General features: G+C 56.1%; 4 protein-coding genes across 4 annotated transcripts; 1 reads left to right on the top strand and 3 right to left on the bottom strand.

Annotated features, from left to right (window-relative positions):
- Positions 1,058–16,515, bottom strand: DEDD2 (death effector domain containing 2). Its single transcript, XM_018062497.1, has 5 exons — positions 16,381–16,515; positions 15,405–15,771; positions 13,474–13,593; positions 10,019–10,159; positions 1,058–2,259 (listed from the first exon to the last, which is right to left on the bottom strand). Exons 2-5 carry the CDS (start codon positions 15,730–15,732, stop codon positions 1,868–1,870), a joined length of 981 nt encoding a protein of 326 aa, XP_017917986.1. The 5' UTR covers positions 15,733–15,771; positions 16,381–16,515; the 3' UTR covers positions 1,058–1,867.
- On the top strand, positions 18,348–23,377 carry ZNF526 (zinc finger protein 526). Its single transcript, XM_005692568.3, has 3 exons — positions 18,348–18,438; positions 20,510–20,610; positions 20,701–23,377. Exon 3 carries the CDS (start codon positions 20,718–20,720, stop codon positions 22,749–22,751), a length of 2,034 nt encoding a protein of 677 aa, XP_005692625.2. The 5' UTR covers positions 18,348–18,438; positions 20,510–20,610; positions 20,701–20,717; the 3' UTR covers positions 22,752–23,377.
- Positions 25,442–35,364, bottom strand: GSK3A (glycogen synthase kinase 3 alpha). The gene is made up of 11 exons (XM_018062492.1): positions 34,341–35,364; positions 32,416–32,603; positions 31,034–31,117; positions 30,759–30,869; positions 29,036–29,166; positions 28,835–28,941; positions 27,811–27,908; positions 27,637–27,732; positions 27,092–27,278; positions 26,696–26,788; positions 25,442–26,126 (listed from the first exon to the last, which is right to left on the bottom strand). Exons 1-11 carry the CDS (start codon positions 34,621–34,623, stop codon positions 26,053–26,055), a joined length of 1,452 nt encoding a protein of 483 aa, XP_017917981.1. The 5' UTR covers positions 34,624–35,364; the 3' UTR covers positions 25,442–26,052.
- On the bottom strand, positions 38,670–46,302 carry ERF (ETS2 repressor factor). Its single transcript, XM_018062491.1, has 4 exons — positions 46,119–46,302; positions 41,453–41,687; positions 40,948–41,063; positions 38,670–40,829 (listed from the first exon to the last, which is right to left on the bottom strand). The coding sequence occupies exons 1-4, from the start codon at positions 46,138–46,140 to the stop codon at positions 39,544–39,546; spliced, it is 1,659 nt and encodes a 552-aa protein (XP_017917980.1). The 5' UTR covers positions 46,141–46,302; the 3' UTR covers positions 38,670–39,543.

The following is a 51,147-nucleotide window of genomic DNA, read 5'->3' as shown; positions in this document are numbered from 1 at the left end:
ATCCCTGCCTATCAACACAGGTCAGGGGTCCAGGACAGGTTCCCAGGTGCAGGTTTTCATTTCAGTTCAGTCTCTTCAGTTGTGTCCAACTCTTTCCTACCCATGGACTGCAGCATGCCAGGCTTCCCTGTCCTTCACCAACTCCCAGAGCTTGCTCAAACTCATGTCCATCCAGTTGGTGATGCTGTCCAACTACCTCATCCTCTGCCATCCCCTTCTCCTCCTGCCTTCAACCTTTCCCAGCATCAGGGTCTTTTCTAATGAGTCAGTTCTTCGCATCAGGTGGCCAAAGTATTGGAGCTTCAGTTTCAGCATCAGTCCTTCCAATGAATATTCAGGACTGATCTCCTTTAGGATTTGATCTCCCTGCAGTCCAAGGGACTCTCAGGTATGCGTAGCGCATCCTTTCCCCCAGGAAAAGCCAGCAGTTGGGAACCCCTGCCCACCCCATCCCCAGCCCTGGGCCCCTTCTCCCCTAGGAAGGAAAACCCTGGATATTGTGTAAGAAACTTGAGTTCCTACAGTCTTAAACAAGGAGTGGGTAAAGAGTAAGAAGCTACAACCTCAGCTGTAGCCATAGGATACCAGGAAGAAATACTTGCCCTCAGGAGGAGGAACAGAGATCCAGGTTTTAAGATAACTGCCTAGAAGGTGTGAGGAGTGGAGAGCCACTTGGAGATGCTTTCTAGGCAGAGAACACCGGCTGCTGAGCCCTTTGGTTTCCAAACCCTTGAACTCTGTTGGCCTTGGGAGATAAGAAGCTGGCCCTCCTCACTGAGGGTTAAAAATGCCAGCACTCCCCAGAACATACCAGAGCAAAGCATGTGTGAGTAAGCCTGGGAGAGCCTTTGTGATTCCAAGGCAGTATCTCCTCCTTCGATAGATGAGGAAACTGAACCCAAGAGGAGGGCAAGCCTGGGGCAGCAGCCAGCACATGATGGTCCAGCATCCTGCCCACCCTCCAGCCCGACACCAGGCCAGGAACTCTGGGACTGATGCCGGCCCTGATTCTCACCAGCTCCTTCCTCCAGCCCATGAAGAAAGAGTACAGCCCTGCTGCCCACCTTGTGCCCCATCCAGGGCAGTTTTATTGGTGCCATTGGTACAAGGCCTTGGCCAACAGCCCCAAGCCTTTGCCTCCCCCTTTTCTGAGAAGGAAGCTGGATCCTTGGCCTGGCCTCCTAGGAAACAACACATTTGGTCTGATGTGGCTGCAACACACACATGACACCCTGGGCACAGATCTGTGTGCAAGTCTGTGTCCAGCTTCAAGGAGCAGGAGAGAGTGGAGGCCAGGTTCATGGGTGGAGCCCCAGCTGGCTGTAGAGATGTGTGGGCAAGGTGAGCAGGCCCCTGGTGCACCCCAGCTCCAGTGCCCACTGGTGTGGCTGAAGCTCAGGGCTGAGGGACCGTATAATCAGAGATCCTGAGAGAGAAGCCTGAAGGCCAAAGAAGTAAGTGGAGCAGGCCAGGGCAGGCGCCCAGGGGTGGTTTCAGAGAGGGTAATGTGAGTGCACACACACAGCCCAGGGGTGGGAGACAATGTGCAAGGGGCCTTTGGTGAGAGGGGCTATGCCTCCCTTCCTTTCAGATCTGCATGCCTGAGCCCCTGGCCTGCTGAAGCTGAAGGAACACACCTAAGGGTGGGGTAGGGGGTGGGGGGAGACCAGGAAGGAAACTCAGCTGGAAGTGGTTTAGGCCTCAGAGCCCACATCCTGTGGGAGGGTCTAGCGAGGGGCCTGGTGTCTGTCAGAGTCCGCGGTGCTGCTGGAGTGACAGTCCTCTAGGGGCAGAGATGGTCGACATCCTCCCAGGGAGAAGGTGGCCCAGAGGCGAGGAGGTGGGGTCAGTCCTGCTGCATCCAGGATCAGGAGGCCTCGGGCGAGCGCTGTCCCCCCTCCTCCTCCATCAGCAGCAGGCGGCGCCGGCCAGCTTCGTAGTCGGCCTCGTCCACGCTGACCAGCAGGCGGACGGCCTCCCGGCCCACCGCCTCGCGTAGTGCCTCAGTCAGGAACACGCCCCGCAGGGCCTGCAGCAGGGCACCGCTCAGGTAGTCGCCCCAGAAGGCGTCCAGGTAGGAGAGCTCGGAGAACTTGATGTCGCACACCACGGAGCCCAGGTCCCGGGAGCGGAGCACCGCGGTGGCCTGCCCAAACACGTCCAACTGCCGAGCCAGTGCCTGGGGCCGCCGCGAGGCCACGCCCTGCTCCAAGGCTGGCCCGTGCTCACAGTACTCTGCTCGCACCCTGAGCCGGATGTCTGCGGAGAACGAGGGACTGGTCAGGGAGGGGCCGCCACCCGCCCTCCCCTCCCCGCCGCGCCTCAGCGTGAGTTGCACTGCCCCGGCCCTACATCCTTCCTCCTCCTGGTAACCACACCCAAGTGTGGGTGACACCCTCGCTCGCTTGGGCTTGCTCTTGCGGTCTGACCTGCTCCCTCCTGACCTGCTGGCCCTGTGCTTCCCCTCACGTGCCGCACTCCAGCCTCACCACCTCCGTGCTCCTCCCCCCAACACCTGGCAGGTTCCGCCTGGCTCTGGCCCTCCCATCTTCCAGCTAGGGATGGTCTCTCCCCACTGTCCGTTCTCTCCTCAGTGTCTGCAGGACTTATTCTCTCATCTCCTTCAGGTTCAAGTGCTGCCTTCCCAATGATCCTATTCCGACCATCCAACCTACCACCGCCCCCGGGCCTCTGCACTTCCCAGACCCCATTCCATTTCTGCTCCATTTCCTCCCCCGGCACTTAGCATCTTCTAACCCACCCCAGTTTTCATTCACTGTCAAGCTAATCACCTATCTGCCCCCACTGTGAGCTCCCTGAAGGGATTTTTGTTTCTTGTTCACATGGTAGGTACTCAATACACATTTGTGAAAGAACCAACGCGTAAGTAAATGGATTGGCTTTTAAGTAACCAGCCGTCCCCCTCTTCTGCCCCCAAACAGTGAGATTCATGTGGGGCCAACCATATCCTCAGGCCCCCACCCACCAAGGCAGGCACCAGGCCCAGGAGACTCAAGGCCAAATTGGGCTGGCTCTACAGAAGCAGGCGCTCTCCTTCCACAAAGGCTGCCCAGAAGATGGGCTCTGAGCCCAGGCCTGCTGGGGGCCATTCTGCCAGGGGCGGGGAGAAGGAAACCTATACAAGGCCAGGGACAGACAGGAAAAGACTCCTGAGTTCATCATGTGTACATGGAGCACCTGGATTTTCAGCTCTGATCAATTTCCTTTCTGCTTAAGCCAGTCTGAGGTATGTCTGTCACTTATAACCCTGCCCACATCCACCCAAATGACGTGGCAGCTCTGGGCAGGGGGTGGGACGTGGGACTTCCAAGGCCATCTCTGTCAATGTGACCTCAGGCATATCCCTTCCCCTCAGTTCAGTGGAATCACTGAACTCCCACCTGTGAATCTGACTGCTGACTACTGATACCCACTCACAACACAGGCTGCCCTGAGGATCAAGTGTAAGCTGGAAATGACAAGCAGCAGAGTCATATGAACTCATTTAATCCTCAAATGACCCTGTGAGGCAGGCCCTAGTATCCCCCCAATTTACAGATAAGGAAATGAAGGCAGATGAGAAAAAGGGGACAACAGATGATGAGATGGTTGGATGCCATCACTTACTTCATGGACATGAGTTTGAGCAAACTGCAGGAAATGGTGAAGAACAGGGAAGCCTGGCCTGCTGCAGTTCATGGGGTCGCAAAGAGTCAGACATGACTTAGCGACTGAACAACAAATGAAAGCAGAGAGAAGTGACCTGCCCAAGGTCCCACGGACAGGGAATGGTAGCGTGACAGTGCAAGGATCAGAGGGCAGTGACCCTCCCATGCCCCAGACAGCAGCTTCAGGTCAGTGGAGCTGATCCCACCCCAAGACCCTTTAGGCACTAGCTATGTGACCTGAAACAAGTCACCACCTCTCTTGAGCCCAGGGTCTTGCCTAAACCAGGGGACAGTCCCTCCTGGAGAGGGTTATTCAGACGACCGTCCGCCAGCGGGTGCTACAGAAGGGCAGGCACCAGCAGCTCGGATGCAGGGGCACGTTCACCATTTTTGACTGACGAGGCCGATGAAGCTCTGGGAGGGGAGTGTCAGGTCCCTGACTCCTTTCACCTTTCAGAGACTGTGTCAGCCGCAGAGCAGAAAGCAGCAGGCAGGGCCCCGCTTCCCCAGGCAACTTCTCAGCACCACCCACTTCCTCCTCCCACCCCAAACCCCAAACACTTCCTCTTTCTGCCTCAAGGGGAAGCTGACCCTCTCTGCTCGAGGCCTAGGAAAACCTGCTCAGCCTCGACCCCCAGGACTTCCCACGACACGCAGGCCTGGCTCCCTCCATCCTAGGATCAGACAAGACTTCTGGGCCCACATCCTTGACACCTCTGAATGTCTGACCAGGCCCTCAACAGGCATGAGCTGGGAAGCAGGGGACCGGGGGGGAGCAGCACCTGTCCAAGGCCACACGGGGGTGCTCAGCAGCAGAGGCACAGAGCCAGGTGGCGGAGAATGACAGACCTTGAGGCGAGTCCCGGCTCTGCCACTCTCTAGCTGTGGGGCCTTGGGCATGTGACCTCACCTCTCTGAGCCTCAGTTTCCCCATCTGAAAAACATAAACAAACAAGAGGTCCCTGCTGCACGACGGGGTCATGAGGATCAAATTAGGCAACGCATGAAGCATTCGACCCAGAGCCTAGGCACAGAAGGCACCCCCAAAACAGGAACTGTGATTTCGACACTCCCCTCTACCCCCATGGCCCCTGCCTAGGCCCTGCGCCAGCTCACCTGGGCCCGAGCCAGTGTCCTCCCTCATCTCCTCCTGCAATCCCAGCTCCATCCTCCATACGCTGCCCTCCAGTCACAAGGGCAGTGCTCCCAGCACAAGCCTTACTCACAGAATGAGCTGGCCATCTCTACTGCCCAGAATGCCCATCACCCACCAAGGCCTGGCTCACTTGCAGCCTGGGGCCTGCAGCCGCCCCCTAGCTGGCATTTCCCCTAAGCACAGCCGGCTACTAGACCTGTGGGAGAGCCTGTCTATTCACACAGAGCCCACTGGGCACGGTCAGGGTGGAAGGAGGACTGGACCGGGGGGACCCGCACATCCCTTTCATTCTTCTGTTTGATAGGTATTTACTAAGTGCCAGGAGCGCTGGGGAGACACAAGTAGGACTGGAAGACCTGTGAGCCGCAACCAAGGAGCACTCTGTGCGGGTCACACCCTGTGTGCTCTCCTGTGGTCAGTCATGTCTGACTCTTCACGACCCCATGGACTGTAGCCCGCCAGCCTCCTCAGTCCATGAAATTTTCCAGACAAGAATACTGCAGCAGATTGCCATTTCTACTCCAAGGGATCTTCCCAACCCAGGGACTGAACCCGCATCTCTTGCATCTCCTGCACTGCCTGGTAGATTCGTTACCACTGTGCCACCTGGGAAGGCCACAGCACACACGTGACACTCAGTACTTACTGCACCAAATACTCCTTTACACCTGGTGACCCTTTTGATGATGCCTGCAACCTTATGAGGCTGTGCTGCTGTCCCCTTTTCGTAGATGAGGAAACTAAGGCAGAGAGTCACCTGCCCTGGGCCACACAGGCAGGAAATGGCAGAGCTGGAATTCCAACCTAGATGCTTGCCTCTAGAGCCCAAGCTCTCAACTATCCCTAAACTGTGTGCTGCCTCTCACACAACCATACACAGAAGTCTATAATTAAAAGACATTCCAAGGGTCAGGAGAGAAAATTATAGAGTGTGAGTTGTAATTTAGATCAAAATGATCAGAGACAACCTCTCCAGGAAATGATATTGGAAGTGCAACGTGAAGGCGGACAAGGAAGTCGAGGCAAGCAAGCAGTGAAAAGAGAACAGCGGCTTTCCCAGAAGAGAGATCAGTGTTTGTGAAAGCCCAGAGGCAGAGCATGAACTTGGGGTATCCACAGGCTGGGGGGCAGCATGAGCGGATCACACTGGAAAAGGGTACAAGGGGACACCAGGAGGGGCCGGGCTGATTGCGCCCTGGCAGGCCAGGGAGGTGGGAAGTCTGGGGTCTTCCAAGCTGACCGCACGTCTCTGCACCTCAGTGGCCTCCTCCATAAAACCACCTCACCCCAGCACCTGTTCTCATGGGGCCACTGTGAGGATGACAAGGCTGGATGCCGGTAAAGGGCAGACTGAGGTCAGTGCCTGGCAGGTAATGAGTCCCCTGCAAGCAGCAGGAAGGAAGTGGCCTCAGGACAGCAAGCAGCAAGGGGGTCAGGAACAGAGCCAGGGAGCACTGGGGGAAGGCCAGAGGTAGCTGAATACTTTCCTCGGGCCAGGAACACCGAGCTCTCGCCTGCAGTCCCTCTCCACAGGTAGGAAATGCTGCCTGCCGCCAGGGTGGAGGGCAGGGCCAGGTTTTCTTGGAGGAGAGCTGCTTCTGCCTCCTGCACTCAAGTGGGCACCAGCGCCCCCTTGGCTTCCCTACGCCACACCTCATCAGTCTCTCTTTGGGGGCAAAATGGGCCCCAGAGGGGAATGGGAGGGGCTTTCCAGTGGGGAATCAGGGAAGGTTCGAGGGACACAGGCCACAGGAGAGCAGGTAAGCCACCATGCATGCTGGACCATGCGTTGCATACGGCTGGAGGCCAGGGACGACTCTCACTCAGGTCTCCCCTCCGGGAGTTAGTAACAGGAAAGTCTGGGGACCAACAGGATGGGTACCCAGCAGAGAGCAGCCGCCAGCCAGTGCTAAGGGACAGACTCTGCCCCCAATGCCAGCACCTCCTCTGGACAACAGCCCGGCCTGCCTCGGCTCCAGGTTCTTCCCCAAGGCACAGGCAGAAGTCCTTCAACTTTCCTGAACTAATGGACAGGGAGGGACAGCGGGGACACACGGCCACCGAGGCAGTAACAACCTCCGCCTGCTTCCGGAAAGAAGGGCACACCAGCACTTTTGGGAAAAAAAGAGACTTCCTTGGCGGTCCAGTGGTTAGGACTCCATGCATTCCCTGCTGAGGGCGGGGCGTTTGATCCCTGGTCAGGTAACTAAGATCCTGCAAGCCGCACAGCACAGCCAAAATTTTTTTTAAAAAAACATCAAACCCAAATCTGATCAGGCCTCTCCAGACCCAACTATCAATTTTCAGGAAAAACAGACAACAGAGGAACATGGTCAGTCAATCCTATCACAGAATGTAATTGGCAAAATCTTGTCTCTGGGAAACACAACCACACAACTACCTTCAACAAATACAATGCAAGGCGGGTGGGGGAGAAACAAGATGGGGCTGGGGGCGGGGGGCGCAGGGAGGGTGGATCCGATAGATTAGGAGAGACTCAAGAGCACCAATATTTAGAATAATTAGACATTTAGGCACCGAGAAGACATTTGAGAGTAAGAAGTTACTGGGTTTTTCTTTGTGAGTTTTTTTTTGGTGAGGAGAAGGCAGGGGGCAGATGCTGGGCTGCACAGGTTGCAGGATCTTAGTTTCCTGACCAGGGATTGAACCTGGGCCACTGCAGCGAAAGCGCCAAGTCTGAGTCCTAACCACTGCACCACCAGGGAACTCAATTCTTATCTTCTCGAGATACACAGTGAAAAATCTACCCATGAAACAACAGGACACCTGGAACTGACTTCACAACAACGTGGCTAATGAAACCATGGCCCGACAGTGGTAGAGGTTGGGTGCTGGGGGGCCGAGGGTGGAGGTTCTTAATGCAAGTCTGTCTGCTTCTGTTTCTTATCCAGAAACAGATAGGGGGAGGAGCAAACAGATTGGGGGCGGGGGGAAACGGAAGCAAAGCTCAGCCTGTCATTCAAGCCCTCCAATTGCTTCCCGTCATTTAAAAGATGCAAAGGCCTGGCCTGAGGCTCAAGGGCTCTGCAGGACAGGCCCCTGGCCTTCTGACCGCCCCCGCACATCCCCTGCTCCAGGCTCGCCAGCTTCCGCTCCACCACTGACATGTCCCCGCTCGAGTCTCTGCTCCTGCTATCCCCTCAGCCTGAAACACCCTTCCTCAGCCATCCACACCCACCTGCCTCTCTCCCTGTCTTCTGAGAGGCATTCCCAGACCACCCTACCCTGAAAATCCATCTAGAACTGCATTTCCCATCATTCTATAAGCCCTGTCCCTGCTGGTTTCTCTCCGCAGCTGACATCGTCAGTCTCTGTCTTCCTTCTCTTAGCTTTTTCCTCCCACCAGAATACAAGCCGTGTGAGGGCAGGGCCTCCTGTCTATGGGATGTGAGCACACAGTCAGCGCTCTATAAATGCGTGTGACAACCAAATGAACAAACCCGGGCTTTCGCCCAGCCTGCCTGCTCCACACATGGCGGACGATATCTACCTCGGGGGCCGTCTTGAGGACTCAAGGTCCAGGAGCAGCACACTCAGCACAGAGCACAGTGGACGAGGGATGAGGAAACTCAGAGGTCCCGTGACTGAGTCCAGGATCCCCCAGGGCCCATTCCTCACACTCTGGGGCCCTCAGGAGTTCATTTTGGTTCAATCCCTCAAAGGAGCGCAGTTGACTGGGGGGATCCAACCTCACAGGTGGCACAGGTGAGGGCGGGGCCCCCTTCCTCAGGTCTGGAGGGGCCTCCTTCCAACCCCGAGACTAAGCCATCTCCATTTTCAGGGGAGAAAACCCGGGCCCTACAGGGGAGAGCCTCACACTGGCCCCACCCTGCCTGGTGAGTCAGCAGTCAGACCTGCTCACTCATCTCCCACATCAGGAACCAGTCACACCCAGGTTAACCACCACCCCACCCTCAGTTAAGACGCTGAAGCCTCCACCAGCAGGACCCCTCCCTGGCCTCAGATTGGCCTGCTCCAGGGAGGCAGAGGCTCTCGGGCCCCCCAGCCAGGGGGTGGCCCTAATTACCACCTGACTAGGGAAGAGTCACAACCAAGCAGCCACCCCCTCACGTGGGGGCTGTCTGGGGTCACGGCTGGTTCTGCTGGTCTGCTCCTCCTGACGGCACCCCAGGACAGGTATCTGCAGCCTTGGCCATGGGGTGGCTTTGGTGCCCAGGGCCTGGGGGGCCGAAATGGGCACCGGGAGGAGGCAGAGTATGCGCTCCCGAGGGGTGGAGGCTCTGCAGGTGAGGAAGGCCCCCCGCCCCCACCGGAGGCTGAGGTCTCCTGGGGAATGCAGAGCTGCCGCCACTCCCCCTCAATCTTCCCGCCTGTGATCCCACCCCAACCCAGTCCAGCCTGAGCCTCTCACTAGCTGATACCCTCTGTGACTGAGCCTTGTCCCACTCAGAGGAAGGGATACCAGAGCAGCGTGTGGGAGTGTGAGGGAGTGAGTCCTCTCCTCACGACTAGTGAGAACTTCTCACAGGAAGGTCTTCATGAGTCTGCACAGCAGAGTCCCCTACCCCACTCAACCCAACAAGTCTGCAGGTCCAGTCAGCCCTATGGTTTATTTCCGTAGGTTCACCTCCTTCTCACCTCTCCAACGCCATTCCCCTGGGCCAGACCTCAGCCCAATCCATGTTAGTCTTGAAGCGCCTCCACTCAGGTCCCTGCTTCCACTCTGTTGCCTCTATTTCCCATGCACCTGAGAAAGCATGGGCTACCTGTGCAGCACTGTTCTAACACTGCACATTCTAACTGATTTACTGACTGATTTTCTAGATGGAACCAGAGTTCACCTCACTGCCATGCTAAAAGAAAAAATCCCTTGGAAAGACTTGACCTCTAGTAAAAAAATCTAACTCCCATCTGCCCTGAGACCTGCCAGGCCCAACCTCTCAGGCTCTGCCTGGCTCTTCCAATAAAAAATGAAAATAAAGGTAAGGGATTATCAGGAAAGGCCTCCTGGAGAAGGCTGCACACAACATAATCTTTGGACTATGGGTGGGAGGTAGACCACCAAGATGGCTACAGAAAGGGCAAGAATTCTGCTGTGCTGAACAGGTGCCCAAGCCGCTGCCTGCCCCCTGGGTGTCAGACAGGGGGCTGCTTCACCCGCCTCCAGCTCTACGCTGTACATGCGCTCCCTGAGGCACACACAGACACCTACCACAGGTCACTTTGCCCTCTGAGGTGGGCCGGGCTGGCTCCTGCTGCTGCTGGGGGGTGGTGGTACCCGCCCTCCGCCGCCGTCTGGCACCACCACTGGGACGGCCCCGACTCCGCCGCTGCCGCTTAGTTGGGGGAGAACCTGAGGAGAGAAAGATGAGGTAGGCTAAGGACCAGATGACAGATGGAACACCAAGATGGGAGCCCAAGGAAGCGCTCAAGTCTGGACTCTGGGCTGGGAGACCCTAGGTGAGCCCCTCTGCTTCCTGGACCAGAAGATACAGAGTAAGGACAAGTGAGCATCAGGTAGGACAGGTGAGCACACCCCACCTGGCAGTTCCGCCCTCAGATGTGACCCTAGAGAAACCCTGACTACTCACACCAGCAAACAGGCAGGACAACAGTTATGGGAGCCTGGAGCTTTGTTTATGGTTTCTAACCATGTAAACCTGAAAACAAGGTAAATGTCTGACGAAAAGTGCACACAGGAGTTTCCAAATAGATTGCTGAGTGAAAGAAAGCAAGTAGCTACAGTTTGCTACATTCTACATAAACAAGGAGACGAAACAAGAATGTATACATTTTTGCTATTTCTGCAAGATGGAACACCATAAGGCTATAAGGGAAATGAAATTGATTATCTACTGGGAGGGAAGTGAAGTAAAGTGAAGTCACTCAGTTCCGTCAGACTCTTTGCGGCCCCATGGACTGTAGCCTATCAGGCTCCTCTGTCCATGGGATTTTCTAGGCAAGAATACTGGAATGGGTTGCCATTTCCTTCTCCAGGGGATCTTCCTGACCCAGGGATCGAACCCCGGTCTCCTTCATTGCAGGCAGATGCTTTACCCTCTAAACCACTAGGGAAGTCCGGGAGGGAAAGAGACAACAAAAGAAATGATACTTCTAAGAACATCTTTTCTGCATACTTTAGATTTGACTTTGGAATCATGTAACTGTTTTATGACATACTCAAAAAATTAAGGCAGCAAAATAGAGCATAAAATTAAACAGAAACAAATGAATCTAAACATACATGGAATAAGTAACACACAGCAGGAGAAAAGGATTTTAAGTAACTAGGAAGAATATTGTGACCATAAACTCTTAGTAGGATATACTCTGAAAACAATTAAAAAATCACACACAAAAATCTTATGTTTCATTCAATAGACATGGTTAGCACGTTCCAAATTTGAAAATGTTTTATTGTTATTGTAAAATAAAGCAAATTTAAGTCCATGTCTTAATGTTACCAAGAACCAAGATTTTCAGGGTAAGATAAAAATGTCCTTGTAAGGACTTCCCTGGCAGTCCAGTGGTTAGGACTCTGATTTCACTCCCAATGATGCAGGTTCAATTCCTAGTCAGGGAACTAAAGTCCCCACAAGCCAGCTCAGTGCAGTCAGGAACACAAACAAAAAAAGAGGTTCTTGTAATGTTAATTTTGAACTGAAAATACTCACATGGATTTTTATTTAAAGGCATAGTTTCTAGTTTGGTTCACTGTAACAGCCTAGATACAATGCGCCTACTCAGCCTCTGAATCTTGGTCTCTAAATACCACTGCCTCTAAGAGAAACCAGGCTTCTGGAAACAGCTGATTCCAGGGCTAGGGAAGGAAAATACAGGGAACCCAGGACATCCTGCAGTCCTACCTACAAACCAAGAAGCATTCAAAGAATGAGGCAGACACATCAAAAAGACACAGGAGCTAGCCACTTTGAACATCAGGAAGAATAACTGATTCTAACACATTAAACACACAAGAATACCTGAGTCCACGGTGACACTCCTCACTTAAAAAAGAGAGGGAGGGATGGATAGAAGCAAAGAGAAAAGTAAAACTCCTTCTGAGAAAATGCCAGGTAACAGACACAGGAGAGAATCTGAAAATCACTGTGAGAACACCAGTATAACAACTGGTTCAGGCAAAGATTTCCAATGGCTGATAAACCCACTGGGGATGCTGCTGGGGAACAGGATGAGTGAAAATGTCATCCCACAGATTAGCTACTAACCACGAAGGGAAAAATACCTCTGTACTAAGGGCAAATACACCAGATAACCAGGTAAACAAACTTGCTCACTCACAAAAGGAAAACCAGGCCTCCTCATGTGCTCCAATGTGAAGCTGATGGCATCAACCAAGGAACATCCTGGCCAAATCCACATAACCTAAATCTAACCGACTCTCTAAACACCATTCCCAAAATACAGAGGACAGAGGGATAAGTTAAAAGATACTGTCAGGAAATCATCAGACACATCCAGAAATAATCAGGACACTAAAAAACAAGCGGCCTGGTCAATGTCTTGAGAAAATAAAGAAAAAGGTACCTGGTGGCAGGGGGTGGGGGGGTTCTATAGTAGAGATTAAGGTGACTAACAACGGAGTGCCCAACAACACATCTATAAGTGGATCCTGAAAGTCCAGACAGGATTGAGAAGATGTGAAACAGGGTCATTAGGATACCAGAGGATTAGTGCTCATGCCCTTTCTCAGGTATGATAATGGTCTTGAAGTGGTATCAGACAATCTCCTGATTCTCACGAGATGCCTGCTAATTTAGGGGTAAAGTGTCCTGATGCCTATAATTTACTTTCAAAGAGTTCAATAAAAAAAACCCAGAGTTATACACCCACACACAAAACAAAACTGGCAAAACATTAAAACTACTGAATCAAGGTGAAAGATACGAACAAGTTTACCATACTGATCTTTCAACTTCTCTGTATATTTGAAATTACATTTGAATGACTAAAAACTTGGGAGAGGGGAGGAGAATAGATAAATTCACTGCCATGGCAATATAACAAGACCAGTTAGAAACCCAATGTGAATAAATCTCAGAAACACATCCAATAAAGACAGCCATGTGACAGATAACACCTACAATGTGATGCCATTTAAATGACATAAAACCACAAGAAACAACTGCACAGGTTACTTCTGGACCCAGGCTTTTGCAGCAATAAACACACAACCCCACACACAAACACAAAACAAAAATGAGACAGAATTGGGACTTCCCTGGTGGTCCAGTGGCTAGCAATCCCCCTGACAATGCAGGGGACACTGCTTTGATCCCGGATCTGGGACGATCCCACATGCCTTGAGGCAACTAAGCCCATGCACCACAACTGAGACTGTGCTCTAGAGCCCACGAGCTGCAACTACTGAGACCATCTGCCGCAACTACTGAAGCCCATGCGTCCTAGAGTCCATGCTCTGCAACAAGAGAAGCCACTGCAATGAGAAGCCTGCACACCCCAAGTAGAGCAGTCCGCACTTGCCACAACTAGAGAAGGCCCGAGCGCAGCAATGAAGACCAAGCACAGCCAAAAATAAAGTAAATATATACATTTAAAAGAGAAACAGACAAAATCACCCGTCAGGCTCCTTTCTTGATGGGTCAGGATGAGGTAGGTTCATGAGGCTTCAGAAGGGACACTCACCTGTCTCCCACTGACCCTGCTCAGCATTCGAAGAACTGCTTGACTGGCGACGGCGACGGCAGCTGCCCTCCATCCTCCTTGAAGAGTTGGACAAACCATAGCTATACCGCTCTGGAGACACTGGGGATGGGGCAGGGGATTGAAAAAAGTATTTGAAACCTCCAGCTTCTCCCAGGCCCAGCCTCCAATTCTCACCCCTCCCCCCAAAGATGAAAGCCTGCCCCACAGGGTACCTGAGTTCCCCAGAGGTCAAAGCCCAGACAGCCACTCCTCCTCAAACACCTCCAACCCAGTAACTGCTCCAGCCTCCCAGGATAGACACTCATCACCTCCTGGGGCCACCCAATCCACGTCTACAGCAGCACCAACTGTCAGAGCTATTCTGTAAGCTGAGTTATGGTCAAGATTCAGGCAATGCTGCCTACGTGCTCCCCACCCCCAACCACCCCCGGGTCTCCCTGAGGCCCTAAGGAGTAGGCAGGCCCCTGCAAGCTCCCCAAATCTTCTCTTCCAGAGCTTGACCTCCAGACACATTTTTCCCAAAATGCTGTCAGTTAGGCCTTAAGGTTACCCTTCTCCTGGTTATCCAAACCCCATGGGCTTACCCTGGACAGGGAAGCTCACAAACGCCCTCCCCAAACTAGCCACAGCACCTCCAGTAACCCAGCCAAGGGCTCAACAGCTCACAGCCTCAGCACACAAGAGGCTCCTCACCTGCTCGGGACTGTTCTAGGAGTACTTCCCTTACAAGGGTTAAGGGCATTAACTCTGGAGACAAACTAGCAGGATTTGAATTCTAGCTGTGTTATCTGCAAGCTCCTGTGTGACACGGCTTCTCAACTACTCTCTGCCCTTACTGCCATCTCTGCTCCTGCCACACTGGCCTTGGACAGTGCCAAACTCAGTCCTACCTCAGGATTAAACAGTCTGTCTTTCCCTAGAATGTTTCCCTCTTGAGATCTAGACACTCGGGCAGTACAGCAGCCTCAGTTCAAATGTCACCTTCTCAGAAAGGACTTAACTGGTTATAAAAACTTCAGGGGGCAGCCTTTCACTCTGAAACACTCCACACTTCATACTCTCTCGGCTCCACTATTCTGTTTCAGTCTTTCCATAGCCACATCTAAAAGCGAATCATTCAAATAAAGTCATCTTCACATACTATAACAACAGTGATAACAAGTCATTCATCTGTCTCATAGTCTGATATCGTTTAATCGCTGCTCACCTCCAACTCTCGTGTGACCCCATGGATTGTGGCCCTCCAGGCTTCTCTCTCCATGGGATTCCCCAGGCAAGAATACTGGAGTGGGTTGCCATTTCCTTCTTCAGGGGATATTCCTGATCCAGGGATCGAACCAGTGTCTCCTGCATTGGCAGGCGGATTCTTTACCACTGAACCACTAGGGAAGCCCTCTATAGTCTGATACCCCCACTAAATGAAAACCTCAGGGAACAAACACTTTGTCAGTCTCATCAAGCTGTACCTCCTGTTCCCTATTTCCCAGGGACACACAGGATTCTACTGTTGTATGTGGGCAAGCTGCGTAACTTCTCTGAACCTACTGTGCTTTCCCTGTACAGTGGGGACAGTGACAGGACTTCCACTTAGGATTACTGGGGGGGGGGGGGGTCATAAGGTGATAGTGCACATGAAGGAGGACTTACTGCTATGCCCGGCATGAAGTAAGCCCTCCGTAAACAGTGGCCACAAACATCACTACTGACATGGCCAAATTTCACAAGCTCACCCCTCCCAGAGCCATGCCTCCTCCCTCTTGTGTTTCTCATTGATACCCTGGGAGGAGGAAAGAGTGCGATGAGACACATACTGTCTGATATGGCTCTCTTCATATCAGGCACCGAGGAGGCCCAGCGAAAGCAAGGCCCTCTCCCCAGTGGAAGTCGGTCGCCCGCCCATTCCACCATACCTGGCCGACGCCGCTTGCGCGCCAGGTGCGGCAGCAAGTCGTGGCGGGACAGTAGGCGCAGGAGTTGCCCCAGCAGCCTCAGGTTGCTCTCGTCGCACTGCCCGCGGCGCTCCAGCTCCAGCAGCAGCTCCAGGCCACTGCGGGCGCGGGCCAGGCCGCCGGGGGCACCCGGGACCTCGTCCAGCAGGAAGGCTAGCAGCTCCAGCTCGCACTCGGTCAGCTGCCCGCCCACCACCTCGAACATACGGTGAAGCGATAGCATCCCGTAGTAGTCCAGACACTCATCCTCCTCCCAGCTCGGGGCCGGGGTCGACCCGGTCAGCGCCATACCCGGGGGAGCGGGGCAGAACAAGCTCAGAACCAGGGCCTAGAACCCACACAGCGAGCAGGAGGCAGCGGTCAGCGACGCGGGGACCCAGACCTGAAACCCCGCCAGTGCGTGTCCCCAGCAGCGTCCTGCCGGGCAGGGCCACCCTCAGTCCCAGCCCTTAGAGCCTCCCCCCTCTGCCACAGGAGAATGGTATCGCCCGAGGTCCCCTAGTAACAGGTCCAGACGCCAGACCCCGCTCATCCTCCTACCACTCGGACTGGCCAGACCCGAGGGCCCCTGCCTAGGTGGTATGTTCCGAACAAGCCTCCCAACCGAGCAAGTGACTCGGTCCGAACAAGCCTGGGGGCCCAACTCGGGGCACCCCGCCAATCGCCCTTTGTGAACAATACTGTCTGGACATGTTCCTTGGCTCCGTCCAGAGGTACTGTCGGATCGGCCATACAGGTCAACATAAGTGGTACCGCCCGAAAGTGACCCTCTGTCCCCTACAATGAGACAGACCAAAGCCGCCCTTCGCCCCACACAGGTGGCGCTGTCCGAATCCGACCCCCTTGCCCTGGAAGGGCGGTACCTCCCTCTCCCCAGCACCCAGGTGGTCCCGTCTACCCGCCACTGGTCGCTTGTAGGCCCTCTCTATAGACTTACCGAATTCCGGCGTCCCACGACTCCCAGGCGACGGCCGCAGCCACTTGTTTAGGATCTTTCTGGCACCTTCTCTATTATTACGCCTGCGTCACCTCGCCCCTCCTCCTTCGCCCAACTCGCGCAGGTGCGACCGCCACGCCCCTTAGGCGCAAGCGCAGAGTGAGCTTCCAGGCCCCTCCCCTGGGCCCGCCCCCAACCGTAGTGTTTGGCAGGCCTGTGCTGCGCCTGCGCAGAGCGAAAGTGGCGCCGCATCTGGGCTGGAGCTGGTGGTACCCTTTTGCAGGGTCGAATCTAGCTACAGTGTCCTTGTTGCCCCACATCACGACCTGCTGAAACTACTCATGTCATGGACTACAACCCCCTCCTAATCACAACCTAGAAGCCCACGTTACCACTGCTTTCACCTGTCGGTGGCAAAGGACCATAATCACGACCGTCCTGGCTCTGGGTAGTGCCAAGACCCCTTATGATCAGGACTTGGACTTCCCTCCATTAGACTGCCCCTTAATTCTACTGGCAACCTATACCCCATCTGTGCCATCTCGTGGGCCTGACTAGAATCCCACCTCATCGAAGAGACATTCCCCATCTATAAATTCCTTCCTCAATCAAGGCTAGGACTCTCCGTCTCATTTAAGGAGCCAGTACCTCCTTCTTGATTGCAATAGGCCCCTACATCTTGATTGTGCACTTCCGGATGGTGTCCGTCATGACTCGCCCGTTACAGTCAGAATCCCGTCCAGGAACTCTAACGCCCTGCCCCCAAAATCCTTTAAAATCTCTGACCTCCAAGGTCACAGGAAACTCTCAATACCCCTCTCTAATCTGCACCTACCAATTTCACTCTGGCAAAAGCAGGTCTCTATCAAGAGAGCTGGTGTCAAGGCTGCATGTCTAAGCACTACCACCACACCCCAACCCTGCGGCAGAGCCCTGGACATTGTGGCCATCCTGCCCGCTCCCCACTTGGGTGACTCAAGGTGAGGGCCCTCAAGTGTCTCGGGACAGATTCTGGGACCGGTTCCCATCCCCTTGGGACTCCTGGGTCCTGCCTCACACTGGCTATAGCAGTAACCTCGGAAGAGTTCCTTCCCCTCTCTCTTATGGCTCTTTGCCACCCTATGGACTGTAACTCGCCAGGCTTCTCCGTCAGTTGGATTTTCCAGGCAAGAACACTGGAGTGGGTTGCCATTTTCTTTAATTTTTTCTTTTTTTTTGGGGGTGGGGGGGAGGGGGTTGCCATGTTCTTCTCCAGGGGATCTTCCCACCCCAGGGATCTAACTCAGGTCTCCCACATTGCAGGCAGACTCTTTACCCTCTGAGTCACCAGGGAATCCCCTCTTTTATGGCAATTGTCACCTCTTGAAACCCAGTCCTGGGCCAGACACACAGTAGGCGTCCAATAAGTGAATACCATTAAATTGACCGAAGAGTGGGAGGGAAGGGAAAGCAATTTTACAAACAGGGAAGGACTATGTCCAGGTTAGATGGGTTATAGTGAGCATCCGCGTTGTATCAGGCCCTGTGTTGAGTGCTTCTACCTGATTGATTTCATCCAACCCCCTCAACAGCCTTTGAGGTAGACGTGATTCAAGCCCATTTTATTCAGGAGTAAAAGTGAGGCCCACAGAAGGGAAATACTCCAAGTGTGTCTGACTCCAAAGTTGTGCTCTCAGATGCTCGGTCTCTTCAGCTATAAAATTACACTTCTGTTAAGGTCTCTTGCCACCCAGTCCACTCCATGGTCCCTTGCTTTCCAGTGATGCCCACTTCTTTCCATTCAACTTTTCAGACTTGGCGGTAGAGCTACCCAGGAGAACTGCGCAGGCGCTTCTCCGAGCCCGGAGCCCCGCCCACAGGGCGCAGTTGCGTGCGTGGAGAAACTCGCCGAGCCCCGCCCGAGCGACCACGCGCAGGCGCAAGGGCGCGTGCCCTCCGCTTTCGGCTCTGATTGGCTGTCAGGGGTAAGGGAGCCGCCCAATGGGAGGTGTGAATAGTGAGGGGTCCCGCACGCCTAGAACTGAGGGTCTGTGTCAAGAGCGGCGGGGGCTGCAGGAGGTGAGAGAGACGGGTGAGGGCGCCCCGGGGCGGGCCGGGGAAGAGAACGCTGGGCATACGGAGAGGGCGGAGGGAGAACGAAGGGGACACCGAGGGTCGAGGAGCTTTGGGGCCTGCGCTAGGGCGGGAGCGGCGCGGAGTGGAAAGAGCGCTCCTTCCTCGGTGCCCTGTAGCATTGACTGAGCGCCTGTGGCGTGCAGGCCCCCCACTGCAGGGCTCTCTCAGGCTGCGGCGTTGATAAGTTTGGTCAGAGAAAAGGGTTGTGTCTTAGAAAAGTTGAACTTCCAGGCCCCTGGTGGGCTCTCTCCTGAAGGACTTTTGTTGATCTCCTAAATAAACCCATCTTTCTCCTCAGTAGTTCACAATCCAGGATTGGGAAATGGGAAATATTGACTAGGAAAGTCCACACTTCAGGTCTTTTACGCCATGTTCTACACATTTACTGGGTGCCTCCTGTGTAAAAGCCTTGCACCAGGCGCTGGGCCTCGCTAAAGGGGAATTCTCTTTTGGCAGCAGAGCTGTAAACAATGAAAAGTTGAACTCTCAGGCCCCTGGTTTCCTGGAAGATCCGTTGTTGAATGTCTTTTGTGTGCCAGGGCCCCGGGCAACTCAAAAATTAGGGAAGGAGTCAAAAAGTTATCTCTTGGGCTTTTAATGAATCATTTATGCAAGGAGAATTTTTTTATTGGACACCAGCTGATAGCAAGGCCCAGTGCTGGGCCTTGTTATTGTGGAAATTCACAGTTTATTAGGAGGGCTGGTCTGGTGGGAAAAGTGGAATGTGCCTAGAGACCCTTAAACTCTCAGGGCCTCACTTCCTGAAAGGAGCATTATTCATTCAGCAAATATACTCAGTGCCTATTGTGATGAGACCTCTGGGAGCTTAACATTTTTAACTCTGTCCCAAGTTTATGATATCTGTGATGATGGAGGTGGCACAGGAGACCATAAAAACCCCCAAGGAGGGACTTCCCTGGCCATACAGGTTATAACTCCATGCTTCTAGTGCAGGGGGCACAGGTTCGACCCCTTGTCGGGGGCAGATCCCACATGCTGAAAGGTGCAGAAACTTTTGTGTGCAGAGCTGTAAGCTGAACTCTGGCACTAACAGTTGAGTTGAAGAAGAAATGGAGATGGTGGGGATTATATTTGGAAAATTACTACTGAGGCATGCATGGGGGCAGTCTGAAGGACTCTGAACCCCCATTTTGTGAAGGGGCCTGGGTTGGGATGAGCCCACACCAATAGACGGAGATAGGGGGCACATAGAGGGAAGTTCGAAAGTTAAAATCCCTGCACTTGATCAGTGGTTTTGTTGATGACAGCAACCCCTACAATGAATCACATCTGCCTTGCCAGCCGTCTCAGTCTGATGAGTTTATCTCAAGTTCATGATATTTGCTATGATGGAGGTGGCACAGAATACTATAAGAACCCCAAGGAGGGACTTCCCTGGTGGTCCAGTGGTTATAAGTGCAAGGGGCACAGGTTCAACCCCTGGTCAGGGCAGATCCCACATGCTGAGAGATGCAGCAGAAAGAAAAAAAAAACCCCAAGGAGGAGGGAGTGGCCACCACCCTGTGGATATAGATATGTTATTTAAAAAGACTTCACAAAAGGAAATGCTGGGTGGGAGTTTGTTAGACAAGAAGAGAAAACTTTCTTGCCAGAAAGAATAGCAGCATCAAAGACTTAGGATAGAAAAACATTTCTGGAGAATTACAAGTAATGATTCTATCTAACCTTGATCAAGTACCAGGGACTTTGTGGTCATTACTACTTTTAGCCCATTTCACAGGTGAGAAGACAGTCTCAGAGAGACAAAGTAAGTGGTGGAGCTCAGATTCAAGCCAAGGGCAGTGTGGTTTCAGAGTCTGTGCTCCTAAACTTTGCTGCATCTCTGTGTGTACACATAGATGGAGGAAAGATGCTGCACAGAGAGGAAATGCACAGGCGAAAGCCAGGAGGCCCCCAAAGATACATTATGTTCTTGGAAAGGGTGTGACTAGCCCTCTGGGTAAGGAGGGTGGCATCAGAGGCCAGACTGAGGAGGGCTGTCTCCCTCTTGCAGATACCTGGGCGCCATGGGGTGCAGTTCAGCTACCAAGTCATGGGCTCACTGAAGACTGAGGTATAAACACTGGATCCAGACTTGCTGATTGGTAGAGACTGGTGAGTGATGACGTGGGCAAGGGAACTCCTGAGACATCCCCCCTCCCCTTGAGTTCCTGGTGTCTCATTAGGCCCCCCTCCTTTCTCCAGGCACCACCTTCCACACAATGGCAGAGGTGGTGGCTGAAGTGGCTGAGGTAGCTGAGATGCTGACACCAATGTCGCCAAGGGTAATGGAGATGTCAGCACCGATATTAGGAGAGAAGATGGAGATGTCAACGGAGCTGACTGAGATGACACCTGGGGAGGCCGTTGCCTCCTCCCTCTTCTTCCAGTTCATGTGCTCTGAATGTGGCAACCTCTACAACACGCTAGAAGAAGTCCTCTCACACCAGGAGCAGCATGTGCCCACTGTCACAGAGGAGGAGACACTGACCACCCAGGACACTGGCCTGGAGCCGGAGCTGGTGCCAGGCACTGAGGAAGGGCCTTTCCAGTGCGGTGAGTGCAGCCAGCTCATCCTCTCCCCCAGGGAGCTCCTTGCTCACCAAGACGCCCACCTGCGGGAGTCTGCAAGCCAGATCCAGTACCAGTGTGGAGACTGCCAGGAGCTGTTTCCCTCACCTGAGCTGTGGGTGGCTCACCGCAAGGCCCAGCACCTTTCTACTGCAGCAGCTAAACCTCCGGTGCCGCCGCCTCTGCCTCCCGTCACACCACCACCTCCACCCCCGGCTCCACCCGAAGTCAAGATGGAGCCCTACGAGTGCCCCGAGTGTTCTACCCTCTGTACCACCCCCGAGGAGTTCTTGGAGCATCAAGGCACCCACTTTGACTCCCTAGAGAAAGAAGAGCACAATGGGCTAGAGGAGGAGGAAGAAGATGATGAAGATGACAATGAAGAGACAGAGGAAGAGGAAGAGGCAGCAGCCGAGGTTGGTGACGATACAAAGGGAGGTGACAAGTCTGCAGCTGGCCAGGCCCAGGGCAGTGGGGATGGTCCCCGACACTGTACCTCAGCAGGGACGCGCCGGCGACACCGGCGGGCATCCCACGGCCCGTCCTCAGCAGCTCACCCCTTCTACTGCAGCCAGTGCCAGCGCAGCTTCAGCTCTGCAAACCGGCTTCTGGCTCATGGGCGGGCGCATGTGGGTGGCACCCACGAGTGTACGACCTGCTCCAAGGTCTTCAAGAAAGCAGCTTCCCTAGAGCAGCACCTGCGGCTGCACCGTGGCGAAGCCCGCTACCTCTGCGTGGACTGCGGCCGTGGCTTCGGCACGGAGCTCACTTTGGTGGCCCATCGGCGGGCCCATACTGCCAACCCACTGCATCGCTGCCGCTGTGGCAAAACATTCAGCAACATGACCAAGTTTCTCTACCACCGGCGCACTCACGCAGGCAAGAGTGGGGCACCCCCATCAGCAGCACCACCCACGGTAGCATCTTCGGCGGCCTCCCTGGCTCCAGCCGAGCCCACACCTCCCCCCCCAGCCCCTCCCACCCCGCCTGCCCAGCTGCCCTGCCCTCAGTGCCCCAAGTCCTTTGCCTCGGCCTCCCGGCTCTCCCGGCACCGGCGCGCCGTCCATGGGCCCCCTGAGCGGCGGCACCGTTGTGGCGTCTGTGGCAAGGGCTTCAAGAAGCTGGTCCACGTGCGCAACCATCTCCGGACGCACACGGGCGAGAGGCCCTTCCAGTGCCACGCCTGTGGCAAGACTTTCGCTTCTCTGGCCAACCTCAGCCGCCACCAGCTGACCCATACAGGTGTGCGTCCCTACCAGTGCCTGGACTGTGGCAAGCGCTTCACACAGAGCTCTAACCTGCAGCAGCACCGGAGACTGCACCTGCGGCCAGTGGCGTTTGCCCGCGCACCTCGCCTTCCCATCACTGGACTCTACAACAAGAGCCCCTACTATTGCGGGACCTGTGGCCGCTGGTTCCGCGCCATGGCGGGCCTGCGACTGCATCAGCGGGTCCACGCCCAGGCACGGACCCTGACGCTGCAGCCTCCCCGGTCGCCCCCTCCTGCCCCGCCCCCACCCTCCGAGCCTCAGCAGACGATCATGTGCACCGAGCTTGGGGAGACCATTGCCATCATTGAGACGTCCCAGCCGCTGGCCCTTGCAGACACACTGCAGCTGTGCCAGGCGGCCCTGGGGGCATCTGAAGCGAGCGGGCTGTTGCAGTTGGACACAGCCTTCATGTGACACAGTTAAAGAGCAACAATAAAAAAAATTTGGTTGCAAAACAAGTGCAGGCACCTCTGGGGAGAAGGGGACCACCCCCTGACAAGCCACTTTGGTGCCCACGGGGTGCCAGCATCCACCCTGGCCTCTTCCCTACTGACTCCTCAGAACAGCCCCACCAGGTGTCACCTTTCTCTGCCTGAGGGGACACTGAACCTCTGAGACACCATACAACGTGTCCCAAGTCACCCCACTGTGTTGCAAAGTGGGGTTCTCCAAGACTCTTTGCTCCGCATCACCCTGGTGCCTAGCAACGTCAGGTAACCTTTCCTGAGCCCCGACTGTGTGCCAGGTCTCTCCTGAGCACTGTCACATACCTCTTCATGTCCTCTGCTTGTTCTCCACCGCCTGCCCCTACCCGTGCCTTCCCTGGATTCTGGGCTCCCTGCATTTGGCTCTGCCTGATGGAAGAAGGCACCTGACTTCTCTGGGCTTCTTTCATCTCACTTCCAGCTGAAAGATGGGTATTCAGCTGCAGATGGGTGATACTGGAGACCCAGGCATGAGTCAAGACAGGGGCTACGCCCCAAGAGCCACGCAGAGGGGTTGGAGGAACACACCCAAGTACAGATGGCCTTGTTCCCTGAGTGTCTTGTTGATTTATTGAGCCTGGGTATCCTAAGGCCACCCTGTGTGTGCTGGGCCCAAAGATGAGTCAGGTGTCTGGTGCCTGAGGCGGGGCAGGCACACGTCAGCCCCAGGGTCCTCAGGGCGGCAGTGGGGAGGTGTAGGGGCAGTAGGAGCCCGGAGCAGGAAACAAACTCCGTGGTAGGTCAGGGGTCAGGCTTCTAGAGAAGGTAGTCCTTGAAAAGGCAAACATCTCCTTGTAGAAGAGGAAGGCAATACTACAGGCAGACACCACCCCAAGGCGTTGCGTTCTCGGTGCACTCAGAGGTTGTCCAGTTACAACAGTGACAGCAGACATTCGGCTGCAGCCGTGGCAGGCGCTGCAGTTAGCACTGTGCGTGTATGTGATCCCAGCAGGCCTGTGAGGCCATCTCAGTATTATCCCAAGAAAACACGGACAGATTCATCCAAGGTCTCAGCTGGGCAGAGGCGTCAGCCGGCATTTGAGTCCAGGTGGTGCTTTCAGCCCGCATCTGTAACCAGTGGTGCTGAGTGTGACCTGAAACCAGCACAGGAGGCAGCGGCTCAGAGGAGTCATTGTGACTGCAGGGAAAGGAACTGGGCTTAAGGGGCCGGGAAAGAGAAAAAGGTTTCAGGAGCAGGAAGGAATCCCCGTTTTCTGAGGTTATGTCGGGCTGACAGTCCTTTGCTCTCCAGATGAAAGCAGATCGCTTGTGGCAGGCCCATGGGGCAGGCTCCTCTCGGGCCTCTAAACCAAGGTGCTCAGACATGTACGGCAGGACAGGCTGTGGCTGAGGTGTCCGGAAGGGAGGCCGCCCAAAGGAAGGGGTGATGAGGTAGGGGGTTGGGGGAAGTCTAGACCTGGGAAGGCCTTGAAAGCCAGCCTCAGAAGTTAGGGAAGTGCAGGGGATGGGATGGAGTAAGGGTTCTCTGTGGGGTTAGGGGTGCTCTTTGGCATCCATCAGGGTGGGGCAAGGAGGAAGCTGAAGATGGGCTGGGAAGGAGAGGATGGGGCCAGACCTGGACAGAGGCCAGGGAGGTGGGTGTAGGGACACCCTTGGGAACCTCATGGCCCACTGGTGTGAGCAGCAGGCAGGGTTCCCCAGGAACCCAAGGTCAGCCCCTCATCCAGAGCCTGCCTTCCCTCATCCAGTCCACCCGCTCTCGGTGTTCATCCTACGAACAAGGTGACAGCTGATGGTGCTGAGCAGGGAGGGGCAGGGTTTGCTCTGCGCCGTCAGTATACAGATGCCCTGGGGCTCACCTCATGAGATAGCAGAGCCCAGATACCATAGGAACAGTCCCTGAACACCCTCAGGGGTATGTTCAGAACTCTCCCATTTCACAAATGGAGTCCAGTACTGAATAGTTCAATTGCTCCTCTCCAGGCCCCCTTTTACTTGTAGGGCCTCTTGCCTTCGCTGCCATTGGCACCATGTGGAGGAGATGCCATTTCGCTCTGCCACAGCCCCACCATCTGGCCCCAGCATGTTTACAAAGTAAGGAGAAAAATCCGGCCCTCTGCAACAACCTTCCCAAAGTTGTCACTTTCCACCATCCCTAGAGGTGGGCACAGTAGGGTCCTGTTTAAGACAGCAATGAAGGCTTGGGGCTCTCTGCTAGGGTTTGGAAACGGCTCCTCTGCCCCATCCATGCCCACCAAGAGTCTGTATCAAGGTTGTTTTGGCCCAAGTGACCCCCCTCATCATCCTGTGTCCCCCTTAAGCGGCAGGTGGCTCAGGCTATGATATAGGGAGCCCTTTATTCAAACTTTCACTCTGCTACTTATGTTCTGTGGCCCTGACTTATCTGATGGCCAGCTCTTTCACCAGTCACCTGGGAATGACGGTACTTCCCTCCCTAAGTGGAAGCAGATGATGTGTGCTGCAGTGGGTAACCCAGAGGCAGCTCACCACGTGCACGGAGCTGAGGCACAGGAGGCCTGGGCCTGCCTGGGTTCACTCCACCCTGCTCCCCTGCCTGAGACGCAGCCCACTCTGTCCCAGCCCACCCCGCCGCAAGCCCGCCCTCACCTCTGTGAAAACAGGTGTCTAGACAGGAAGCAGGTTTTCATGCCAATAATTTATTGAACGGAGGTCTGTACACAGGCAAACCTTACTGTGAAAACTAAGACATCAGGAGCTCCCCCACTGCCCCTGCCCTCCAGGGTCGGGAGAGGAGGGAGGAGGCCTTAGGGGCAGAGGACAGGAGCAGGGACACAGCTGTAGAAGGGGAAGGGGCCAGGTTGGACGGTGCGAATCGACATTTTCTTTAAGAAAAAAATTATAACAATCTATTTACACCCGGGGGGCGAGGGGGGGAAGAGGAGGAGAGGGGCTGGTCTGGTTCTATTTACAAGGGACACAGTAGGGGAGGGGGTTGGAGGAGGTGGAGACCTGGGGGGAGGGTGGGAGGCTGAGGGGGTGGAAGGTCCTCATGCCCCCCATCCCTTGTCTTTCCTTCTCTTCCCTCCCCACAACCAGTTAAAATCCTCTTAAAAAGCCCACCGCAGGGGTGAGGCTGGTGAGGGAGGGACTGGGGGGGTGGGGGTGGGGACTTGTTTACCTCTGCCCTCTGGTCTAGGGGCCCAGTCAGGGCAGGAGCTTGGTGGGCTATGGCCCCCCTTCCCAGCCCCACACAGGGCTCCCAGATGGAAGGGTAGTCGGTGGTGCCCTCAGGAAGAGTTAGTGAGGGTGGCTGTGGTATCGGTCGACTGCCAGTCCGAGCTGGTCTGAGCCTCACTTAAAGCTGAGCGGGGGAAGGAGCAGATGGTTAACCTGGGCCTGTTGGACCCCCACCCCCACCCCGCCACCCCAAGGCAGGAAGCTGGTGTGAGATGCTACATTAGAAACCGAAAGCTGTCACTTTAGGTCGAGGGTTTCAAACTCAGACGCCAAAGGGCCAGGTTGGTCACTAAGTGACTCACAAGGGAGCATAGGCCCTCTAGCACAGGGGGCAGCCGGACCTCAGCTCCAGCTGGCAGGACCACCCTGAGCAGAGGCAGGCCCACTGCTGCCAGTCTGATTTCTTCCCCGAGAGAAACAGGAAATCTGGATCTGCACATAAAATAGCTCTCACTTTTCAATGGGAGGAACAAATCTAACTGTTTGTGCAGGCCAAATGTATGTCTTTCGTTTTCCAGTCTGCATCTGAACACAAAATACAGGCGATAATGCCTTACAAAGATGGCCATTCACATGGGAAACATCCTGTCAACAATTTCTGCAGTAAACTGGGGGTGCTGTGAAAACAACTGCCCCCTCCCCCATACACTGAGAAATGCAGCTTTATTGCACAGGAGATGGCCTCCAACTTACCTTGTGAGGATGGGGTGAGGGAGGCAGTGCCCGCTGGGGACCTCAAGTGAGGAGGGATGAGGATGGCATTGAGAGATGGTTGGATGGTGAGTTCTAGAGACAGGAATGGACATGTCTAGTCAAGGGACAGGGCACATGGCGACCCAGTCCTGGTTAGAAAGGGGCACCAGATAAGGATAGATGTAGCCACCGAACACTTTAAAACTGGAAGGAGCCTAACACGGGAGATCACAGAGTGCAGATGAGGTGGGTTGGGGTGTCCCTGCCTCAGGGGTTTATTTCCTGAGCCCCAGGACTGCCTAGCAGCCCACCCTCAGCTCTCCGGTCTTCCACACCAAGCTCTTCACTGTCTCCGGCTGCCCCTCCAGCACCCCAGATCCCAGGCTGGGCTCTCACCACCAGGACTGAAATTGAAGAGTGGGGGGAGCGGGCGGTTGTTGGGGAGCTGGGTTCCAGGACATCTCAGTTCATCGAAGAAGCTGTGCGCGCAGGCTTCCAGCGGCGAGAGCCTCGAGGAGGGGGTGTACTCCAGCAGGCTGGAGCAGAGCGCGATGGCCTCGGGCGGCGTCCGCGATTTGAACACCTGGGGGTGCAGAGGAGATGGCTGAGGCCCTGGGCACTGGAGTGCTCCTGCTTGCCCCCACAACCCCGCTTTCCAGATGAGGAAACTGACACGCAGCCTCTTGAGGGGAGGTGAGCTTGTACCAGATGAGCAACCCGCTCGGGTCCCATGACTGTTTGGGCCCTGCTGTGCTGTGAGCCCGTCTCCCCATCTGAAATCAAGCCTCTGGGATTTACTGGGGGTTCTCAGCTTTAAACTTTGCCATGTGATCAAAGTTAACTGACCCACTACTGAGCCATGACTGTAGCCAGGTCCCCAGACCAGTTGGCCTCCAGTGGGGACCTCAGCCACGCTGCCTGAACCCCGAATCCTGCCCCACCTTTGTCCAGGGGTGAGCTTTAATCTGGGGGAACTTGAACTCCGTGTAGTTGGGGTTCATCTCGCGAATCTGTTCCCGGCTTGGTGTTCCCAGCACCTGTAGGGAAAGGAAGGGGTCTGAGCCAAGGTCCTTGGCCCTGAGCCCAGTCCCTGCCCGCCCTGGCCCTGCCCTCACCTTGATGATCTCCACCAGCTGGTCCACCCCACTGTCCCCAGGGAAGATGGGCTGGCCCAAGAGGAGCTCAGCCAGTACACAGCCAGCCGACCACACATCTGAAGAGGAACAGGGGAGGGTCAGAGCTATCATGCCCATCCCCGGGCAACCATTTCTGTCCTTCATGATCACCCTGAGAAATGCCAAGAGCCCCATTTTCTTGGCTCAGTGCGAAAGGGCCTTGCACAAAGTCACACAGTATAGGAACACAAAAGCCTGACTCTGAACCTCCAAGTCTGCCTGACTACGCCGTACTCTCCAATCTAGAGGATTCCATCGCCTCTCTCCACTCTGATCCCAGTAAGCCTTTTCTCTGCAGCCTCAGAGGACACATCAACAGGCCCAGAACAGACACCTGTGTTCTCCGGGCCTCAGGAAGGGAAAGAATTAAATGAGCTGCCTTACTCACTTCTGGCCTCTCTCTTGCACTTGGAAATAGCCGTGGCCTGGTTAGTCACCCCTTCCAGTCCTGTACCTTGACCCCCACAGCACAAGTTCACACCTAGGGACCATGAAGTTTCCTTGCAAAGCTGATGAACTTTCTCTTCCGAACACTTTCACACCCTCTCCTCATGCCTGGAAGTTGGCACTCTCACCCCCAGCAACAGGGAAGGACATCGAGGCCCTGTGAACAGGTCACACCTTCATGGTGGCAAAGCCTTTCACCTCCCGACTCCCCCAAGGTCACTGTTAGCCCCTCCTGCTGACTGAGGAGAAAGGACTTCCTGGGAGGTTCCAGGGCTCTATGGACTCTGGAGTCAGGTCCGCTTTCAAAGCCCAGCCCTGCCCAGTCCCACCTGACTGGGGGCCGGTGACCTCACCACTCTAAGCTTTAGACTAAAATACACCTATGACAGCGTCACCTTCCTGAATTTGTGAGGACCAGCTAAAGGAACAGTGTTACGCTTTATCACCGAGCCTGGCAGACACACAGAAGGACCTCAAAAACTGCCATGACTGCTACCCTCCCCCCGCCAAGTCTGACCGATGGATGAGGTGTAATCGGTGGCTCCAAAGATCAGCTCTGGGGCCCGGTAGTAGCGAGAACAGATGTAGGAGACATTGGGCTCCCCGCGGACCAACTGTTTTGCACTGTAGGAAGATATGGGCAGGAGTCAACCCAGGCCAAGGGTCGGGATCCCTCCTCGCCCCTTCAGCTACCCAGCCCACCCCAGGTGAGGCTCACCTGCCAAAATCGCAGAGCTTGAGGACAGCAGTGTCAGGATCCACCAGCAGGTTCTGGGGCTTGATGTCACGGTGACACACGCCCTGGGAGTGGATGTAGGCCAAGCTCCGGAAGAGCTGGTACATGTACACCTGGGGTGGGCAGGGGACAGCAGAACTCCAGCCCAGCTCTCCCCGCAGAGCACACCCCTGCTCCACCATCTCGGCCTGCAGAGCCCTTCCGGGCCCACTCTCCCTGTCTTGAAAACACTTCCGCTGCCCCTTGGTTCTCAAGCTTTGGTGAGCACCAGAGTCACGTGGAGGCCATGTTAAAACAAGGACTGCAGGGCCCACTCCCAGAGGTTCTGATTCGGTAGATCAGGATGAGGCTCTGCAACCAGCCCCCTAGTGCTGGTGCCGGTCCACACTTTGGAAACCACTGCTTCAAACACACACTTCGGCAGAAGCCTGATGGACAAGACAGGTACATCAGGAAGGCCTTGTTTTAAAGCAGGCTGGGGAGCCTCACCAAGAAAACCACTGGCTGTAGGAAGGGCTCAGCCTCCTTCACTCAGCAGTCAAAACCACCCTCAGGCCAGCCCCTCTCCACCTGGATTTTTCTGCTATTCTCTTTCCTACTGACTAGGACGTTAAGTGCCAAGAGCAGGGATCTCAGTGTTTCCATTGCTACTGCGGCCCCAGGGCTTCGTCCATTGCCCAGCATGTGTAACTGCTCAGGCCCGCCTCCTGGGCACCGCCTCCTCTGTTCCCAGTGCCTGTGGCCAGAGATGCCAACTTCTTGCCCTGTGCCCAGTCTCCTCCCAGAAGCCTTCCTCAATCCTTCTCACTCCCAAAGCAGGCAGGGCTAGGGGCCTCCTCTTTGCAGAATCCCTGTGCTTCTTCCGGGTCAGCCATTGTTGGTAGTTTTATAGTTCTCTGTGATGATGCCTGTCTACCCTGCTAAACTGAGAGCTCTTCTGGAGCAGTCTGCGTCGCAGTCAGTGGGACCCCTAGAGCTGCTCAGTGCTGGGTCTAGGACACAGTCCACAGACCAGATCACCACCACCCGCCCCCCCCCAGAAGGTGCAGTCCCACAGCACCCCCCTAGGCCTGGGATGCTTAAAGTCAATGGGAGGAAAGACGGCCCATGCAACCTCCGCAAACGCGAGCCCACCCTCCTCCCGCCGTGCAGCTGGCTGCTCAGGTCCTGTCCTCCACAGCATCCCGAAGCCCGCCCACTCACCCAGTCACTCACTCAAATCCGTCCTTAGGGACAGTAACACACAGGGCACAGCACCAGGGGAATGAGCCTCCGCAGGCCATGAAGACGCCTGAGTCCCTGGTGCCATGGACACTAAGTTTCCTCCAACCCTGTCTCTTTCCCATCCCCCTCTGCCAGGGCTCCACGGGCCAGGCCTCTGACCTCATTGTGCCTCTGCATTCTAAGTCCCCACCTCGATTCTGAGCTGACCGCACCAACACCGCTTGGTGCCGGTGGGCTCCTGGGGTGGACCCGAGCCGGTAACGTGCAGCCTCCCCAGCCCTGGTCAGCCTGCCTCCCTGACTGCATCAGGCCTCGGCCTGGGCTGCCCTGCCTTTGGGGAGCTCCATCTCTGGGGATGTAGGGACAAGGGCAAGGCACGTGAGGCCTCTAGAGACCAACGTAAACTTGGAAATGACGGGAGAGTCTGTCTGGAGCGCCTGACTTGGTGGGTGGGACCCCCGCAGCCCGCCAGCCTGCCTACCTTGACATAGATGATAGGGATGTTCAGCTTGGCCTTGGTAAAATGGCGGGCCACCCGGTAGACTGTCTCGGGCACGTATTCCAGCACCAGGTTTAGGTAAAGCTCGTCTTTCTGCAGAGAGCAAAGGAGAGGTGTGAGGCATCATGAGAAATGAGCAAGGAAGAGGGGGAGGAAGGTGTGTGGGGAATAACAGGGGAAGGGACGAGCAGCCATGAGAAAGGCAGGCAGATGGGTGGAGCCGAAGCGGAGGAGGAATCCCCACACCCAGGTCTTACCTTCTCCCCACTGGAGTAGAAAAAGTATCTCAGCCTCACGATATTGCAGTGGTCCAGCTTACGCATAATCTGCAGCTCTCGGTTCTTGGGGGGCAAGGGAAGAGAGCCTCAGTAGACAAGCCACTCTCCCCGCCTCCCCCCCCGAGCACCCCTCACCACAGCTCTACTCCCGTTCCTGCCGGCAGGGCCAAGAAGCCACTCCGTGCGTTAGCTCCAAGGCCCCATATGGAGAAGCCCCTAATTCCTCACCCCTAGCTCCCCTCACACACAACTAAAGTCAGATCACTTACATGTGCTTCCTGCAGCCTACTTCTTAAAAATGTTTGATTTTTTGCTCAGATTTACAAAGCAAATGACTTCACATGTAAATCTAAGTTTTTCAGCTTCTCTTGAAAATCACATGATGTGGCCACATGAGGCCCACTTCCCTGCCTGGCACGAGCAACACTAGACAGGGAGGGGTCATCCAGATGCCCCTAGTCCCCACGCCGCTCCATGCTTTCACGGAAGGCATCTGGGCGCTCGGATCCCGAGTCCTGGCCTCCAGGCTTCTCATCCTCACCTTCCCAGTAGAGATCCAGCCTCAGCCTCTTCCCACAAGACCTGTCTTAGCGCTCTTGCCTCTCCTATTCCCCCCTGGGGCCTCAGAGGCCCCCATCCTCAGACTCCTCTCACTTTCGGGACTTACCTATAATCAAATTCTGACCGGCGCCCTGGAGGAAGACCTGCCCCTGAGAGTCCTCACTGCCCGAGACCTAAACTCTGACCTGGTTTCTTCAGCCCAGGCTCAGTTTCTCCTACGTCCCGACTATACAGGATCCAAAGGGCCTCTACCAGCTCACAGGGCACTATATATGAATGAGGAAAAGGACCCCTTCCTCAGGGGTGCCTGGGCCCCACACCCAGGCATCTGCAGCACAGGTGGGATTTCTCCCAGCAAGTGCCAGACCCTGGGGGCAGAGCCTGACCTTCGCAGACAGAATCAGCCCCACCAGCTTCCTTTCTCTTCTGGGTAGCAGAGTAACTCAGTGGTTAAGGTGAAGTGCTTGGGAATCAGATTCTAGACTTGACCTTGTGCAATTCTCTTATCTGAATCTCAGTTTCCAGCTTCTGCTTGCTTAGAATAGGAGTAACAACAGCACCTGCCCTCAGAGAATCTTTGAGCTAAGTTAAACTCGCCTACAAAGCACTTACGAAGAACAAGAGCCCAATAAAAGTCAGCTCTGGGTTCTCCTAGAATCCACATCCCCACACAGCTCACTCTCTTCTCCTCCGGCCCATGCTCAGACCCCCTGTACAAACCCAAGTCCAGCACTCTTGCTGGAGTTCCCCCACCAGTCATGTGCAGTCAAACCTCCTGATCCCCGTTCCCCGCAAGCTACCTTGAACCTCTTGTCCTGGAGAACCTTCTTGATGGCCACCAATTCCCTGGTGTCTGCCAGCCGTGCCTGGTACACGACCCCAAATGAGCCACTGCCAATCACTTTGATGTCTGTGTAAGCCACCTCCTGGGAGCGCTCCGGGCCTTGGCCTAGAGTGGCTACCACTGTGGTTACCTTCCCACTGTCACCTGGGGAGCAAAGGGAACACACAATCTACTGACCTTTCCCCTCGGGCCACCACCCCATCCTGGGGCTGTGAGAGGGCAGGGAGTCTCTACAGGAAGCTTATGGGCGGGGGACGGTCTTTGTCCCTCCCCCATCTTCAAAGGTGGCTCCTAGATGTCTCCTTTCTCCCTCTTCCCTTCAGGGAACCCCAAATCCTGACTCCTCCACAGGGGAGAATACTGACACATAAAACCTCTTGCTGTGCCAGGGTTGGTAACCTCTAATTTCCACTTCTGGTGAGGAGCAAATTACTGGTCCCTCCTGATGTGAGGAGGCACCACCACTCCCAGATGTTGAATCCACCCATGATGAGAGCTAACTGCCTTCTGCTCCCTCTTCTCTAGGGAGAGCCTGACCTAACCTCTTCCACTTGAGAGCAGGAACCCTGAGGTACTTCTGTGTCAGTAAAGCCCTAACCTTTCCCACAACTTGGGGGACAGTGATCTCTTAAGTCCTCCCTAAGTTGCAGCTGGTAACTTCACCACTGGTTTCTGGTGACAGAAAAGAATGACTCTTCCCGTAGGGAGTGCCAGCGCCCTAACTCTCACTTTTGGGAGACAATTAGCTCTTACCCAAATACTCTGGGGCTAGAAAAAAGCACTGGCCTGACCTCACCTGTGAGGTTCAGAGCCCCAGACCCCATCGTGTATGTAACTGGTCCCTAATGGACGAACACTTAATAGTGAGAATGGTGAACCTGATCTCTATCATCAAGGGTTTATCCTAGCCTCAGTCCTTTAAAGGAAATTCCCAAAACATTCTGCGATGGCAGCAAAAGTTGGTGGCATTCTTGGAGGACAGGGATCCCTCTTCTTGGGGTAACTGGTGAAAGGTTCCCCAAAGAAAAGAAGTCAGTGATGAATCAGATCCATTCAGAGGGGCCAGTGAGGGAGAGGATCCTATATAGCTATTTATCCAGAGTCAATGACATCATACATCAGAATAATGAAATGGGTATAACTTCACATCCTTATTCTAGGGGAGGGACTGGTAACCGCCCCTTCCCCCATTGCGTTTTCTGTGAAAGGAAACCCTTCAAGAAAGACATCTTTTCTTGAATATTAGTGACTATGAACTTGGTCTGATAAGGTATGCTGACTTCCAATCTGTCCTCAAGAAGCCGGAATCATTAATTTCCACCATTGGGTGTACAATTCTACATATTATGGGCAGATAGTGTTTTAAAAGGGAATCTGGATATCAGATTTGGAAAGCCCTGGCTTTGAGGCCACAGCAAGCCCAAATCCCTGCTTCTAAGTGATACTCCAAATCCCCATGCTCTAAAGGGGAGCAAATTCAGATCCCTTCTCTGGGTGGTGGTGATCTTATTCGTGTTCTCTTGAGAAACAATAACCCTTGAGCCCCATTTGCAAGCGACAATGACCCCTGATCTGTTCTCGAATGGATAGCAACATCAGATTCCTGTTTTTAAGGTTCACGGACCCAAGACTTCGGGACTGGAAGAACAAGAACCTGTGACCCTGTCTTTTGGAGAATTACTAATTCTAATTCTACACTCGAAGTGATGGTAACCCCCGCCCCCCGAATCCCTCTCTCTGGGAGGGGGTAGATCTCAGATCCCAGTTTGGGAAGGCACAGTGACCTCGAGCTCCTCCCTGAGCATAAAGAAGAACCTGATCGACGTCTGAGTGGCTTCAGGGATCCGATCTCCACCCGCCACGGGCACCGCTAGTACTCACGGCCCAGCTTCACTCCGGGCGGCGGGAAGCTGGTGCCCGCGCCGGGGCCGCCGCTGCCTCCTCCGCCGCTGCCGCTGGGGCCACCCCCGGAGCTCGAGGCCCCCACGCCCCCGCCCATGGCTCCGACTGACGTCTTCCCGCCGCCGCTGCCGCCTGGGCCAGAGGCCGAACCCCCCGGGCCGCCGCCGCCGCCGCCGCCTCCGCCGCCTGGCTCCGCGAACGAGCTGGTCCGCGCCCGGCCCGAGCCCCCAGGGCCGCCGCCCGAAGGCGCGCCACCGCTCATGGCGCCGAGCGCAGGCCCAGGCCGCGGGGCTCGGGCTGCCCGGGCTGCCCCCGCCGCTGCCGCCGCCGCCGCCTCCCCCGGGCTCCGGCCTCTTCCAGGCCGCGCCGCTCGGGCTCCGGCTCCGGCCCAGCGCCCGCCGCGGGGCACGCTGGGAGATGCAGTCCGCCGGCCCTACGCGACGCCGTCGCCGCTCTAGGCCCTCACAGAGAGCCGCGTGGCACGCTGGGAAATGGAGTCCACAAAGACCTCAGAGAGGGCTGCGGCGATGATGAGTCTCGCTGCACCTCGGAAAATAGAGTCCCGGGCAATAAGTTGGACAATTGCCCACAACGGACTCTGAAGCACTTTCTGAAGCAGAGTCAGAGTCGCACACTCACTCCATTGCGGCAACCGCGCGTCCCTAGGTGTGCCTCAGAAATGTAGTCTCAGGCAACTCCGTCAGTGAGCTGTATAGGCCCGATGCACTCCGGGAAACGGAGTCCAATCGCTCACTTAACTTATTGGTTGTATGTCGACTGGCGCCAAGTGCACTCTGGGAAATTGAGTCGGAGCCGGTGGACCCGCCGCTATCGGGCTGTGAGGCAAGCCGGGAAATGTAGTCGTCGCCACGCCCTCACCGCATTGCAGGTATAAAGCTACTTCCAAAGCACGCCGGGAAATGGAGTCCCATGTGATTCCTAAGCTCCAAGTGGATATTGCAGTTCCGGAGATAGGCTAGGAAATGGAGAGGCAGAGCATTCCTTCACCCTCGTTCGCTAGGCCGCAATCCCTGCTGGGAAATGTAGTCAACACCGAGGCTTCCGGGTAGTTGGTACAGCGAGCCTTGTGTCTTCTGGGAAATGGAGTTCAAGGCGGCCTTACCATTGACTGAGGGGGCGGGGTCCACCGTAATCCTGAAGCATGCTGGGGAATAGTCCAGACCGGATCCCGACCCTTTGTGAGAAGACAGCTGAGGTTTGCCGGAAAGAGCGTGAGCGAAAGGGGAAAGGCAGTCGCGTAAAAGAGACTGCGGAAAGTTTCAACGCCTCCTCTCCTGACGCCAGGTCCCAAGAAAGAGCCGAAGTCAATCAGGGACTACTGGAAAATGGAGTGCAAACACGCCCAAGTTTCCACAAATCCGGAAGGAAAACCCTCCCCGCCAACGATTTAGGAAACAAAGTTTCCGGTGGATTTTCAAGACAATACAGTCTTCGGATATTGTCTAGCTTTTCCTAACAATGTACGTTGCACCTGGAGGCTGAACTGAAGGTTGAAAAAAATGAAAACACAATTTATCTTGAACATCCCATTAAGCTCTATGAATCCGCAGGCTTCCTAAATTACAGGATCCTGGAAGGCCCAAAAGAAGGAAGCCAGCTGCTAGGAGTAGCCTCGCGTTTTGTGCTCGCATTATGTTGCCCCCACTTATCGATTAATACCCGGAAGGACGGCAATCCAAAGCGCGCTGGGAAACGGAGTTCGTTTGAGTGTGTATGTGTGTGTGTATACAGAGCTCGTGTGAGTGTGTGCTGGGAAATAAGAGTTCATGTGAATGTGTCGTCTGTGTGTTCCGGAAGTATTTGTAACTGAAATGAAGTCACCCTCTTCTCCTGCCTCGTGGAATGACGGGAAATGGAGTTCTAGGCTTCACTTTAATCGGATCCTGTGATCACTCTAATTGCCCTGCCCTTTGAAAAAAGTCTCGTCCACGCTGTAGTTGAGTGCAATTCCCAGCGGACACAAACTCCTGGGGCAGGACGGATAGTAACTCTGAAGCCTTTCGTACTACATTAACCAGAAGGCAAAGCACAGTCACACTTCCGCTCTCTTCGCAATGAATTCGGCTACATCACTAGATAGTCCAGAGCGGGTGCTTCTGGGAGTTGTAGTAATCCCTCAGTCAAACAGTTCCTGCTGCCCTCTGACGGCGGCTCGGAGTCCAAAAGCAAAAATCTGACTCAAACCCCAAATCCTGGGGAATCCTAACCTGGACCAAGAAGGAGAACAGGGCGGAATAGTGGCGGTTACTTAACGGCCAGAACCCGTGGGAAGTGCGGAGTGGGCCGCACGTGTGCAACCGCCAGAGGATATGGGGGTCCGTGGGAGTCGGAGGGAGTCAGTCTGAAGGAATCTTATCCGAATGTCTGTACGAGATGAGAACGTTTGTTGAGGGGTGCTAGAGCGGTTTGTAAGTGGCTACGAGGGACCTCTGGGTGTCTAGAGATGCTCAGAGGTGTGAAGAGGTAAAATGGCCTTCCTGGAGAGGAGTGAAGTTAGAAAGGACTTGAGGTGTCTGTAAAAGGTCTGTGGGAGACTGTGAGAAACTGATGGTGACTGAGGGTATTTCTGAGGGACCTGAAGAAGTGAGGGATGGTTGAGAAGCCTAAGAAAGGAATTTCTGGGGACTGAGGGAGTGCTGGGGATTATAGGTAAGGAGAGGGTCTCTGACAATATGAATTAATTGATGGAAGTGTCTTGAGATCTATAAAGAGCTTTTACTTGGTATCAGAGATCCTGAAAGATGTGGAAGGGAGCAAGGGTATGACCTTGCAGAAAATGAATAGATTTAGATGGGCCACTTTAAAGATGAGAGGAGCTGCTGGAGTTTTCAAGACCAGAGGCCACCTGTGACATCCCACTCAGCCAGAATTTGGGGAAAGAAATCTGGCTGCGCTGTGATCTGATCTGGAGAGGGGTTCTGGAGCTGAGCGCCTTTGACTCCATGGTAGATCCGGTTTAGAGGTGCTCTGAAGGCACTAGAATCAGGTGCTGAGACTACTAGTCAGGGTCCTCCCTCCTACCTCAGTGATGACATCCCCCTCTCTCCATCACACCACCACCAACTTAGCTGCATCTATGTTGCCAGGAGACACGCCTCATCCCTACTTCCAGAAATAGCCCAGTGGCCCCCACCCCAAGGGAGTGACTTACATCACCCAGGAGAGGGAGCAGTTGCCTGCAGGCCTCCACGGGAGCCTCACAGTACCCCAGCCCTGGATCCTTTCTTCACTGCCAACAGGCATCATCAGGGACCACCCACCCGGGGCTGGCTTGAAATGAGGATGAAATGAGTGGGTAGGAGTTTCCAGTTCCTTCCCCCCTAGTTGCATAGGGTGGGGTTTCATGGTGAAGCCATGCAAGACCAGGGCCCTCAATTCTCTTAGCAGCTGTGTGGCCTTTGGAAAATTCCTTTCCCTCTCTGGGCCTCAGGCACCTCACCTGCACTGGATGGGTTGTGCTGTCTCAAAGCACCTCCAGCTTGGATACCTCCTCCTGACTCTTTCATTTCTGATTCAAGCTCTCCAACTTGGGCTTCTGGCTTTATGACCTCTCCTCTCAGATCTTAGGAACTTGAGATCCTGGTCTAGAATCAACCATCCTGGCTTTAGAATTAAGTTGTTGAAAGAACATGTATTTCAGAGACAGACTTCATTAAAGTCCCAGCTGGGCTTAAGGCCTTAGGCAAGTCATTTAAGTGAGCCGCTAGCTCCCACCTTGGAGATAAAGAACTCCAGCTCCTAAGTACCTGGCACACAGTACGTGAACAGCAACTGCAATTAAGCCAGTCTCTTCTTAATTTACTAGTGGAGTGCTCCCATGGGTTGATGGGAAGATCACTAAAGTGCCTTGAAAGATCTACATTGCAAGACACTGCCAGCCTGTCACCAAAGGACTACCAGATGAACTCATAAGCACCTCTAAGAGTTAATATGTGAGAGGACACCAAAGGCAGTGCAGAAGGAGCGCCAGGCCTTCACCAGAGCCTGGAGGAATGAACAGTACTTCACAGAGAAGAGAGGCATTTCAGGCAGAAGAACAAGGGCCATGGCCTGGCACTGAAGAGCCGAAAAGTGCTCCCAGGAAGAATGGATCCCCAGAGGAGGGCCAGAGAATGCCCAAGACCTTCACCACCAGGCCCAGAGGTTTAGTGCCCCCCAAGGTCAGTTCATTTTCCAGGCCTGGACTTGACCCATTCAGATGGGCTTAGGCCCTCTGGCCATGGATCCACTCAGGGCCAAGGATGTGGCCCTGAGGTGGCTGCGTGCAACACTCAGATCACTGCGTCCAAAGGTCCAAAGTTTTTATTGTTTTGAATACATTCTCCAGCAGCCCCCAACTTCCCTCCCCACCCACCCTCCATCCCCAATACAGAATAAGGCTTGACCACAGACCCCCACCCCAGGGGCTCCAGCTGGGAGGCAGAGGGGGCTTCCAGTTTGGTTTCAGGGCACCCCTTTCCCCACCCGCCTGCCTATGGGGCAAGTCCTAGGAGCAGCTCGGGGGTGAAGGGGTTGGACTGGCACTGGGGTGGGGACCAGGAGAGGGATAGCAGGCACTTGTAGAGATTTGTGGCCTATGGGCGGCACCCCTCACCCTCCTCCGCCCCCAACCCCCCCCCAACACGGAATTTTTGGTTCATCATAAAATGTCCCTCCCTCCTCTGCTGCAACCCTGTGGGGCTATGAGAAACCCAGGCACTCACGGCCCCTGGAGGGGCGGGGAAGGCAGGACTGGGGCTGAGGACAGCCGGGGACAGGGAGAGAGGTACCAGAGGCAGAGGACAGGGAGGGAGAGAGGCTTTACTTCCTAAACGATTGTGATAAAAAAGTTCCTGGGCTTTGAGGCTGGAGCCTCAGTTCAAATATAAATTCCCCAGAATGGAGGTGGCCCCCTTAACTCCCCCCTCCCTCCCACCCCCACCACTTTGCCCGGAGCTTAGAAACCCACAGGGAAAGGGGATGGCCCCCCACCCTGGGCACCCACCCACCCTCACCATTAAAAAAAAAAAAAATTAAAAGTTTTATACAAAACATGGGGGACGGGAAAGAGGAAGAGGCAGAGCGAGCCTAAAAAGCTGCCCTCACCTCCAGGTAATGGGGGGGTTAAGGCAGCAAAAGAGGCAAGGGGGTGGGGGGAATGGGGGTCCCCTGCCCACAGCCCTCAGGAATCTCGATGCTCCAGAGAGAGCTGGGCTGTAGCGTGCTGGAGGTCAGAACTCACCCGCCTTGGGGTGAGGGGCCCCCCAACCTCCCCAGGCCCCTCCCCACGCACCTTCTTGTCCTCACCCTCATCCTCAAGGCCCCCAGCGGGGCCCCCACCCCCTTCGAGGCGACAGTCTTCACTCCAGCGGCGTTTAAAGCGCAGCTTGAGAGGCATGCACTGGGCAACCCCGGGCACCTCGCCCGGGTCGGGCTTTGGGGGTGCCGGCGGCACACGAGGCGTCTTGAACACCTCCCCATCTTCTTCGTCCTCGTCGCTGATGTCAGTCACCTCCACCTCCTCCGACTCGCCTTCGGAGATCGGTTCCACCTTGATCTGCGGTGGCGGCGGCGGCGGTGGCGGGGCCAGCACCCCGCCACCCTCGGCCAACCCGCCTGCACCGCCAAGGGCCAGGCCGCCACCCTTATCAGCGCCCGCCGGGGCCTTCTCCCCAGCAGCCCGCTGCCGGCGTCCCAGTGGGGGCGGCTGGAGCTTAAACTTGAATGGAGAGGAGGAAGAGGAGGACGAGGCCGAGGAGGGGACCGGTGGGGTCTCGGGGGCCATGGGTGGCAGCGGGCACTTGTCGGGGCGCTGGGGCTGTGGCACCACCAGCCCGGGGTAGTGCAGGAAGGCGCGGGGGCTGAGGTGGTAGTTGTAGACGCTTTGGGTGTGGGCCTGCAGGTACCGTTTCATGTCCTCGGGGCTGAAGGAGAAGTGGGAGCCTCCCCCCGAGCCACTGGGGCCCCCGCCACCACCGGGGTACATGGGGCTCAGCGTGGGGGATGGGGTGTAGGCCAGGTGGGTCGGGGTCATGGGCAGAGCTGGGGAGAGCTGCGGGGGCAGCAGGGAGCCAGGCCCGGCTAGAGGCGACACGGGGAAAGGGCTGAGGGGCTCAGGGCCACCCCGGGGCCGGGGGTAGACACGGAATACACCAGGGTCATGGGGCAGGCGGGCCAGTGGGGGCCCACGAAAAGCACCCAGCTCCGGGGGGCCGGGCGGTCGGGCCCGGGGGTCCTCTCCCAGGGGCTCTTCGAGCTCTGACGTGCCATCACTACAGTCACTGACCGAGCCCCGGCCCAGGCGCCGGGCCACCACGGCCGAGAAGAGGGATGACGATGACGAAGAGCAGGCCGGCGGTGAGCGGGGGTCCTCGGTGGGAGACAGCACCTCGGAGGGCGTCGACGGAGGAAAGCGGAAGTGGCTGCCGCCTGTCGGCACTGGCGGGGCGCTCTGGGGCACCGCACCCCCTGACGGGAGAGGGAAGACGTGATGTCAAGCCCCTCCCCAACCCGCTCCGCCTCGCCTGGACATTCGGGTAGACCCTGCTCTCCCTCTAAGGCCGTACCCACCAGCCCTGGGACTCACCAGCCAAGCCCACGTCGATGAAAGGGTAATTAACCAGCACCAGTTTGTTGAAGTTGAACTTGTAGGTGAACCGTTTCCCCTTGGTCTTGTGCAGAATGCGTTTGTTGTAGTAATAGCTGGGGGTGCAGAAACACCGTTCACCAGAGGGTCAGTCACAGGGGACCCGAATCTAGAACCCAAACCTTGACCTGTATTAGTGCTGCTTGCAAAGGGTGACTGAGAAACGTGAGCCACATCGGAGGAATCAAGGTCCAGAGGGTGGGGACCAGTTCTCCCCTTAGTTCTGGGGCCAGACTACAGGCCACATCCATGACCACGTTCTCGCTTTGGTGTGACACGTGGGCTCAGAGGGGTTAGAACTTGGCCCGAGGTCACACAGCTACCATGTGGCACAGCCAGAAGTCAAACCCAGTGCCTACCCCCATGGGCCAGGGGGCTCCCAACTGGTGTGTTGGGGGGGGGGGGGTGCTGTCCACGTGTGCCCCAGGGCCTCTGCCCTCCTCACCGCAGAGCCCGGCTCAGCTTGTCATAGTTCATCTGGGGCTTGCACTTGCGGACCCCCCAGAGCCGAGCCACCTCGTCGGGGTCCTTGATGACGAACTCCCCGTAGTCCCCCTGCCAGGCGATGACGCCCTGGTATTCCTCCTTCCGCAGCAGCTCCAGGATAAAGTGCCACAGCTGGATCTGCCTGGAGCCAGGGGACGACTCCGGCTTGTAGGCCCAGTCCGGGAAGGCAAAGCCTGGGGACAGGAGGCAGGAGAGCAGCCCCGGGTCAGGGTGCCGAGTCTGGGCCCTGGGGCCCATCCCAGGGTCCACCTCCTATCCCCGCCCTTACCGTGGGGAAACCTGTCTCCCCTCTGCCAAGCCAAGACCTGGTTAGAGGGAGACAGTGCGTGTCTGTGTGTGTGAGGGGGGCTAGACAGGAGCTGGGGGGAGGGGAAGCTGGAGCCTGCTCCAGCGACACCGGGAGAAACAGGAAACCGTCGGCGGCGGGTCCCGGGGCCAGTGCCAGGGGGCCAGGCACCAGGCCAGGCCGGCGGGCAGGGCTGCCAGTGGGGGAGGGGCAGGAAGGGGCACACGTGGCCAGGCGGGCTGGGGCTAGTCACCCCCAGCCCACCCTCACTCCCATTCAGGGTCAGTCATTACCACGCCCCTGCCCCCCCAACCTCCTCTGTTCCCCTCCTAGGGGAACTGTCTCCCTCCCAAGACCTACCGGAGCCCTTACTCCCACCCTAGGCCCCCAAGAGGAGAAGGTTTTTTTTTTTTTTCTTAAAAGGACCAGGAGGGGTGCGGTGGCTGGTTGACGATGAGGTCAGCGCTTGCACACACAGAGGCTTCTGTCTTCCCTGGAGAGTGAAACCCAGACTGTCTGAGAGAGTGCCCCCCCATCAAGCTGGGGACCCTCTGTGCTGCACTGCCCTACCCAGACCCAGGCACATGGACCCAACCTGGCTGGAGGGCCTCAACACTGAACAGGCATCGCTCGCTGCAACCCATTCCCCCTTCTGCCTTCTCATCTTCAGCTTTTTCCCTGCCCACCTACCTACCCGCCCCCAGCATTAACCTTGGGTAGAGGTTGGTGGTGGGCTGGTATGTCCCTAGAGGGGATGGGCAGCCTGAGTGGGGGGAGTTGGGGGGGCTGCGGTTGTTGTCATTTCCCAAACCCCCGGGTAATCAGGGGCCATCAATAATTCAGCACAAGGCAGCCGGTAATGGAGGGGTGGGAGGAGGGAAAAGGGAGGAAGAGAAGGGGGGAGGCAGGACAGGAACCCTGGTGCCACTAGAGGGAGAAGGCCAAGGTGGACAGCTAAGGATGGGCGGGTCCCCAAGTCCCAGTCAGGCTGCAAGGGCCAGCCTTCTTCCATGGCCCTGGCTCAAACCCCAGCTGAAGACGGCACCACCCCAACCTGAGGCAACATGGAATCTCCCTGAAAGCCCCCACCCAAGTCTGGAATCCAACAGGGGAGCCTTCCCGATGGGGACGCTGGAGATCAGCAGCTCCTGGTCCCAAAGGGACCACTCCCTCTAAATCAGAGCTGACTCTAAACCCTGACCCCTGGCCTTGGGCAGACCGGGATGGCCAGCATTCCCCACCTGGTCCCTGCCCCATTCAGAAATCCCAGCCTCCAGTCAGTCCCTCAGGGCTCCAGGGATATGACCACATGACCTCAGCTGGTCACAGACCCAGGGTCCTGTACCAGCAGTTCCTGCTCCATTCACAAGTGACAGCCCCTGACAGCACCTTCCACGGACCCCAACATCCACAGCCCCATCCCTCTCTTGGGAATCCAGGTGTTCACCCCTTGATCCTCACCCTGCTAGAGAACCAGGTCCAACAGTCTTGTTCAGGGCCCAGAGGCTCTTGGGAACCCAAGAGACCGCCTGCTTCATGTACCCGCCAACCTTCTCCAAAAAACTCCTGTCTCCCTTCATGGCACCAAGCTTCACGCCCCCGCCCCCACCCCCAACAAGCCCCAATCTGGCTCTTGGACTCGAGGCGGGGGCCGAAGCCCCTGAGACATCAGTCTAGGGTTGGGAGGGTGTACTGATTTCCACCCTCCCCCCAAAATTAAAGCCACCCTTCCCAGCCCACCCGCCCCAGCCTCCTTGTCCCGGTAACCAGGCAACGTGTGTGCAGCGACAGTCCTGGGAGCGGGGGAGCAGGAGGCTAAAAATAAACTTTGCAGAAGAGAAGGAGTGAGAGAGACTACATGCAACACAAAGGGAACTCAGAAGGGAGGTGGGGGCTCTGGAAAGGCCTCAGGCTGCATTCTGGGGGTTGACCCAGGCCCCCTTAGTTAAGCCCCCTCCCTGAACAACCTCACCCCAGGGCCAGGACCCTGGCTCCCACTCATGGCAGGGACCCTCCGCATTCCCAGGCCAACCCCAAAGCCAGCTTTCCTCATCGGACACGGCATACATGAGGGCCTGTTCCCAGCTTTGGGGGGAGAAGGAAGATGGGGGGTGACGTCAGGGTGTCTCAATGGGGCTCTGTTCCCCAGGCTTTGGAGCCAGGAGCCAGGCACGGGCAAGGGGAGCATGTGTGAGTGTGTGTTGTGTATGAGTCCACGTGCTTAAAACAGGGAACCACCCGGCCTACACCATCCCCGGCCTGGGGATGCAGGACCTCTGGAGCACGGGGCGGGGGTGGGGGGGGGGGGGACAGTGAGGCAGAGACAGAGCAGCTGACAGAAGAACTGAGGACATTGCCAGACAGGGTGGAGAGGAGGCAGCAGACAGGAAGGGCTGGGATGGCGGGGTCCCAGAAGACACACCTGGATCCCACACAGGCGGGGTAGGGAATCTCCCAGACAGACTGTGGAAACCTGGGGGTGGGGGGGCGGGCGCGGGTTGCAGAATTCTCGGGCACCCCTCAAATTCACCTTAACTGCCCAAACTTTTTTCAAAAGGACTATGGGGGTCGGAAGGGAGGAGCAGTGGTAGAGGAAGAACACGCCGGCCTCCTGGGGGGCCCCACCACCTCCCCCACTCCAGGCAGCCCTCGGTGGCGCCAGGGCCGGGAAGAAAACAGGAAGTGGGAAACAGCCGCGGCAGAGGAGAGTGGGGCCGGGATAGAGGATCGGATGGAGGGGCGCGCAGCGGCCAGCCAGGAGGCAGATGGACCCATGGACCCATCGGGAGGCCAGAAGAGGCTCCCGCCCCTTCCCCCAGCCAGAGAACCCACACACGGCGCGGCCCCAAGACTGGGATGGGGGAGCGGCCCAGCCGGTCCCACCAGGCGAAGGCCCATAGCAGGGAGCGAAGACGAGGCGGGGTTGTCTAGGTCCCTCGACCCCCTCCTCCGGCGAAGGGAGGCTCCGGCTGCCCCCGAGGCCCAGCGGCCCTGGAGCCTTTAGGAGCCAGAGAGTATGCGGGACGCACGTGACTGACCCTACTGCACTCCGAGCCCCTGCCCATACCCAGCCCCCTCCTCGGCCCCCAATCCCCAGGCGCCCGAGCCCGGCTCGGAGCCCTTTAAGAGCCGCCCCCACCCGCCCAGCGAGGGGGGGCGGGGTGGGTGGGCCGGTCGGGGCACACACCCGCACACAGGAGCCGTAGCCGCGGCCGCCGCCGGGGGAAGGAAACAAGTTTGAACAGCGGCGCCCGGCCCCCTTCCCCCTCCCCCGTCCCCGCCCCGGGCCGGATTCCGACGGGGTAGACGGGCAGGGGGCGGCTGGGACCCCTCCCCCAGCGCGCCCGGGCGCAAAGTCCAGCCTGGGAGAGCCCGGGGGCGGCGGGGGAGGGGAAGGGGGAAAGTCCGAGTGGGAGGGGGGGTTAATCCTGCTGCCCCCCGCCCGCCGACCGAGGGGGGGGAGGGGAACCTTGGTCCCTTAAGGAGGAGCAAGTTGGCGGGGAAGAGGGGGGCGGAGGGAAGAGACGGCCGGTTGAAAGAGAAGAGCTGGATGAGGGAGGGGGAACGAGGGGGGGAGAGCCTCCGCGTCCCCCCCACCTTCCCCACCCTCCTCAACCCCAGGTCCCCGGCGGCGAGGGAGGAGGGTTCCCAGGTCTCTCCGGAGCGACCTTAAAGCCGCGCGTTCTAAGGTCGGAAACAAAAAGTTCCTTTTTCGAACGTTCGGGCTGCGCTTTGGAACTTTGCGACTCGGCGCGGGCGGGGGAGCGAGGAGCCGGCGGAGACGGGCGGGGGAGGGGCGGCGCAGCCCGGACCCCGAGTCCCGGGCTCCCCACTCACGCCCTCCTCCTAGAGGCCATCCCGTATCCCCCTCTAAGCCGGTGCGGGGCACGCATCGCGGTGAAGGTCACGGGCCGGACCGTGCAGCGCGGAACCGGGAATAGCGGGCCCTGTGGACAGCGCCCCCCCACACACACCCCGCACACGTCCCGGCCCCCGGAGTGCAACGTGACAGAGCGGCTGGGAGGAACCCAGCCACCCCCGTGATCCCGGGTGTCAGGGAGAGCCCAGGTTTTGGGGTCCAGGCAAGGAAAGAACCAGGACTCGCAGCACCCAACCACTGCGCCCAGAACCAGGAATTGGGGGCCCGGTGCACACCCCCGCTCGCACCGCAAGAAGCAACAGGTCTCGAGTGCTTGGGGGGTCCCCCGCAACTGGGGAACACTCGGGCTCCCCCAGAACCCTTCAGCCCCCCCAAAGTTTCTCCGCCTGGTTTCCCGGGGCAACAAGTCTCCCCCACACGTGCTGCCCCCGCCCCCACCTGTGTCCGCCGGGGTCTTCATGCTGGGGGGCCCGGGGCTAGGCGCCCCGACTCCGGGCCGCAGCTCCCAGCGCCCGCGCTGCCCCGTCCCGTCCCGAGCACGTCGGGCCGCCCTCGCCGATTCACCCGGCCTCGCCTCTCAGAGCCTCTCCCCTCCCCGCCGCCGCCTCCCGGGTTAATATCGCACTCCGGGGCCGGGACGCCCACGCCCCCCGGCCGGCGACGTCACCGCCGCGTCGCCATGGAGACACTGTGCCCGCCCCCTCCCAGCGCACTCACACAGACACACACAGGCACACATACATACACACGCGCGCGCACACGCACACACACACACACACACACACACACATACACATACACACTCGCCGGCGCGCTGCCACTGAGGACCGGCCGGCGCTAGGCTTAAAGGGGCCGCGCGACGGGGGAGGAGAGAAGGAGAGGCTGGGATAGGATGGGGTCCTGGGGGTCATGACCTTTCTCTGAGGCTCCAAGTCTGAAGATAACTTTAAGTCCTCAGGATCCACGACTTGCCGCCCCTCCTCCTCCTCTCCTGCCCACTGCGGGGTCCACATTTTCTTTGGAAGCCTGTAAGAAGGGTTGGGGGATACCTTATGATGAGTGTCAGAAACTTTTGTGAGGACTATGGACCTTTTCGGAAGAGGCAGAACTTTCTCTGCAGGAGGCCGGGGGGAGGGGCGGGGGGGGGCGTCGGGTCAAGACCTCGGAGGATGATCCAGACCACATTTCCCAGGCTGGCCTTACCATGCGCACCCCCTCCAACCCTGAGCCTGACTGGGGGCAGCTGTCCAGGGGTGGGGTGGAATGGGTGGGAAGCATTTCCCAGTGTCGGAAATGGGGAGGCGGCTGCCTCCTCCGCTCCTCCAGGGATAGGGTCTTGGCCTTCCAGATAGCCCCAGTCCCATCTGGGGAGGAAGTGACCAGAGAGAAAGCACGCGAGAGCCGCCCCCCCATCTGCGACTGCAGCTGTCTTGGGAACACGGCTGGCGCCGGAGGTACCCCCACTTCCACCTCCAGGGCAGGAGGGTTCCGGGGGTGGAGCCAGGATGCGAGGGGGTGACCAAAGTCTGAACAAATGTGCTCCCCAGGGACACTAAGGGGTCGCCAGGAGAGAGGAAGGCAGGGCTTAAGGATGAAGGCCAGTGCGTAGGGATGTGTTAAGTCTGTTCTCTGCAGCTGGGAGGAATGGATGGAGCCTGAGGCTTCGGGAAACAGGAAATCAGCAATGATCAGATGGCCAACAGTAGAGGGCAAATAGCAGTTATATTCACAGGCTGATCCTGGAAACAATCTCAGAAAAGACTCTGAGGTACCAAAAAAGAGGAAAGGGGGTTGGGGAGGAGATGCTCAGAGAGAGTGAAACCAAGGTAGGGAGAAGTGAATAGAGAGGAAAGGCCTGAAGGGTTAGGTTCTGGGTGCTTAGGGCTTCAAGCCCACCCTCCTTTGGTGGGTTCCTAGAGGCCTTAGGGCAGTCCCTAAGCAGTGCCTCAGAAGAAGTCTCAGGCCTCTTCCTGGGGAGACCAGGGCCTCCCAGGAAGCATCACCCCCTTGGGGAATTATGTAACCTTGCCTACGGACAGTGCAGCTCCCCCACGGATATTGTAACCCTCTGGGAGCAGTGTGGTCCAGCAATAATAACCATCATCATTGTTATCATAACAGCTCCCGAATTGCTAACGCTCATGATGTGCCAGGCGCTGGGCCAAGCATTGTCGGGACGTCTTCTCATTGAAGCCTCACAAAACCCCAAAGAAGGGAATTCCTATTGTTAGCCCCATTTACAGATTAATGAAGCAAGGCTCAGAAACTGTCAGAGCCAGGATTCAAATCCAGTCTATCCAATTCAAAATCACCACCCTTAACCAGTATAGTTTATTATGTCTTTTACTGCCCCACCCCTCAGAAAAAGATGATGCCAAGTTTAAAAGATAATAGATCCAAACTATAGCCTCAGAGACCTCTATACTCCCACCAGAAGACGGAGACCAGGGTGGCAACCCAAACTGCTATTTCCTGTATGTGAGAGAGATTGTATAGAGCAAGTGAATTGATCTTTTTAAGCCTCAGCTTCATCATCTGTAAAATGGGGGTATTAATGATTAGGTTATTATGAGAAATCAGAGATTTGAGATAAGTAGGCAATAAATACTGGTGATAATTAGCAGAAGTGAGCAGCATAACCTGTAGACAATGTAAGCCTAGAGATTCCGACTGTAGGCAGCAAACTCAAAGCATGGACAGTGAAATTGCCTGTTAATGGCAGAATTCTACCCTGACTCAGCTGGATAATTCAATCCCACAGTTTCTGTGAAACACAGTCATGGATGGTGGGCGTGCCTCAGGGGAGACTTTCAACCATCCACAGAGAATGGGAACCGCTGATGAAAATGACATGTCCACAGATATTATAACGCGACTGCACCATGGAAGTGTGGACTGTGTTGGATAGTTCAGTTGCCTTGTGAACACTGGAAACCACCCCCAGGAATGGTGAACCCCACAATTACTGTGTGAAACACCCAGAGGTTGTGAACTTGTGATGAGAACTCTCACCACTGGTCAATCCTTGAAGACATACTATGCAACCAAGACCGTGTGAACTCCAGTGGACAAGGATCCAACCCCTCCCCCGACTCTCCCCAGAAAGCCTTCACAAATGCCCCTGAGGCTGGTAAAAAGCACAGCCTCTCCCAGACCTCAGAGGTGCCCGGGATGAACAGGGTAACGCTCCGTGGAGAAAACACCTCTGTCTGGACAGTGAGGAGACACCCCACTCCCGTGGACCTAGTAGTTCTCATTCCAGTTTACTGTCCTGACGCAGATAAAACAGTTATCCTGTTGTTGTCAGGCAAAGGCATGGACAGAACCTACAGAACCTACCCCTACAGAAGTCACAACCCTTCACAGAGTCACGCCTGGAAAGGAGACCGTGTGGATGATAAAAATCATAATCATCGCCCACCCATCGCCCCTATGAACAGTGACGAACCACCACTACTCTGTGAACATTGCCATTCGCTTAGAAATAGCGGGCCCCACCCACACTGTTTAGAGCAGCGGTCCCCAACCTTTTTGGCACCAGGGACAGGTTTCATGAAAGACAATTTTTTCCATGGATGGGGGAGAGGGGGATGGTTTCGGAATGATTAAAGCGTATTACATTTATTGGGCACTTTTTTCTGTGATTATTACATCAGCTTCTAGATCATCAGGCGTTAGACGGATCCCAGAGGTAGGAGACCCCTGATTTAGAGAGTGAAGCCACCTAAACTGTGTAACCATTGCCAGACAGAAAATGTAACCCCATTAGATTATCACCCTTGCTGGTCTCTCTGATTTGAAATGCTGAAGGACTTGAGGACTCAGTCCTAGGTCCTCTTCTCTTCTCCATCTACACACATTCCTTTGACAATCTCCACCAGGCCCATGGTTTTATACACCATATACTATGCTGATTACACCCAAATTTCTGTCTCCATCTCAGGACTCTACCCCAAACTCCAATCTCACACATTGAACCACCTCATCGGTATCTCCATTTAGATTTCTCAAGTTTTCCAAGTAAAAAGATCTCTTAGAGCACTCCCACAGAGAAGGCAATGGCACCCCACTCCAGTACTCTTGGCTGGAAAAGCCCATGGACGGAGGAACCTGGTGGGCTGCAGTCCATGGATTGCTAAGAGTTGTACCTGACCGAGCGACTTCACTTTCAGGTTTCACTTTCATGCATTGGAGAAGGAAATGGCAACCCACTCCAGTGTTCTTGCCTGGAGAATCCCAGGGACGGGGGAGCCTGGTGGGCTGCCGTCTATGGGGTCGCACAGAGTCAGACGCGACTGAAGCGACTTAGCAGTAGCAGCAGAGCACCCCCAAAGTGACCTCACCCCCAATCTTCCCCATCTCTGGAAATTGCAGCACCATTTTCCTGGTTGCACAGGTAGAATACCTCGGAGTCATCCTTGACTCCTCTTCTCTGACATCCAGTCTGAAGGGAACTCCTCCCATCAGGTCTTCCTTCAGCTTTTTCAGACTCAATCACCCTCCCCCCACACACATCCCCCACCATCCCCCTGGTCTGGTGACTCCTCACTGGTCTCCTTGCTGCCTCGTCCCCATAGTCTGTGCTCCACTGGCAGGTAGAAGTGCTCCAGTCAACCAAATGACATCCCTTTACCGCCCCAAACCCTCCATCAGCCCCTCCACTCCCTGGGAGGCTTTAACAACTTCTTGCCTGCAATGCCCTTTTCCCCTCCTGACCTCACTTCCCACCTTCCCCACTTCATTTTTCCTCCAAGTGAGCTCCAGCCTCTTTGCTATTTCTTGAATTTGCCAGGCATATTCCTCCCTCGGGGATTTTGCCCCTGCTCTTCTATCTGCTTTGAGGGCTCTTCCACCAGAAGTCTGCATAGTTCTGTCCCTCATTCCCTTCAGGTTTCTACGCCAAAACCACCTTCTCAAGAGTTCCCTGGTGGTCCAGTGTTTAGGACTCTGAGCTTTCACTGCTGAGGGCGAGTCAGGGAACTAAGATCCTGCAACTCGCACAGCATGGCCAAAAATTTTAAAATAAAACTAAAAATATTAAAAAACAAACACCATCTTCCCAGTACTACGCCTGACCACTACATAGATATAGATACGTAACTATCTGTGTGTGTGCACTCAGCTGTGTCCCACTCTGCGACCCCATGGACTGTGGCCCACCAAGCTCCTCTGTCCATGGGATTTTTCCAGGCAAGAACACTGAACTGGGTTGCCACTTCCTACTCCGGAGGATCTTCCTGACCCAGGCATTGAATCTGCACCTCTTGCATCTCCTGCGCTAGCAGACAGATTCTTTACCACTAGCGCCCCCTGGGAAACCCAGATATATACCTATATGTATGTCTATATGCTTTGGCCACACTGTGTGGCATGGAGATCTCAGTTGTCCCACAAGGGATTGCACCCACTCCCCTTGCACTGGAAGCATGGATTCTCAGCCACTAAGCTGCCAGGGAAGTCCCTGACC

Source organism: Capra hircus, chromosome 18 (assembly GCF_001704415.2).
Source record: "Capra hircus breed San Clemente chromosome 18, ASM170441v1, whole genome shotgun sequence".
Lineage (NCBI taxonomy): Eukaryota > Metazoa > Chordata > Mammalia > Artiodactyla > Bovidae > Capra > Capra hircus.
The sequence above is the reverse complement of the archived record's forward strand: the minus strand, read 5'-3'. Positions and strand labels throughout refer to the sequence as shown.

Coding starts and splice junctions, on each gene's coding strand:
- DEDD2 (XM_018062497.1), bottom strand. CDS start 15,732: ATGGCGCTGACCGGGTCGACCCCGGCCCCGAGCTGGGAGGAGGATGAG. Junction 10,160..13,473: donor GCAGGGTCAGTGGGAGACAG/GTGAGTGTCCCT, acceptor TTCTCTCCTCAG/GTTCTCCCCCAACTAAGCGG. Junction 2,260..10,018: donor AGAGGGCAAAGTGACCTGTG/GTAGGTGTCTGT, acceptor CGTTCTCCGCAG/ACATCCGGCTCAGGGTGCGA.
- ZNF526 (XM_005692568.3), top strand. CDS start 20,718: ATGGCAGAGGTGGTGGCTGAAGTGGCTGAGGTAGCTGAGATGCTGACA.
- GSK3A (XM_018062492.1), bottom strand. CDS start 34,623: ATGAGCGGTGGCGCGCCTTCGGGCGGCGGCCCTGGGGGCTCGGGCCGG. Junction 27,733..27,810: donor AGCTGGTGGAGATCATCAAG/GTGAGGGCAGGG, acceptor CTTTCCCTACAG/GTGCTGGGAACACCAAGCCG. Junction 26,127..26,695: donor CCTCACCCCATCCTCACAAG/GTAAGTTGGAGG, acceptor TCCCCCGCTCAG/CTTTAAGTGAGGCTCAGACC.
- ERF (XM_018062491.1), bottom strand. CDS start 46,140: ATGAAGACCCCGGCGGACACAG. Junction 41,688..46,118: donor GAAGACCCCGGCGGACACAG/GTGGGGGCGGGG, acceptor TCCTGTCCCCAG/GCTTTGCCTTCCCGGACTGG. Junction 41,064..41,452: donor AAGCTGAGCCGGGCTCTGCG/GTGAGGAGGGCA, acceptor CTGCACCCCCAG/CTATTACTACAACAAACGCA.